Raw genomic sequence first — 69,043 nt, forward strand, 5'->3', positions numbered from 1 at the left:
TCTGCTGGAACACCCTGACCCACATGTGCCTTAGGCCCTTCAGTGTGCTCGAGCAGTACCCATTGCTATCACTAATTATACAACATCCTAACCTCATGCTTAATCAGTGGCTCACTCCACTGAATTTTAAGCTCTGTGAGGACAATGACCTTGTTCATTATTTTATACCAAGAATTAGCAGGGTACCTACTACATAGTGGGCTCTAAATTTTTTTTTAATTGAAGGATAAATGAGCATTGATTTTGACAGGGCATAGGAAACAAAAATGAGAAAGAAATCAAACCTTCTTCTAATACATTAAATCTAACTAGTGCCACTGGCAGCACTACGGGAGCATTTTGGAGAACTGTTTTGGAATTGCTCAGTTTAGATTGGGACCTAATGAATATGGTGATACAATGCCTTCCTTCCAAGAAGAAATGCCCCGTGTGCAGCTGAAACGATGGAATAGCAGCTCATTTGGGAGGTTGGAGATTCAGAGTTGCTAACTTCTGGAGAATTGACCACTTTTGTAAAAGAGAATTTTCCACATGTGCCTTAGGCCCTTCAGTGTGTTCGAGCAGTACCCATTGCTATCACTAATTATACAACATCCTAACCTCATGCTTAATCAGTGGCTCACTCCACTGAATTCTAAGCTCTGTGAGGACAATGACCTGGTTCATTATTTTATACCAAGAATTCGCAGGGTACCTACTACATAGTGAGCTCTAAATATTTTTAATTGAAGGATAAACGAGCATTGATTTTGACAGGGCATAGGAAACAAAAGTGAGAAAGACATCAAACCTTCTAATACATTTAACCTAACTCGTGCCATTGGCAGCACTAAGGAAGTGTTTTGGAGAACTGTTTTGGAATTGCTCAGTTTAGATTGGGACCTAATGAATATGGTGATACAATGCCTTCCTTCCAAGAAGAAATGCCCCGTGTGCAGCTGAAACGATGGAATAGCAGCTCATTTGGAAGGTTGGAGTCTCAGAGTTGCTAATTTCTGGAGAATTGACCACTTTTGTAAAAGAGAATTTTGCTTTCCTCCTTTTTTCTTAGTATTGCTTACCTAGACTGGTGGTGGCTTTGTAACAGTAAAACATAAATCAAAATTATTACCAAGTAATTAATTTAATTACCATTAACTTTATTACCAAAATAATCAGTAGTTATCATCAAAATTATCATTATACGTAGAAAGGAGAATTAATTTTCTCTATGGTTCAGAAAGTTTTCTCGTATTTTTTGCTGTTGCTTGCTTAGGTCGTGAATGAAAGGATGGATTTCAGAGAGAGAAGCCTAAGCTGAAATGGTCTTGATTCAATTACGCAGCAAATAGAAATGCTATTTCTGATCTTGCAAAGAATAATTTTGGCTTTCCCACATATCATTATTTGATAAGGACTTAGTGAAAGGTGGATTTTCTGGATGAAGACTTGTGAATGCAATTACAGCCCCATAGCCAGAAGCAGTGCTTCTGCTTCAATCCACAGAGACTACCAATTGATAAGTGCTTTTAGGGTGAGATGTGAGTCTGTCATGCTAAAAGCAGCCTCGGAGCTAGAGAGAAGGTGTGTCAGTAGTCTGGCTGTCACATAGCTCCTGCCAAAGGACATGTGGGCATCTGTACTAAGGCCTGAAGAATGACCCACCCATTTCCTTCTGGCTAGCTTTATGGGGAACTTATCAAAGTAGATAACTTATGAATATATCAAATCATATATTCTACACCTTAAATATATACAATTTTATTTATTTTTGTTATTAGGTAAGTTTCAGGTTTACAACATTATAATTCGATGTCTGTATATACTGCAAAGTGATTACCCCCAAAATTCTAGTTACTGTATCCATCACCATACAATTGACTCTCCTGCCCGCTTTTGCCCACTCCCAATCCTTTCCCCCTTTAGTAACCACCTATATGTTCTCTGTATCTATGATCTGTTTGGTTATTTTTTTTGTTTTAGATCACACATATATGTAAAATCATATGGTATTTTTCTTTCTCTTTCTGATTTATTTCATTTAACATTATCCCCTCAAGGTCCACCCATGTTGTTGCAAATGGCAAGGTTTGATTTTTTTATAACTGAGTAGTGTTCCATTGTATATAGCATATACTACATCTTCTTTAATCATCCATCCATTGATGGACATTAAGTTATTTCCATATATTGGGTGTTGTAAATAATGCTGCAATGAACATAAAAATGCATAAATCATTTCAAATTAGTGTTTTTGTATTCTTCAGATACATACACAGATATGGAATAGCTGGGTCATAAGGTAGTTCTATTTTTTATTTGTTCAATAATCTCTATACTGTCTCCCACAGTGATTGCATCAATTACAGTCCCACCAACAGAGTATGAGGGTTTCCTCTTTTCCACATCTTCTCTAACACTTATTATTTGTTGTCTTTTTGATCATAGCCATTGAACAGGTGTGAGGTGATATCTCATTGTGGTTTTGATTTTCATTTCCCTTATAATAAGTGATGGTGAGCATATTTTCATGTATCTGTTGGCTATCTGTATGTCTTCTTTGGAAAAATATATATTTAGATCCTCTGCCCATTTTTTATTGTGTTTTGTTGTTGAACTGTATGAATTCTTTATATTTTTATATTAACCCCTATTGGATGTATGATTTGCAAATATCTTCTCTCATTCTGTGAGTTGCCTTTTTATTTTAATGATGGTTTCCCTTGCATTTGGAGTCAGATCCACAGACACATTGCTAAGACCAATGTCAAGGAGCTTAGTGCCTATGCTTTTTCTAGAAATTCTGTGGTTTCAGGTCTTATATCCAAATCTTTATTCCATTTTGAGTTGAATTTTGTGCATGATGTAAGATTGTGGTTTAGTTTCATTTTTTTGAATCCATTTTTATTTTTTAAAAATAAAATAAAAAACTTGGATAAGGAGGAGAGTGATGATGGAAGTAGGGGAAGCTCAAGGAGCTAGCTTGATGGAGAAAGATAAACCAGTTGCTAGACCTAATGACCTTTTGAGTGCAAAGCCCAAAAGGCATTGGGAGAAAGAAGACTGGGACACCGGAGATGACACAAGGCTGGATATAGAAACCTTGGAACCACATTTAAAATAAAGCCACGAGGTAGAGCTGCCTTTGCCTCAAATTAAGCATGTGTGCATTTAGGGTGTCACTGTATAATCCCAACATTGCCAGAGAGAACATGGAACATTTTTAAGAAGTGGTCCATGAGGTATAGAATGGGCACAGTTACTTTTTGAATAATTTCTTTCTAAGTAGCAACACTCCTAAAGCTATTCTAAATTATTCTTTAAGTTGAGCTGCCAGCAGAGCCAATTTTTATACAGCCTCCATAATTCACCCAAGTTAGCTAGCATCGCCAGGTTCTGTCCTTTCAGATTGATGTGTTTAATAGCATCTGCCAGCAGTGGCTGTGGAGCAGCATTTTAATGGATCCCAAAGATTTTTATCAGATTTTACTGTTCTCCAGTAATAGCGCCAGTGGTCCCTCCCCAGTTGGTGTTGCTGACACTTCCCTTAGCCGAGGTGGCCGTGCTGCAGGCATTAAGAGATACTGAGAGTAACAGCAGTTGGAGGTTGGTTAACAAATGAAACCCTGAAGGCCAAGTAGTGATTTGTGTTATTTTAAGCCGAGATGCAAACTCCTTGAGTAAGAAGAGCAAGCAGCTTCTTTCTGGAGTAGTGAATGTGTTAGGAAAGAAGAGCATGAAAGAGTCCTGACTTGTAAGCAAATTAAAAATCAGAAAGCTTCTTATACAAGTGACAAATTAGGAGGTAATTAATCACATTAAATAAGGATTCGCTATGGAATTTCTTCAAACAGCTAGTTCCCCTCATCATGTAAAGTATTTGATTGAAATTCATTACCCACAACATCTTTTACAAAAAGCATGGTTCCTCATATTGATTTCACTCATTATGGGGAACATTTCTGCAGAGGGGATTCACTCCCATGAAATTAAAATTTAGTCTAATAACATGTAAATTGGAAATAAGATTTGTCCCCACTTAGCTTATGTTCTTCAAACCCTTGTGTGAGCTCCAAGCTTGCACACGAAAGTGGAGCCTCCTAATGACTGAGCTCCCATGCATTCTCCAGTCTCCTTCTCCTTATTCAGGGAGAGAATGGGCGCGTGGTTCCCTTTTTCCATGGGATGGTCTGCCTATCTTTGACAACATATCAGGACTTGAACCACATTCCATGAGAAAACAGAACACAAAGTCCTCTCCTGGGGTCCCTGCTCTGCATATGGCTCCATCCACAGCCTCCAGCCTCCACCCAGTCCTAGTTCTGAAAATAACCCTCCTCAGCAGAGAGGCCAAGCACAGCATTGAGGGTCTCTTGTGGGGAAAAAAGGGTTAATAATCAGGGAAGCTGGGTCTCAAAGAGGAGATCCTCCACCCAGTCCTAGTTCTGAAAATAACCCCCCTCAGCAGAGAGGCCAAGCACAGCATTGAGGGTCCCTTGTGGGGAAAAGGGGTTAATAATCAGGGAAGCTGGGTCTCAAAGAGGAGAAGCAGCCTGTTGAAGAAATTGTGGCCTTGACATCCACAAAACCAGATAGAGACATCGGGGTTCCGCATTCTGCCTCTGCACTTCCAGCCTGAAACACTCAAATAAAGAATAAAACTCACTTAGATGTCTATAGAGGACAAAAAGGGCTAAAGAGCAGGAATTATAATCAATCAACACCTTACTTTAGTGTGTTAGTTAATAGCCTACCAATCCCCTTCACCTACTCGTTTATCCCCTTCTGTCTTAGTTTGGGCTGCTGTAACAAAATTCCACAGACTGAGTGGTTTATAAACAACGGAAATTTATTTCTCACAGTTCTGGAGGCTGGGAAGTCCAAGATCAAGGCCTCAGCATGGTCTCATTCTGCTGAAGGCCAGTGCCTCTCTCTGTGCCCTCACCAGGAGGAAGTTTGCTAGGGAGTTGGGTGGAGTCTCTAATCCCATTCACAAAGGCTCTACTTTCATGCCCTAGTCATCTCCAAAGGCCCTTCTTCAAATACCATCACACTGGGGATTAGGTTTCAACATATGAATTGAGTGGGGAGAGGGCACACAAGCATTCAGACCATACTAAACACAACAGACAATCTGTGTAAAGAAAAGGTGGTAGAGGAGGAACTATGACTGTGCCAATATCAGAGGTCATTATTCCGAAAGGTCAAGTACAGAGACATTAAACATCACCATAAAGGAGGGGGAAAATAAAGCCAAATTGCAGCCATCAATGAAAAGGCTACATGAAATATAAAACGAATTTCTTTTTCTTCCAGTATGCCTTCTTGCCCATCACTTAGATACCTGGGTGCCTTGGTCATAGCCGGCACTCAATATGTATTGGTTGAATTGGACCGAAACAAACAAAAGTCTAATCAAATTCTTTAAATGTAAACTACTAAGTGATGCTTAAAATTAAAAAATAATAGTAGGATGCCATTCTAGTGAGTGTGTTCTTGTTTGTACCTCATAGCACTGATAAAGCAGGCCAGCTTGTCTAATAATGACAAGGTAGCCCTACCAGTTTGGCTTAGTGGATAGAGTGTCAGCCTGCAGACTGAAGGGTCCCAGGTTCGATTCCGGCCAAGGGCACATGCCTGGGTTGCGGGTTTGATCCCCAGTAGCGGGTGTGCCTCTGATCAATGATTCTCTCTCATCATTGATGTTTCTATCTCTCTCTTCCTTTCCCTTCCTCTCTGAAATCAATAAAAATATATTTAAAAAATAAAATAAAAAATAATGACAAGGTACAGGTCCCTGGTTGTTGCTGGGTGCTATTTCCTCTGCTTCCTCAGCCTCCTGAAGCCATTCAGTCTCATGCATGTCATACAAAGACTCATGGTGAAAATTGTCCCAGAAGTTTCTGAACCATCCTATATAATAAAAGGCTAATATGCAAATCGACTGAACGGCGGAACAACCGGTCTCTATGACATGCACTGACCACTAGGGGGCAGACACTCAACACAGGAGCTGCCCCCTGGTGGTCAGTGCGCTCCCACAGGGGGAGCGCCGCTCAGCCAGAAGTCCTGACCCAGGCTCATGGCTGGTGAGCACAGTGGCAGTGGCGGGAGCCTCTCCCACCTCTGCGGAAGCGCTAAGGATGTCCCACTGATGGCTTAGGCCCCCTCCCCCCGGGGAGGGGGCCTAAGCCATCAGTCAGACATCCCCTGAGGGCTCCCAGACTGCGAGAGGGCGTAGGCCTGGTTGAGGAACCCCCCAAGTGCACGAATGTCATGCACTGGGCCTCTAGTGTTTAAATAAAGTGGAAAAATAAAAATCTTATTTAGCTTGCTTTTTTTTTCTTCTCCTTTCTGATGCAATCTGTGGGTTTGTGAGGCAGCTCAGCTTTCATAAGCATCAACCTAGAGAATAACTCCAGATACACTTATAGGCCCAGCTGCCTATTGCTTTGTTGAATGAAGGATGTCAGGAGCACTCTATCCCTGTGGCTCATGGGTGGTGCCATAGTCTCCCCCTTATGGTGCCTAAAAAGTGCCTTTTGAAAATCATTAGCAGATTAAAGGCACTTAGAGGTTAAAATAGTATCCTAATATTTACTGAACACTTGCTTTGTGCCACATACTAAACTTTTACATGGTCTATCATCTATACTGTAAAAAAAAACTGACCAACATGCCTTAATCCCCAAAGGCATTTATTGTTTACTTAGCAGCAAGTCTGAGACAGGCATCTAAGGCGTAGGTTGGCAAAATCAACAATATCATCAAGGTGAAAGCTCTTTCTTTTTTTTACTTTCATGATCTTTAGTGGGTTGACTTTCATCCTTGGCTTCACAATATGACTGCCACTGTGCCAGACATCACATCTACATTAAAGACAGGGAGGAGGGTGCAAGAGTAGGCACCAAGAGAATTTCACTTTCTTCTATATTCCTCAAATAGAGAAGCAAAATCTTTTCAGAAGTCCCTTAGCTTGTATCCCATCAATCTCAGCTCTATAGAAATATATATAGCAAGATGATTAAGAAGGCAAGTCATTAAAATAGACTGCCTTTCATGAGTTTGAATCTAGGCTATACTACTTTCTAACTATATGTCTTGATAAATTATTGAACCTCTTTCTGCTTCAGTTTGCTTACATTTAAAATGAGGACTAGATATAGTAATATTATCCTAGGTTGATTGTGGAGGTTGACTTAATACTTATAGAGTACCCAGAATTTGGCATTAGAAATGTGTTAACTAAAACGCTGTGAAGCAGACAGCTTCATTTATCTGATTGCATTTCATGGGCATTATCCTGTGATTAGTCAAACTGCCTATGAATTCTTCAATAAGAATGCCAGGATGGATCATCCTGGGGGTGCCCCAAAGAACGTCCTTCCAGAGGCAGATTGCCATGGAGCTGAGCACATAAACATCCACAGCTTTTTGTAGAACAAGGAGTCATGGACAGGGCACTTAGCTGAGCTGGAGACACAGTAGGGCAAGAAGTGGGCAGGTGCATTTGGGCTGAGAAGGCAGTGGTACAATTATACCAGGTCTTCCTCTGCCATTTCAGCAACTCTAAGTCTAGAAAAAGGTCCTCTGAAGTAAGAGGTTCAGAATCAAAGCAGGCCAATATTATGGGCTTTCTTAAGTTCTCATAGTCCCCAGGGATTGCAGCATCTAAGAAATGACCTGATTGTGTGATTGGGGCTATAGGAGGTGGAGTGGAAGGAAGGCTATGCCTCCTCCCCTCAACCAGGCAAGAGACTGTTGCATTTTACAAACACCCATGCGCAGAGTGTGTGTGTTTTCTTTTCAACCCCCCAAGAAATTTTTTGAAATTTCAGTAACTCAGTGAACAAAAAGGAGAGTCCACTGGAGCTGAATTGGGCTCCCAGGCCAGAGGGTGTGGCCAATGAGCACATGAGTATAGGGAGGAGAGAGTCACAGCCTCAGTTGGTCACTAGAAGTCACCCAAGGTGCTACCTGCACTCCCTCCCTGCTTAGGAATGCCTGAAAACCCTGCCAGAAAAGTGAGCCCTAGGGAAGGGGAGTCTGCCCACCAAAGCTGCCAGGGAAACGTGTCCAGGTCAGTCTCCATCCTGGGTTCAGGCGGACTCAGGCCCAGCTTTGGCATGTACTGCCCCGGGAGTCCCCTGATTCTGTCCATCTTTAGGGGTCCCTGGGAGTGGGCTGCAGGCCCTGGATGGAGCACAGGCTGGGTCACAGACACATCTTGACTCATAACAGTTTCATAGTTAGACATTCTCTTGCACTGGGCCCCACCATGTTGGAACTGGGCCCATGGAAGGGAACCTGAGATCCTGACTTTGTTATTCAGAAGTGTCCTGCTACCTGAAGGAGGTGTGCGGTCTTCTCATCCCATTCCACTACCCATTGCACTCACCCATACCACCTTCATCCACAATGCAGTTGAAGAAAAGGTACTAGACCTCTCTACGTGGTCTCTCTTTCTCTCCACTGCCCACCCTGAGAACCCCTAATGTGGTACCTTCAGAATTTCAGGCATCTGTTGGCATCCTTGCTCAGCACAGCCTCCTTCTGAGGACGGGTAATACAGTCCTCCCAGGCTAATGATAATGAGTTAGGGTGGGCCAGGGGTGTGTGGATTTGACTGACAAAGACAGATGTTGCTTCCAGAGAAAAGAAAGAAAATGGTATATTTTTTCCCAGGAAGTGCACCATTCTTCACAAATGTTTTTCTCTCAGCATTTGCCGCACCCACAGGAGCCTGATGATACCACTAGTGCTTGTTTTACGGATGGAGAAACTGAGTCATACACCAGGTCTGCAGGTTCTGACTTGGCAGCTGGATCACAGAGCACTTTTTTCTCTTTTTGGACTAGAATTGTATCTCATTTCCATCAGGAGAATATGGCTTTTCTGCTTCAAACAAGTATCTTCTTAAGCACAGTTTGATGGCTTTGGGGCATACACATCTGTCTAGACATATGATAGCTTTCAAACACCATATGGTTGGACCAGATTGATTGGTAATGGTTTTGCAGATGTTAGATGAACCTTCTGGAGTGTTGGGGCCCTCAGCAGCCCTAACCCAACCTAAAGCAACATGAGTTTTTATAAGTGTGGAGGTCCAAACAGCGTCTTCACTCAACCTAAAGAATACTAAGACCTAGCTTGCATATATAACATTTTAAGATTATTTTTTACTCTATTTCTCTTTCTCGTAAATGCTTGCTGAAGTTAGTTCATTCAGTACAGGGATAGTAAGTCCAGCCTCTGTGTGAGCCAACTGATTGATAGTCAGCATTTCAAGAGCTGGTGACTCTGGTCTATGTCATGCACACAGAGAAGAAATCCCTGAGGTTTCCAAAGTAGAACTGAGCAAGCAAACATAGCAAAAGACTGTTTAGAGATCCATCCAAAATCTCATTAGCTGGTGGTTTTGATGGAACTTACCAACAAAGAAAGGAAGGATGCTCTTCTGCTATCCTGGCCCAGCATAAAAGCCAGAGAACATTCCTGTTTTCCAAAGGGCAGAAAATCCATGTTTTTACTCAATGAATATTTATTGGGTACCTTCTCTGTTCCAGGCATAAAGACACAAAACACAACACACAGTCCCTATTATTAGGGCTCCCAGCCAGATGGGAGACAAGCATGGAGGGAAAGTATGGCTCAGTATAATGTGTGCTACAGTTAAAGTTTGTATGAAATGCCATGGCCACACAAAGGAGAAGGTCTCTGTGTGGCCACAGAGGAGTTAAGGCTCTACAGTTCTCATAATTGAGGTGGCGAGAGAGGAGTTAGGGTGGCAAGAACAGCAGATGCCAAGACAGGGTGGCAGACAGTGGGTATATTAGTATATAGACAGACAGGAACACACTGTGACTCCAATCCCTACGATTACAGGGCTCATGAGGGGGTGGGGTCAGGGGATCATTAATGGTGCTATGTGCTATGCCACAGAGCTCAGGATTTATCCATAGGACAATGGGGAGCCTGTTATAGGATTAAAGGGAGTTTGAAGGATTTAATATGGTCAGATAAGTTTTTTAAAAATCACTCTAGTGGCCTATACTAAAGAATTTATTAGTGGAAATGGAGAAAAAATTGGGGCCCAGACTTCAAAAACACCCTTGCATTTCCCAGTACAATATAGTAGAGTGGTTAAAAGTTTAGCCTGGAGCCAGACAGTTTCAGGTTCAAGGTTCAGCTATGCCATATAGTAGCTGTGTGACCTTGGGGAAGTTACTTAACTTTTCTGAGCCTATTTCATCATCTGTGAAATCAAGATAATAATGGTTATTATGATCAAATAAGATGATGCACTGGTTCTGCTCAGTAGTTAGAGTGTCAGCCTTCGGACAGAAGGGTTGAGGTTTTGATTCCCAGTCAAGAGCATGTACCTCGGTTGCAGGTTCGCCAGTCGAGGCGCATGCAAGAGGCAACCAATTAATGTGTCTCTCACATCAATGATTTTCTATCTATCTATCTATCTATCTATCTATCTATCTATCTATCTATCCATCTATCATTTATCCATCTAGCTAGCTAGCTAGCTATCTGTCTTCTCCTCCTCCCTACCTTCTTCTCTCTCTAAAAATCAAGGGGAAAAATCCTCGGGTGAAGATAATAAAAAATAATAATAATAAAAATTAAAATAAGATGATGCATGTAAGGTGCTCAGCACAGTGCCCTGTATAGAGCACATAGCTCATTCCCTCTCTCTCTTTCTGTCTCTCTCTCTCTCTCTCTCTCTCTCTCTCTCTCTCACACACACACACACACACACACACACACACAGTCTATAGGGGGAATTACACAGTTACATGCCAATTTCAGCGCTGTGGAGTTACAGAACGTGCTTTGAGCACATGAGGAGTTGAAGGCAGGAGGGGCGGATTTAGCAAGAGAATCAGCAAAGGCCCTTAAGCTAACACTAGAAGGATAAATAGGAATAACTCGGGCAGAGAGAAGAGGGAGAGTTGTTTAGGCAGAAGGAATAAAGTGAAGAGCCTGGTATGTTTGAGGATCTGGTGGGGAGCAAGGCTGGAGAGGCAGACTCGGGTGGGATCACAGCGAGCCTTCTTGGCCTCAGTGAGGATTTGAAGTTTTATCCTCAATGCAGGGAGAAGCCCATGCAGCCTCCTTTTCTCCCCTCAGCCCTCACCAGAGGGTGATACGGTCCAGTTGGCCCTTCAAGAAGCTCACGGGGTGGGGGCGGGGGGAGGCAGCTGTGTGGAGTAACCATTAGTAATTACTTAGCGTGTGGACCTTCCGCAGCCCTGGGGCCTCTGCCAGGCTGGCCTGGCATGATCCACTGAGACCACAGGCAACACTCGGCTGACTTGGCAGCAACAGGAGAGGCCTTGACTGCGATTTGATCGAGTTTCACTGAATTTGCCAAAGCTTTGTCACATGTTTTCTCAGGTACTTGACAAGCCAAGGACAGGAAAGGACATGTTGGGGGTGGCGGGTGGGGAGAGAGAGAACAGATGAGAGCAAAACAGGTAATCAGGGTGCCTGGGACTCTGGCGCTGACCCAGGTTGTTGCTCATGAAACCCCCAGGAAAGGGTGACAGTTCAGGGCACTCACTGTCCACCAGCATCTGTATCACAGACTCATATTCCTGACAACCGGTCGAGCCAAGAACACATGTGCAAAACACAGACTCACTACCCTAGAATGTCCTGTAACTCCTCTCAGCACTGGGAGAACTCACCTACCTGTCTCACCCCTCAGCCCCCAAATCCCTCCTCCTAGCAAGGCAAGAAACCAGGGATCAAGCCAGGCACAGTTCTTTCATATATCAAAGAGACGTAAACTGTGATATTGGTCTCCCCCATAAAGGGCAATATACATGGAAATGAATCATTTTCTATACAACTACCAATCTGCTTTTCTTCTGAACAACAAATAATCTGTCAGCTATTCTTACAACATGAAAGCTGACCAAACTTCAGGAAAAACTGTCACTTGTAAGCTTTCAGGGAGGAATTTCAGATTTTGTTGGCCATCATTCCCCTTGACCCCACATTTGGGCCAAGTCTAAGAGATGTCCTTCCTCGCATCAGTCTGTCTCGGGCATGCAGGTCTGTCACTGCCCAGGCAGCATACACCATATCTGGCAAGGTCTCTCCGTTTTGGAACAATGCTCATTCACTTCTAATTTAGAGATGAATGGGTTCAATTTCTTCATTTTATTTCTTCTGCCATTTTCTCAAGGAAATATTAGAACTAATTCTTTTTTTCAAAGGAAAGTGACTCTACCTTGGGTTGGGAGATGTAGGGGGTACTACATTATTTTAACTTCTTCAGTGGCCCAGTCTCATGTGGGCTCCTCCTTGCTCACTCTGTAATGATCGCTGCTACAGTATGTTCTACCTGCCTTTGTGAGGCCAGGGCACAGTGTGGTGGTGGAGGTCAGAAGGTGGGAGTTCTAGTTCTGACTTTGTCCCTACACAATTTTTTCCAGATAACACTGCCCAATTCTTCCTCTCAGATGCATAAGTTCAATCACATCACCTCCCTTTCTGTGTCTGCTCCCTCATTTATCCAATGAGGGGCTGTCCTTGCTCATCACTTAGGCCCTCTTTAGCTCTAAATATTTCTTGAAATCCTGAAGAAATATATACATCCTTGGCTGTTTGACTTATTCAGTTTGGTATTCCTGTAAAAACACAAGTCCTACATATAAGAAGGCAGAAATTATATTTCCTCAGTGATTCTGAATGTTCAAGCCCTTATCCCCAGTGTGATGGCATTTGGAGATGGAGTTTTGGGGAATTAGGATTAGATGAGGTCATGAGGGTGGGTCCCTCATGATGAGATTAGTGTCCTTGTAAGAAGAGACACCAGAGAGCTTGCACACTCTCTCTCTTTAGGGCCCTCCTTCCTTTCCTGCCTCCCTTCCTTCCTGCTCAAGAACACACAACGAGAGGCAACTCTGGAACACAGCTAGAAGGCAACCACCTACAAGGCAGGAAGAGTGCTCTCACCAGGAACTGAGCTGGCCCATGCCTTGCTTGGACTTCCACCCTCTAAACTGTGAGAAGTACATTTCTGTTGTTAAAGCCACTCCGTCGATGGTATTTTGTTCTGGCAGCCTGAGCCAACAGCAAGCATCTCTAGGAAAGTCATAGTGCCTGAGCCTTCGATATTTTCATGCTGAAAGAAGACCACCCTCAAGCAGTCAGAGCAATATGGAATGTACCATCAAATAAGGCAGATACTCTTATGTTTTTAATGTTTAACTAAAAATTAAGGTTGTTCAAGTGAAGATAACCAGTATTGTTAAACATGATCTCACACATGGTTGTTTTGTTAGGAGTAGGAATTGCCTGAACTAGACTATAAAGTATTTTAATTAAGTACTCAGTAGGTAACATGGAAAATGAATGTACACCTCTTTGGAGGGTAGGAGTTATAAAAGTATATTAGTCAGGCCATGGCTGGGTAGATCAGTTGGTTGGGGCATTGTCCTGATACCCCAAGATTTTGGGTTCAATCCCTAGTTGGGGCACATACAAGAATCAACAATGAATGTACAAATAAATGGAACAAAAAATTGATGTCTCTCTTTCTCTCCCTTCCTCTCTCTCTAAAATCAATCAATAAAAAATTTTAAAGTATATTAGTCAGAATTAAATAAGAAAATGAGTGTCTTGTGCAATAAAACCAATTCCTGAAGAATGTCATTATTAGCACTGTAATAATTTCCATGGTATAGCTCTTAGCTCCATTGGAAATGACAATGCAAGTGTCACTCTGAACATCATATATCTTAAGTAGCATATTGTGTGTTCTCATCCTTTCAGAACCAACTGAAATATCTTCTCTTCTGTGACTTTTCTAAATGTCATTTGAAAATGGCATTTGTATTTTTTACATTCCATGATCCCTATACAAAATTTATTTATCTTTCCTTAAGGCTTCCATTGCAACTTGCTTTGATTTCATAAGACATTTTTCATATCATATTATAGGAAGATGGTGTCCTTTCTGTCCTGCTAGATAGTGAACTCTCTAAGGGCAAGGCCATGGACATGGAATCTACTCAATAAAAGCTTGAATGAATGAATGAATGAATGCTCCTTTGTATATGACTCATTTCTCATTTACCCCAGACTTCCAAAGACTCTGATTCAGTTACCAGACTGAGGCTCTCTCTGCCTCCATCTGCCCATCTATTCTATGATACTATGAACAATAGTAAACATTGTCATTTTTGTTTTTCTGATCCCAGAATCTTTAATAAGCCACGAGAGCTACTGAGATGCAGAGCCAGTAAGATATATTATTTAATACTATTTGTCCCAACTGTTGTTTTGTCCACATTTCAAAGATCTCTTGATCTGTATTCATCCTGAGATTGTTGACACTTCATAGTTGCCAAAAGTCCTTCAGCACAAAATGGACTATTATGTAGCTTAATCTGAGAGATCCATCCTCATGTTTACTAGAGAATGACTCTTGTGGTTTATGGTCTTAACCAACCTTTTTTAAATAACATAAAATCAATTATTTTATAAAAATCCAAATGTTAAATTCAGTTAAATAATGAACAAACTATATTTTCAGGATAGATTCTATAGCAGAACTTTCCATCAGCTACTGAATCTATTGTGTGCAAGAATGAAGAAGGAAGCAGTTTTATCCCAAGTACCCAAATGCCCCTGATGCATCTTTTCTCCCTTCTTCTGTGCTAGAATCCAGCCTATGTTTTATTCCTTATGAATCTTGATCATGGTTGGCTATGTCCTATATGCTATCCCCAAGGAATCTCCTCAGAGATTAAATAATCAAAGACCTACCAAGACAACAGGCATAGGGATACATCACGGTAGAATGACGTAGAATGAAGTTGACTTTTAAACAAGATTTCTGACCTCATATAACACTAGGTAGGCAACCATCCCTGAGGCAGCTATGATAGATGTGGCCATACTAAGTGGTATGTAGTTCTTAAGTTAATTTATTTTTTCTACCTCTCTCCTTCCTTCCTCCCTTCCTCCCATCCTTCCTACTTTCTTTCCTGCTACTTTCCTATCTACCTTCCTTTCTTCCTTTCTTCTTTTGTTCCTTCTACAAGTACTTAATATGACCTAGGCACTGTCCTAGGTTTGGGGGAAATAGCAGTGAATTAAGACCAGGTCCCTGCACCCTATGGAGCTTACATTCTGATAGAAGAGATAATAAATAAGTAAATAAATAATTTGCAATTCAAGGGATAAACTATTTTATGAAAAACAAAAATGAACAAAGAGTATGGCAGTTTCTAAAAATATTAACCATAGAATTACCATATGATCCACCACTTCCACTTCTGGGTGTATACCGAAGAGAATAAAGTAGGGTCTCAAACAGATATTTGTACACTCAGATTCATAACAGCATTATTCATAATATCCCAAAGGTGAAAGCAACCCATAAAAGTGAATGAACAGATAAACAAAAAGTGGTCTATAAAACAATAGATTATTCAACTTTATAAAGGAAGGGAATTCTGACATGCTATAACATGGATGAACCTTGAAGACATTAGGCTAAGTGAAATAAGCCAGTCACTAAAGGACAAGTACTGTATGATTCTATTTACATGGGGTTCTTAGAGCTGTCAAAGTCATAGAGACAGAAAGTGGAATAGTGGTTTCCAGGAGCTGTGGAGAAGGAAAGGATGGAAAGTTTTGTTTAATGGGTACAGAGCATGTTAAGGAAGATGAAGAGGTTCTAGGAATGGAGGGTGGGGATGGTTGAACAGTAATGTGAATATACTTATGCCACTGAACTGTACACTTGAAAATGGTTAAAATGGTCAATGTTATGGTATGTATATTTTAACATGGGATGTCATAGGGATTTTATAACTTTGGGACTTTGTTCTAACTGCAACAGAATGCCTTTGAAGGATATTGATCAGTTAAAGAACATGTTCTTATTTACCAGTTTGAAAGATCATACTGGCTGCTGTGTGAAAAGTAGACTGAAAGGAGAACCTGGAACCTTAGACAATTAAGAGACTATGTCAGTTGTCTAAGTGAGTAACTGGTGGCTCAGGTGGTGAGATAATGGGACAGGTTTGAAAGGTGGTTGGATTAGGATATATTTTCAAGGTAGAATCATCATGACTTGCCGGTGGATTTGATGTGGGGTATGAGGGGTGATGTCTCAGTTTCTAATTGAGCAACAGAGTGAAAGAGGGTGCCATCCACTGAGATAGAAATGACTGGGGAAAGCTTTTCAGTGAATGGTAAGGGGCATGGGGAGGCGATTAAAAGATGGTTTACATAAAAATGAAATCATAAGCCCAGATTCTAGCAGGGTGCTAGCACATACAAGCCATTTATTAAATACTTGAATCAAAGAATTAATTAATTAATTAGTTAATTTGCATGAATAAATGGAGGGAAGGAGGAAAAAAGAAAACTAATTCTAAACTTTACAAAATATGAAGAACATTTTGTAAAATGATATGATCCTAAAGACCCCAGGCTAAAATTCAGAAGTCCTGAGTTCCAGTTTCAGAAAATGTATCTAAACCTCAGATCCTCCTCTCAGCTTTTATTCTTGGACCTCCTCTTTCCTCCTCTGCAGGGAATGTGCTCAGACTTTTATTCATCTCAGCCAACAAGCTCATAGCCCTTGCATCCTGGGCATAAACACAGAGCTCACAACCCTGGGGCAGGGAAAAGCCAATCAATAAGCTTTCCACTCACCAACCATGCCTTCCCCACCCCACACAAACCATAGGCATCCCCACAGGCATGTGGAGCAGGGCCCTCAGCAGTCCAGACCAATTCCCATAGAGCCAGTCCCCCAGAGAGTCTCACTTTTTAAGGGCTAGATTTGAAGCAAGCAGGAGACAAGATTAGATTGTTCCATGAATTGGCTGGACTTGCTTTGACTGACCCACTAAATGCTCTTACTGAGCCTCCAGGCCGGTTTCTATTGATAGCAACATAGAAGAGGAGAGCAATTAGTGGGAAGATAATATTTTTAATAGATTTTTATTGATTTCAGAGAAGAAGGGAGAGATAGAAACATCAATGATGAGAGAGGATTACTGATCGGTTGTCTCCTGCACGCCCCCTACTGGGGATCGAGCCCACAACCCAGGCATGTGCCTTTGACCGGAATTGAACAAGGGACCTTTCAGTCTGCAATCCAAAGCTCTATCCACTGAGCAAAACCAGCTAGGGCAGTGGGAAGAAAATATTTAAAAGTCACTTTCACAGTTGGGGATGCACAATGCAAAATGAGAACTGCAAAACAACCTTGCCTCTCAGGTTTTCACACGTTAACCACTTTTGTACTGGCTCTTCCACAGGACTGAGAGTGCAGAGCATGCCTACATCAACCCCCCTGCCTGTTTCTTTTCCGGAAAAGATTATCTCACCAACGCCAACGACCTTCTGGACAAGCTCTCCACAGAGCCCTCCTGCCTCCCCCACCAGCGGCACACCCAGCAGCTCAGTGCTCCCCGTTACAGTGTCATCAGTGCAGACATCTCTAACTCCCAAGAATGTTGTCATGGAGCCCACAGGACAGGAGACCACCTTGACTTGGGAAGACCCAAACACAGACACCTTATCAACAAGCAGTGTGGTCCCCTTAACACCCATGCCCACGGAGCACAGCTCAGGCACTCCAGAGGCAAATGTGTCAGCCACAGGGTCAAGGTCCCTGGCTGAGTCTCCTTCACCCACCTCCGCTCAGACGCCAGCCTCATCACCCCCAGCCCTATCCACCTCACCACCGCCAATTCTATCAACCTCACCCCCAGAGGTTTCTTCTTCTGTCTCTGACAACACCAACCACAGCTCCACTGAGACCAGCACCAAGACCACAGGAGCCCCAACCACACGAGAGTCCCCAGCACAGGAGCACAGCTCTGGCCACACCCCCACTTCACATGCCACGTCGGAGCTGGTACCCACGGAGAAAACGCCCCAAACAACTGTGCCAGCCAAAGTGACCTGTATTCTGGTAGATATTGAGACCACCACCGCCTCCCCCAGGGTGATCATGCAGGAAGTGGAACATGCACTAAGTTCAGGTGAGTCTCATTTGAGAACCCTACTACCATTCTTGACCACATGAAGATGTTAAGAAAGCAATTCAGTTAACCAAACACAACTTGTCAACTTTGAATTTTGGAGTGTAACACATGAACTGAAGTATAATTCCCAAGAATTTCCACATGATATCTCATTGTGGCCAATTGCCAACTTTATGATTTGTCTTTACATTTGTCACAGAGAATGTAAATGAATGAAAATATGTAAGTAAAGGGATTAATAGCATGGCATTTGGTCAAGCTTCCCAGATTTCAATTCTGGCTCTTGACCTTAGGCAAGTTAATTCATCACTTTGTGGCCTTCTTCATCCTCATCTGTAAAATGGGAATAAAAGAGGTTCTATGGCATATGGTTCTTGTGGAGATTAAATGAGATGATATATAAAGTGCTTAGAACAGTTACTGACAAGGATTAAGAATGCAGGAGATATCAGTTGTTATTATAATTTTGCTCTGTACTAACAAAGTGTTTATGAAAACCAGTCTAAAAAAGTAAGGTAGATGTGTAGAGAATTTTTTTATTCTTTGTAGTCATTGATATATTTTATGAGAAACACAGTAAATTTTACAGGATGTCACATTTGTTTTTTTCCCCAGCAACCCTGTGAAGTTAGTATTATTTTATCTTGATTTTGCAATCTTGGAAATTATAATGGAGAGAGATTTAGGGTCTTTTCTGAGATCACAAGCATCTGGCATTGGCATGGAAACTATAAACTTTAGGGAACTGAGCAGGAAAATAATTTAGTGGGAACATTTGGAATCTTGATTAAGAAACAGTGAAGTGAGAATAGTCAGGTGAAGGGGGAACACAGGGCTGCAGTTCTTTCTCTGGGTAGTCCTGTTTAGGGGTGGACTGAGAGGGGAATATTCCAGACAGACCACCTGAGATAAAAAGGAATGGCTGTGAGGAGAAATTAACATTTTTGGAAAAAAGATAAGCAATCACTATGAATAGAAACTCTATTAGACAGTGAAGGTGGGGAGAGATACAGCTAAGATGAACAAGATTCGATTCCTCATGGAAGAGCTCATAGTTTATTAGGGAATAAAGCCCCAAAGAATTACAAATGCTTATTTCAAAATCCCAGTAGATCAGTGAAAGTCCCAAGAAGAAAGGGAGGTTCAATTAAACCAGCATAAAGGAATTCATTACAAAGGTTTGGCTAGCATACAGGGGAACCACAGGGGACCATAATGTCAGAGTTGCTATGAGTCAGGCCTAGGAGGAAAGACACGTAACCAGAACCCAGAGGAGAAAGTCTTGTAGAATAGACCACCTTGAGAGCAGCAGTGACTCTTGGTTGAGAGACACAACTAGCCCAAGGTTAACCTCCTGAGAGTGAAGGGAATCAGTACTCTGCCCTCACTCTCCCCCTTCCCTCTGATATGCGGAAGCCAGGGACAAGGAAACCCATTGATGTGGTCCATACAGGTCAGCCTCCTGGAGGCCTGGGCAGAGAGCAAAGTGGAGGAGTGTGGGAGTGGATTTGGAGAGGCAAAAGGAAGAAATCTAGCACATCAGATTCAAACGTAGATTCCTCTGTGCAGCTCCCATCCCCATTTGCACCCCTGTTTATACCTCCAGCCAGCGCTTATCACACTGCATTCAGATGTGCGCTTCTGTCTCTGTCTCTGCCCCACTTCCCACCCCACACCTTGCCTGATACTTTCCATGTTGCCAACATGCAGGTAACGTCTCTAGCAGAGTCTAGGAACCTGGAGCAGAGTGGGTGTTGACCTGACTCAGTGTCGAAAGGACTGTCTCTAACCAAGGTGCCATCAAAGGGCAGCTTGCAGGCAGTGGCCCCATCTCTTCTCTCTGTCCTAGTTCAGGCCCTCATCGCCACCTGTGCACTGCTTCTTCAGTTTTCTCACTGATCTCCCTTTTGCTGCTCTCTACCCACTCTAGAGTACTCCAAACATGGTGGATCCACACATTCTGAGCTGGGCATGTAAGAATCTCCATAATCTGATAGTCTTACTACTTTCCACAAGTGCCCTAGGTTCATGGGCTAGAGCAAAGGTCAGCAAACTGCGGCTCGCGAGCCACATGTGGCGTGGCTCTTCCACAAAATACCAACTTCTGCGCATGGGCCACGAAGTTTCAATCGCACTGTACGTGTGCGCCCGCATCTGGTATTTTGTGGAAGAGCCACACTCAAAGGGCAAAAGAGCCGCATGTGGCTCGCGAGCCGCAGTTTGCCGACCACTGGGCTAGAGTATCTAAAACAGTCCTGTTCCAATATTCTGGCTCATGTGTTAGACCATGTATCTTAATTTCCTCAACTCTAAGCCAGCAAGGTCAAGAGACACAAAATTAGTGTCAGAGCTGGTCACGACCCTATAAAGTTCTAGGGAATATTGCAGCCAGTAGGAACTCCCGAGTAAATGAAGGAAGAAAGGATTGAATGACTGGACAAAAAATAAATGTGGCAGGTTAGAGGGAGATCACTGAGCAAGGACCAGACTCCATTTCACAGCCCAAAGAGGATTTATCCCCTACTAAAGAAGGAACTATGTAGTGTGCCTTTCCTAGGACCGTGTGCTTGATGCAAAGAAGCACAAGGAGTATAAGACCTGTGCTTTGGATTTCATAGTTTAAGAAGAGAGAAGGAGCCAAGTCACTCTTAATATGAATGAGAATGAACAAGGTGGATGGAGGAACCCTTGAGCAGATGTGATACAATCTGTTCATTTCAAAGGTGAAGAAATTATGTCCCAGAACTTTGGAGTGCCTCACACAAGGTTACACCACTTAGTGGCAGAGCTGGGCTCGGAGCCCAGATCCTTAAAACCACAATCAAGTCTTCTTTCAGCACCCATCACTGTTGCACTGCTCCTCTCTCATCCCCACACGTCAAGCAGCACCCTGAGACTGTGCTCACGGGTTACTATTTAGGGATGTTTTTGTTTAGAGAATTTTGTGCTGCCTTAATAGTGTATATAATATAGTAATAATATCACACTGTTATTTAGCATCTTGTCTTACTCTGTGTAGGTTCACATAGCATATTTCTATTAATCGAAGAATTCAACCATTCATAGTCACCAATAAGTAATTCTAAACCAAGGTCAATGCTGTTGGAGTTCAATTTCACTAGAGGAATTAAGGAAGATCCCATGATGGTGCCAAGTTGTAGGAGATGAAGAAAATTTAGGCCTGAGGAGGCAATTGGGGCACTTGTGTGCAAAAGTGGTAGTTAATGCTGCACTCACCTGACTTCAGAATGCACTCAGAAGTTGTAAGCATCAAAATTGCTCTTGTCAAGGTATCCAGTGCCCTCCACTTTGCCAAGTCTGACGTTAATCCTTAGGCCTGGCTTGACCTGACTTATCAGCAGCATTTGACACAGGTGGTCACTGCCCTCATCTTTATAACACTGTCCACTTGGCCTTCAGGACACTCTCCCTATTGGTTCTTCACCTACCTGGCTGGCTGCTCCTTCTTAGTCTCTGTTGCCTTACTTCACCCCTCATCTTCCTACACTGGAGCACCCCAGGGCCAGTACTGCCCTCCTCTCTCCCTGACCTCTCTGCACTCACACTCTCTCCTCTTCACACTCACTCCTGAGATGACCTCATCCTGTCTCATGACTTAAAATGCCATCCATGTGCTGATAACCCTGACATGTAAAATCCTATGCCTGTTTTGCTTCATTGAACTAAAGACATGTAAATCCAGCTGTCAGCTAACTCACACCCCCCACATGGATGGCTCATAGGCCTCGCACACTTAATATGTATAAGATGAATTACTGATTTCCTCAACCCTCGGTCTGCTCCTCCCTCAGCCTTTCCCTCTCTTCTTTCAGTTCTTGAGGCCAAAAACGTCGGACTAATTCTAGACTCCTTTCTTTCTCACATATTCCAGTCCATCAGAACCTAGTCTCCTCTCACCCCCCTGTCGTCTCTCACACATGTGACTTTAATATTCCTGCAACTGCTCTCACTACTCATCACCCTTGCCAGAGAGATCCTTTTGAAACCGAGGACAGATCTGTCACTGCTCAGCTCTAACATTCCCATGGCTTCCCCTGAGTCTGAGCAAAGCCCATGTCTGTGTCATGCCTACAGTGCTCAGCATATCTGAACCCACACAGCCTCCCTGCTCTCACTGCCTTTCTCCTTTACCAGCAGACACACTGGCAGTCTTACTATTCTCAAACAGACCAAGGACACTCTTACCTCAGGGGCTGTGTACTTACTACTTCCTGTGCCTAATACAGTCTCCTGCCAGGTCTTTCAGGGCTCACTCCTTGTCAGAGATGACAGCTAACCAAAGTCTTGACTCATGAAAAGGAAGCCTTTACTCACTCTCCTGTCTGAAATAATAAACTCATCACCATTGAACCCTTCATGCTGCTCTATTTTCCATTTGATCACTTATCACTTTCTGACTTTATCTCACTTATTTGGTGAGTAGGTGTCTGTTTTCTGCCACTAGACTGTCAGCTCCATGAAAGCAAGGAACCTTGTTCACAAACGGGAAGATGTACGTTACACCCAACCCCTAGAACTGAGCCTTAATAACCAACCAGTTCCAGGGAAGCTATTCCATCTCTCTGAGCCTCGGCCTTCTCATCAGTAAGATGGGAAAAGGATATTCACGTGATGGGGTTATTGTTAGGTTTAGTTGAGATAATAAATTTGCATCATACTAGCTACTGAGTAATGGCTCTGTCGATGACTATGATTATTTTCCTATGACTTAATATTTTATGATTTATCATTATTGCTACCATTTTGCTATTGTCCTTCTCATTGTTGTTGTTATAGTTATCATAAAGAATGCCCACCATCTTCAACAAACGTTTATTGAGCTTTTACAATGTGTTAGGCATCTGGCTAGGTACTGGGGATTCAGCAATGAATAAAACAGTCACTCCCTCATGCAGTTTACAATTTATCATGTACACAACATGACAAATAACCTAGCTTGGTGGATCCCAGACTGTATGGAGGGGAACACTGCAGGAAAGCAGGAAGGAAGGTTTCAGGACAAGTGTTAGAGGACTCTAAATAGCAGGATGAGATGACTTACTTTACTTACCAGGCCATTGATAGTAACCAAAGGCTTTTCATCAGGGGAAGGAAATGGTAAGAATTACCTTTTAAGAGGTTTCAACTGGGAGAAATATGTGTGGTAAGTTTCATGGCATTGAGGCCTGGAAACAGGTAGACCAGTTTATACTTGGTCTGTGGCTTGCCATTGTCACTGATAGACCACGTCCCTTAACTACTCTGACTTTAAGAGCTCTTAGCTATAAACCAGGTACAAGAGAGATCATCTTTCAGGGTCCTTTTGGCTTATTATACTATTCAAATTTTTTATTTAAATTATCCTGTGCCAAAGGAATGAGGTTCATATTCACATGAAGTTTGCTGAGTATATGCACGTTCCAAGGATGGAGCTAGTGACTGAGGTGTGCAGGCTATCCATTCTACAGGTGAGGAAACTGGCCCAGAGAGATTAAGTGACTTACTCCAATTCTCACCTGAGTGACCCAACCAAAACTCAAATTCAGTTCTCCTGACGGACCTTGAGTCAAGTGTTCCTTTCACTACACCCATCCTACCTGAATTCACAGAAAAGAAAAGCTGGGGAAGGACCAATGGCCTCCAGAACTTCTGTGGAAATGAATGACATGGAATATTGCCACACGCTGAGTGCCGGCCGCTGGGTCTCAGGGAGGGGCTGTCCTATGGGAGGAGCAGCAGGTGCTAGGAGCAGGCATTCCAAGGTGGCTGTCCAGAAAAATGAGTTTTAACTTTTGTTTTTCAGTTTTTGTCTTGCTTTTAAAGGAAGAGAGACAACTGTGATGCATTAGGTTTAGGTCGCCTTATGTTATTAAATCAGAGCTCTTCACAGGTGGAAACTATGACTACGGAGTATTTCTGACTCCCTGAGCTAAACTGAATGGTGCTGTGCACAATTAGTTGCTCAGCATATGCTTCCGGGATTAACTGATGTTGCACACCAAGCTAGATTCAAGACATCATCAATTCTTGCATAGGCAAACTTTAGAATTAGACTCACTCCACTTGTTGCAAAGTGAATATTCTCTTTCTTCTGTAAAATCCAAGTGCCCACTGGTCTTGGGCACTCTCTTATACTTTCCATTACAAAAAGAAGGACACATAATTATGAAAATTGGTAAAAGCCTTTGAACTTTAAATTGCTAGTCTGAACCCCCCAGTATTTGTTCAGCATGAACTATTCTAATAAAACCATTAAATAAAGGGCTCTAAGCAGGCACAGACATCTAGACACCCATGTGTCCATATCTGCAAGGGACTTTCAGCTCCACATAACATCTGCTTATTCCAGATTAACTCTTAAAATGAACATAAATTTGAAAAAAGGAATTAACTCCAAAAAAATTGAAAATAACTTTTAAAGTAGTCATAAAAAATCTAGGAGTAAAAAAAAGTGTGTGTTATAGTAAGTTAATGACCATCATATTTAGATAATGTATTAAATATATGTTAAAGGTGAAAATGATGACTTAATAAAAAAATCATAAGGGAGAAGACCATGTAAAAGAATATTCATAAACATTTATTGATCAGATTCTTTTGGAATGCCCAGGATATATCAGGAAGCAATAGTCAGTCCTAAAAAGTATTATACCTATGTTAGGCTCAGCTTTACAAATATTATAGTGAAAATAACTTTTAAAGTAGTCATAAAAAATTTAGGAGTAAAAAAAGTGTATGTTATAGTAAGTTGATGACCATCATATTTAGAATGATGTATTAAATATATGTTAAAGGTGAAAATGATGATTTAATAAAAAAATCATAAGTGAGAAGACCATATAAAAGAATATTCGTAAACATTTATTGATCAGATTCTTTTGGAATGCCCAAGATATATCAGGAAGCAATAGTCCTAAAAAGCATTATACCTATGTTAGGCTCAGCTTTACAAATATTATATCATTGTACATGCCCAGGCCCTGCGTCCTATAGTAAATGGTGCTACTATCTTTTCAGTTCACTGTCCTTCACTGCCTGGGTCCTCTCCACCACTGAATACTATTGATTTTGAACTCTTAGTAGCTCTCAATTCATCTATTTTCAGTTTTACCCTCATGTCAAAACTCCCATAACCCCATAATTCCACCATGATCGCTTCCTAACTGGCCTTTCATTTCCTCTCCTATACCCATCTCACATCTTGCCCATTCTCCACATAACAGCCAGAATGACAATTAAACACAGATCTGATTGGGTCACACACAACCTCACTACCACCAGCCCTTCTGGGCATCCCCTGCTCTTAAGCCCACAGGGTGGAGCCTCTGCCTGCCTTTCCGCCTCATCTCACCCCCTGTACCCCCATGTTGGCTATCTCTCAGTTCCATGAATCTGCTGAGCTCCCTCTTAAGACAGAGCCTTTCCTTATTCAGATCCTTCTACATAGAACCCACAACACATTACTTAGCTGGTTAATTCCAACTCATTCCTTAGGCTTCAGCTCAAACATTGTCTATTCAGGAAGGCTCTGTTGGGGCCCCAGTCCAGCTGTGGTTTCCCAGTTACAACCTGTCACAATTCAGTTGTCTCTCTTCTCCACAGTGTATGATTATTCATGTGCTTGTGTGGCAGCATTGCTCATTGCTTACCCTGCCTTTCCAGGTACCTGAACTGGGGCCTTGTCTATTTGGGCTTACAAATAGATCCCTAGTAACTAACAGTGTCTAACTCAGTGTAAGTGCTCAATAAATGTTTGATGAATTCATAAATGAATGACTTCTAATGACTAAATATCAAGCTTTAGACCATAGATTCACATATTTTCTGAACTTCATAAATCCTGACCTTAATCTGTTCAGGCTTTTATAATAAAAACTAGAGGCTCGGTGCATGAAAATTTGTGCACTCTCTGTTCAGGCTTTTATAATAAAAACTAGAGGCTTGGTGCATGAAAATTCATGCACTAAAGGGGGGGGTCCCTAAAGGGAGGTCCCTCAGCCTGGCCTGCCTCTCTCACAGTCCAGGAGCCCTCAGGGGATGTTCACAGTCTGGCCTCCCTCTGTGAGAGGCTACCGGACTGATCAGAGGAAGGCATCACCCCACTGCTGCTGCCACTGCTGGCCATCACTGCTGCCTGCCCGCCACAGCTGCCTGCCCTCCTCAGCCCTCACAGCCGCTGTGGCCTTCTCTGGAAGGATGTCCGGAAGACATCTGGTCTATCTGGTCTAATTAGCATATTACCCTTTTATTAGTATAGATACCATAGATGGAGTGACTTAAACAACAGAAAATTATTTCTCAGGGTTCTGAGGGCTGGAGAGTCTAGATTCAGTGTTTGGTGAGGGCTGAGATCCTGGTTTATACAAGGCCATATTTTCTGTGTTCTCACTCAGTGAAAGGGGTAAGGGAGTTCACTGGGATTTCCTCTATAAGGACACTAATCCCATTCACAAGGGCTCCACCCTCATGACATCACCTCCCAAAGGCCCCACCTCCTCATACTATCACATTTGTGGTTATAATTTAAACCTATGAGTTTGGGAGGACACGGGCATTTAGTCCATAATAATACCTGTGCATGCAAAGACACTCCTCTAATACCCCACCCTCTCACAGTTGGGACTCTTTAGGGCAGCGGTTCTCAACCTGTGGGTCGCAACCCCTTTGGCGGTCAAACGACCCTTTCACAGGGGTCGCCTAAGACCATATCAGATAACATTACGATTCATAACAGTAGCAAAATTACAGTTATGAAGTAGCAACGAAAATAATTTTATGATTGGGGGTCACCACAACAACAGGAACTGTATTAAAGGAAGGTTGAGAACCACTGGAAAGAGCTTGCTGCTCCACTCAGGGTTCTGCCCACTCCTATTCCCGCCACCGCTCCTCTCTTTTTCCACCATGATGACTCTTATCTTTGGTCTCCAAGGACTTAAGGGCTGACAAGTTATAAATTGTTATAAACTCTCACTCACATTTTTCCTTTTTTTTTCTTTTGTGCTCAATTGTGCTCAATTCTTCTTTAAACTTTAAACCTTAAAGCTTGCTAATGCCAAGTAAACTCCCATAAGGAGCTCCAACAGTCAGATTTTCTTTTAGGTAATATTATTATTCATTCTTTTCTCCATTGCTTTTATTTCTCCTTTGATTTGCTTTTACTACTTAAATCTTAATCTGATTTTGAAAAAGTTAAAAACTATTCTTTGAAAAATATATGTCAAGGTAATAAAATCAGCTAGTTACCATTTAAATTATCTACCAGAACACAACTCCCTACAACACATTTACAACATAAATGTGACGAAGTTTAATCGTTTCAGTGTCACCTTTCATTACATTTGGAGAGGTTTTGCCTCCATGGGACAATTTCTTCTTTCTGCTTCAAATGCTCTCACCAGATATATATGACTAAAATGATTTTGGAAGTGCTTCACTGAGAAAGCAGGTTAGCTTAAAGCACATCTGATAGCATTAATGAATCTATGGCTTGCTGGCTCACTGAGAAAACTGATTGGAAAATGCCTGATTCCATATCCAAAATGAATTCTCACTGTAATCTTCTGACTCAAGAGCATGTATTTTCAGTTACAAAATAATATCAGGAAAGTGAGAATGGATCAGCACAGGCCCACTGTCTTTATCAGAAAAGGATCTAAAAATCCCACCCCAGTCAGGAGCACTGTATTCAGAGAACATATAATGGATACTACATTGATATTTTCCTCAGCATGACTTGTTTCTCAGTTCTCAGAAAAGAAAAATATTGGCCAATAAGAGACAAAATTTTATTTAACAGTATCTTGCTTTTATCATTGGGCTCATGGCCTTCAGGGGTGGATGACAGGCTCAAAAATGAAGGTAAATTTAGGTTAAAATTATATAATTTCAATAAATCCATGGAAGTGGACCATCAAAAACCATTTGCCATATTTCTGCTTGGAGAAATTAGGGGGTCATTTCAAAGCCAGACTCCAGGAAGGCAAGAATATTGCTAATGGTACAAACTCAGGCATCAGACTGCCTGGCTCAGATCCCACTGATGCCATTTGCTAGATGGGAGACTTGGGCCATTGTATTCATCACTGGGTGTCACATTTTCCTCATCTGTACGATGAGGGTAATAATAGTACGGGCTTGCCCTCTAGGATTCCTATGAGGATTAAATGAGACAAGTTTATAAAGTGTCTCACACAGCACTAAATAAATGTTAGCTGTTATTATTACTACATTTGGGTCCCTAATTCTCAGTGTGAATACCAACAACAGTTGACTCTTCTAGACTTTGATTTTCTTAAAATTGAAAAGAAATAGAATGTTTGTAAACACTTTAAGACTCCCAAAAGGATTATTACTATAAGTATTCTATAATAAAGATACATTTAAGCACCTTGGAGCTCCAGTGGCGCAATTGGTTAGCGCGCGGTACTTATAAGCACCTGCCTAGGACACAATACAAAAAAAGATAACCCAAAAAGTGTGGAAGAGAAAAATAACTATGTTGCCTAGGACACAATACAAAAAAAGTATAACCCAAAAAGTGTGGAAGAGAAAAATAACTATGTTCACAATTGTAGTATTAATGCTTTCATGAAACTTGTGAAATCCAAAGCAAAGGGTTAAAGAGTGCAAACAACTAGAGATTTCCAGCTGGGAGAAAGTCTTAGGGGAGGGAGGAGACAAAGGTTCAGCCATAGAACTTTGCCGAGGCCCCACTGGCCCCTAAGAGGTTGCCCTCTCCCCTTATCTGGCATCAAAGTTTGGAAATTATTTTCTTTTCAGAGTTTTTAACTTAGTCTGGAAGAAATTAAAACTGGGTAAAATACAGTATCCAAAAGCATGTTCCTGCCTGGCCTTGGTGATTAATGGAGCAAAGCTAAATGAACTAATGGTTCCCGGAGACCCCTGAGTCAGTCCTTGGGTTGCAGTTATTATACTGATGTGACTGCTCTTGGCCAAGGTGTTGGGACAGGTGATCTGAAACTGTGACTCTCTGCTCCACACACAGATTCCATAATTAAAATGACAGATTTCACACTGCTTAGCAAACAGCATTAGGACTCTGTCTTGGGCTCTGAGAAGTACCCCCTTCCTTCTCGCTTATGTTCTCTGAACCAAGAAAATGCCAGTGTGGAACATCTTACTTGCTAAGACTGGTGAACCCTGAAGAAATCTGAGCCTTCACCTGCAGACTGGATGAGTCTCAAAAAGGTCACATGCCAGCTTTCCCCCTCAGTATTGTTTGATCCGTGGTCATGCCTCATTTTCATCTTTGAAATACGAAAGGGATAGAGAAGGAAGTAACAACAAAAACCAAAACCTCTTTCTGTGCTCATGCAGATGAATGGCAGCTCTTAAGCAGGACAGCGGCATGCTTCTTGTGGTACATTATTGACCCCTCAATGTGTCCGTCACAAAGCGTTGACTTCAGAGTTGAGATCCCCAATCTGGCCCTTAAGGCTGACTTCTCTACCTACACACACCCCTCCTGCCCACTGCCATGCAGCTAGTTGCTCCAAACTGAAAATATCCAAGGGAATTTTTTTTAATCATTTCAATACTAATGGCATCTAGGATACTCAGATAGCAGAGAGATGTAGGGATCTTTCCCCTCTTTCTGACTTGACTTCTGAATAGAAATATCTATGTCCTCCAGTCAAGGAGTGTAGGTGACCTAACTTGACACAGCCGACCCACTCGCGCTATAGGTAAGAATTTTCAGAAGAGCAGCAGAGTTCTCCTCATCCAGGACAAACAATAGAGGGGATCCTCTGTCCTTCTTTTTTTTTTCTTCAATTATTCTCCAGAAATCTCTCCAACCCCACCCTCCTCTCCACCCCAGGAGATCGGGAATGGGGCTGATCCAGAGTTCAGATTCCCACCCATGTCACTTAGCCCAGTAGAAATGATAATTCAGCACAGGCTGAATTATATTCATTATATAAAGTAATTGTGAAATAGTTATGAATCTGTCCTGCAGGAGATATGAGAAGGGCAGAAACTGACATGGAGCATGTGAAGGAACAGACTTTACATCATGGACTTAGAAGTGAAGTCTTTGTTCATGTCTGCACTGCTACTCCTGTGAGTGGCCGAGTCAGGACAGTTGTCCCTCCTGTGCCACATTTCCTCCACTTTGGGCCTCCACCGAGGAGCAGTCTTCATGAAGCTGCCACGTTCCCTGGAGCAGTCCCACTGCTGGTCCCAGCTCCTGCCCTCTGTTCTTCCTGGCCTCTCCCGCGGGCTCTGGGGGCAGCTGATTTACCCCCAGCCCAGTTTCTCTCTCTCTCACACACACACCCTCCACCCCGCCCAGCCTCTTTGTGAGTCTGGTTTTCCTGGGAGCAGTATTCTCAGAAGTATGGCTTCAGTCCCGACATGAGTAGTATGCAAGATGATGAACCTTGTTTATTCTAATAAAAACTGCTTTGTTTTCATGTGAATTTGAGAAAAGAATAAAACAACACATTGAATCATGATTGCACAGCTTTATTGCTTAGGGTGTGGCTATATGTAGCAAGTATCTAAGGAAAAATTATGACTTGATTTAAAGACATGCATTTAGAAAATAATAGTATAGGTATGTGGACATGGCAAAAACATGAGAGTGATATGGAGGTGTTGGAATTTTGGAAACACAGCACTGAAGTTGAGGCTGGCGTCTTGTCCTTGTTTATTGTCTCAGCTAACAGTGCTTTAAGGTTTTACTTGGGATGAGACCAAGGAATAGAGAATTTAAAAGGACACAAACCAGATATCAAAATGTGAGTTCTCGTCCCAGCTCTGTCACTAACGGACTCTAATCACAATCTAATCACAATCAAATCTCTTAATTTCCATAGGCTTCCATTTTGCCATCTGTAAAATGAAGGTGTTAGATTCAATGAAACTTCTTGGAATTTTTTTCAACAATAAAATTACATTATTCCATTGGTCATGATCTTGCTGAAAGCAAAACTTGAACTTGAGATTCTCACTCATTTCTAATACCCAAGGTAGCTCACATCTCCTCTGGATCAAGGTTTTTTTCTGGCTCAGAGTTTTTATGGATAAGAGGTGCCCTGAGGTTAAATGGGACCTTTGTATTGCATTCATGATGCACAAAGCATTTTAAATATGCTAACTTGTGAAAGCATTCTATGAGGAAGCAAGCATTTCATCAAGTCCACAGTAAACATCAGCTGCATGAATGATTGAATGAATCCAGGTGGAGATAGGGACCAAAGGAGGCTTGGAGGCTGGGAGGAATAAAGTGACTTGCCCAAGACTCTTCAGCTGCTGTGTTTATGAAGCCCGTCTCCATGCCAGGTCTTCTCATCACAGAGAGTGGGAAAGCATAGGTTTGGGGAATCTAGCCCCCATGGTTGAATCCCATTTATGCCTGCTATGCAGGTGAGCAGAACTTTTTTAACTGTATTATTTCCGAAACTCCAAACTGCAGATTCCTAACCAGCTCTGCCTAGCTTAATGCCTGGCATAGGGTAGCCGCAGTAATGGTGGTTTCTATGACTTTTATGACCAGGATTGTTTCTCTTGATGCTTCCATTAGTGTTCTTGGCACAGTACTACAGATGTCCCTTGGGAACTGTTGTTAGGCCAAGGCTGAATTTGGAACAGTCTTCGAGGAGAGTCTGTTAACAGCATTCAGATAGAAGGGTCACCCATACTTCAGGAGGAATTCTCATTCCCTGCAGGCTCCGTTTGGTCTGGGCAGCACCTTTAGGCCAACTGAATGAGGGGAATGCTCCCTGACATTGACCTGAGACTGCTGTGCGGCCATGGACGTGTCCTCGTGCTATGGGAAAAGGGATGAGGTGGGCGTCCCCTTTGCTATTCTTAGAAATCCAGTCTAGTTCACACATTACAGGAGTCAAAGGAGAGCTGGGACTGGGTGACCTAAACAGGTAGTGATAATAAATTCCAGTGGGAAAGAAGCCTCATTTGTGTTGGGAAAGATTGTAATTGTAAGTGAAGTGAAGAAACTTTTAAATGTTGATAACTAGGGACTGTGCTGGCTTGTGTGCCCCGGGTTGCATTAATTGCAAACCTGAGCTCCCTGTGTCCTTCTAGTACAGCCGATGTGAACGCATGAGAGAAACGCAGGGAGTGGGAACAGCCACTTGCCTGGCCAAGTACAAATCTTTTGTTTTCTCCACAGAGATTTATATTTCTGTATACATTTTTAATTATATGCTACCTATGTAGGTCAAATGTTCTTAGAGAAAAAAGTAAAACCAGGTCTCCTGATGACAGGAAGTAGAAAGTATAGATATTGGAGATTCTGCCCCAAAGTTTGAATCCAGCCCCAAGGCAGGCCTGATTCCTGGATGCCAATAGAAAGCAGACAGAGGACGCACTGGAGGGGCAGGTTTTACCACAAGCAGATGCAGAGCTATCGCTAGAGCCCAGGATGACAGGAGAGCCTCCTGGGTACCAGCATGGAGCCTGCTCTGGGTCCCAGTTCTTCTCCTTACCATGTGGTTCTGAGCCCTTAGTGTCTCTGTGCCTTGGTTTCCTCATTTGTGAAATGGATATAATAAGCATAGCTACCTTATGGAGAATTACATTAATTGAAATAACTGAAGCATAGAATAATCCCTGACACAGGATAAATAACAAGAAAGTGTGCATGGCTATCACTTTTTTCTGTTGTTGACTGTTACTTCTATTATCATTGCTGTTCGAAGGAAGGAGTTGCAATGAGAGACTATTGCTATAAAGAGGGAGGAGCCTTTTCCTAGGGTAATAAAGAGAAGTCCACACTCACACAGACCTCAAACCTTCAAGCCCTTTCTTCATCAGGCCCACTTCCTTCCTCCAGCACAGACATGTGCTTTCACAGAGAAAGAATCCCTTTGAGATGAGATGTTCCTTTCCTCTGGGTGACCTTGACTGGAGGAGCCACCACACACTCTAAAACGGCCATCTACTTCTATTCTCCATTTCTTACCTACTCCCTGGACCAGGAAGAGGAAAGAAAAGTGCAAAAATATTGAAAAACAGTCAAAAAGGTTGTCAAAGATGCTTCTCAAAATAGATCAGATGCTCACAGACCCAGGAACTTGGTCAAAGTATGGACAGGGGCGTTCTAAGTAAGCTGGCTGTTGAATTTCCAAGGACCATGTGGTTCAGGAGTCATCCACAGAGAGGAGAAAGACCACTCACCTTTTTGTCACCCCTGGAAACATCCCACCATCAACCCTCTGCCTCCCGCTCTCTCAGAGCAATAACAACCTTTAAAAGAGCTGTGACTGGGCAGTACATCAGGCTGCACTAGGGTGGGGTTTGCACTCTCCAGAGCTGGACTTTATTTTCCCCAGCAATCCCCAGTTCTATTGTTTTTGTTTGTTGTGTTATTAGGTTATTGTTGTTGTTGTTGTTGTGTGTGTGTATGTGTGTGTGTGTTTTTTCATAATATGGCAAAGGTTCAGGTAAACAGTGTAGTGGTTTTGGATAACCCTTCTCCTTTCTACAAATCATTCCAGTGCAAGATCACCTTCCAGTCTGAAGACTTGGAGTGGAAAATTATCTATGTGGGCTCTGCAGAAAGTGAAGAATACGATCAAGGTTTAGACTCTGTTAGTGGGCCCTGTGCCTGCAGGAAGGCATATGTTGGTATTTCAGGCTGATGCACCTCATCCAGGGCTCGTTCCAGGTGCAGATGCAGTAGGTGTAACAGTTGTGCTAATCACATGCACCTTTTGAGGTCAAGAATTTTTTAGCGTTGCTATTGTGTAAATAATGAATACACTGAGACAGAATTAAGGGGAAATCTACCAGTAAAACCACTTTTTTAAGCTTCAAAGGAACATTTTGGCATCTAATCCCAGAGTCACAAGATTCTACATTATTTGAGAAGATAACACAGAAAAGCTAGAAGATGCAGCGAGCAGTAATCCAAATCTACAGTAACATCTTTTGACAGATGCACTACCTGCAGCATCAAAGGGATGATCCACGTCAGAAAATGCACTCAATGTCACGTTCGAATCCCACATGGACTGCACGTGACCACCTGCCACCCTTCAGCACAAAGCTGTAAAAACTCACAGAACTAGTTCCCTGAAATTCCATGATCAGTCAGTCACTGAGACACAATGGGAAGAATTTATTTTAGAAAATCCTGTCGAGCCTTAGTCAAAGTTGTTCAATGGTTAGAGTGTTTGCCCACACACTGAAGAGTTGAGGGTTCAGGTCCTGGTCAAGGGGACATACCTGGGTTGCAGATTTGATCCCAGCCCTGGTCAGGATACTCTCATGTGGGAGGCAACTGATCAATGTATCTCTTTCACATTGATGTGTGTCTCTCACCTCTCTCTCTCTCTCTCTCTCTCTCTCTCTCTCTCTCTCTCTCTCTTCCTCTCCCTCTCTCTCTCTCTCCCTCTTTTTTCCCCTCTCCCTCCCTCCCTTTCACTCTCTTTAAAAATCAATGGAAAAAATATCCTCAGGTTAGGATTAACAACAGCAACAACAAAAAATCATATAGAAAGAAAGGAAACCAGTATTTGAGCAAATTGTGGAATATAAGTACAATTATTTTTAAGTAATTTTTCTCTAAGGTGTTATTTTATTTGTTCTGAAACTTCTCTGATAATATATATAATGTTTTTTCTCCTCTATATGCAATTAAAGCACTTGTAAAAACGTATGACTCATAAAGCCAGGTTATAAGGATATTTTAGCCTCCTGGACAATAATCTTTGGACCTTCAAAAGAACAAAGTTCACTTCAACTAAAATGCTTCTTCCTGTAATAACAAATAGTTTGGTTTAATTTAATGAGTGAATTTCCATTATTTTTTGGAATGCCCTCAAAAAAGGAATTTGAAGTCAACTATATGCTACCAAGAACTATAGGATCACCCAGCTGGTGTGGCTCCGTGGTTGAGCATTGACCTATGAACCAGGAAATCACAGTTTGATTCCAGTCATGGCAAAATGCCTAGGTTGTGGGTTCCATCCCTAATGTGGGCATGCAGGAGGCAGCCAATCAATGATTCTCTCTCATCATTGATGTTTCTATCTCTCTTTCCTTCTCTCTTCCTCTCTGAAATCAATAAAAAATATATTTTAAAAAAATAACTGTAGGATCTGAATTCCCAGGCCATCTTGAAGCCTCCTATGGCTACTATTACAGTTCACATAATGTTAGATAGCATTCAATTTGGTTCCTAAAATAATAACAAATGTGGTTAATTGTCCTCTGGCTATGGTTTTTGTTTTTATAACGATTTAGGACATCAGAACACTCCCTGAATCATATAAATCATTATTACCCAGTGCAATCAACATGTCAAGAGCAGATAAAAATTCCCTGAGTTTAAAAATAGGAAAGTATAATGACTTCGATCTGTTCATTAGATTTATAAAAATACTATAAACTTAACTCTTTAAAATTGTTTTCATAGATCATACGTTGGCAGCATTTACATAAAAACAGTGGATTTGGAAAGGTATATTTAGCTTTATTATAACAGATAAATTACTATTTTGGAAATATATATATTTCCACACATGTAGTACTCTTCTCACATCCCCTGACACTCATGCAGAATAAGATGAGGCATATTTGTAGTAGAAATTTCTAGATAGTTTTTCCAGATAAGCCTTTTAAAAGCAATCTTGGAAAGGAATTCATTAACTAAATGAGCCAAAAAGTTCTTTTTTTCTTTGAGGAGAGCTAGGTCCTTCCTCAAAAAGTTTCCTGTGCTCCATTAAATGAAGTGTAGAATATTCTCATTACTCTTGCGGCTAAAGCAAGACACCAGCCACGTGATACAGAGTTATGCAGTGCCTGGCTATCTAAAACTTTTATACTGTGCTTCTTAAAGCTTTTATTTTGAGGAAGGGAAAAAGGCATTTGTCTGAATATGGAGTCTAAGTTGTACATAGTCCCTATCATTCTAAAAGTGAATTTGGGAAGCAAAATTTTGCTGAATGTTAAAACTTTGAAATTTAATGTACCAGATTATTAAAATACTGTCCATTGATTAGTTCACAGATTTTAAAAAATAAAATACATCCTACTGTTAACAATAAATAAATAAATAACCTCCGAGAGCCTAGGAAAGCTCTTTCTTTAGAGGCGGTTCAGGGTCACCCCATCACAGCCTAATATTGTCATGTTGGATGTAATTGGCAAGTATCCTGTCAAAGAGGTCAGATACAACATTTCTTTCATGTTTAAAGGGAGGAAAAGAGAAAATGCCTCTATGAGAAGAGTCCCCAGAGGAACAGTTGAAGAACTTGGAATATTGCTAAGCCCAGGAAAACAGGAGGGCACCTTCAAGTGGGGGGAGGGGGGTGCAGTTTGGACAGAAAAGTCCCTTCTGAGTGTGGAAGACTTCCTATATCCATAAAGGTCCAATGGGAGTGTGAAAAAGAGACAGGGGTGTCTGTGGTGGGAGAGGCATATATGGGGAGAAAGACCCCTTAAAACGACGTCTCCGTTTATTCCAGGATTGCACAGGGCCTAGAGCAGAGTCAAAGCAGATCAAGTGATGACCTCCAGGGCAGCCTCCTTCCTCGAGGAGTCGGGGTGCAGTTTGGACAGGAAAAGTCCCTTCTGAGTGTGGAAGACTTCCTGTATCCATAAAGGTCCAATGGGAGTGTGACAAAGAGACAGGGGTGTCTGTGGTGGGAGAGGCAGATATGGGGAGAAAGACCCCTTAAAACGACGCCTCAGTTTATTCCAGGACTGCACAGGGCCTAGAGCAGAGTCAAAGCAGATCCAGTGATGACCTCCAGGGCAGCCTCCTTCCTCGAGGAGTCTGACCAGGTCAGACTAGAAGCATGGTCTCCTGAGAGTTGGCTCTGGCTCCTTCAAGGAAATGATCTGACCCTATTCAGACAGTTATTCCTAAAATAACCCTCCTCCAGCTCCATCGTCCCCTGGACCATAGCTATAGAATCATAGGAATAGATACTCAGGTAAGAGCTGGAGCAGGGGACTCCATATTGGACAGGTGGGGAGCCTGCTGCTTTGGGAACTTTTTTGGCACAGTGACTGAGCTCAAAAACTGCCAGTTAATTTTTTTGCCAGTATGACATTTATTCATTCGACATTGAATGCATGAGTTAAGTACCCACTGTGGCCTACAGACTGTGGCTGGGGCTAAGGGTGTGGTAGGAAGGTGGTAAGAAGGGGAAAGAGATGCAAGATGAATAGGATTAGAACCTGCCTGGGGAAGCTCACCACGGAGTGCTTGAAAGAAGCAGGTATGAGAAGCTAACACAAAACAACAACACTGTAATTCGCTTGGGGTGTCGGGAAATCTCAGAGGGGTTTATATTAATTGTCATGAAGAAGGAGTAGGAGTTGGCCACACTGAGAAAAGGGCCAGGGACGCAACCAGTATACCAATGATTACAAATGCCAACCCTAGAATAAAATAGTCCTGGGTTCAAATGTTAGCTTAATCATTTAGCAGATCATAAAACCTGAATCAAGCCCTTAAGCTTTCTGAGCTTTAACTTTCTCATCCATAAAATGGGAATAATTGTACTCTGCTCACAGAGAGAATGAAATGAGATGATAGCTGTAAAGTTCTCGGCCCAATGCCAGCCCAGAGTAACCACCTGCAAATGTAGAGTAGGTCGTTCTTCAGCCTGTTCTGTTTTTTTGGTTCTGGGTTCTTATGAAAGTGGTAAAATGGCACCCTGAGAAACCCGAGCTTTCAGAGAGGCCCAAAAGTCAAGAAGCCTTTGGCTCCCGGATCTCCAATAGCCCTCTGGTCAGGCAGAACACATTGGCATGGTGGAATGTGCTAGCACAGTGGAATATTCTTGTATCTTGGCTTATGAAATATACAGATAAATTTATTCCAATTCTCTCTGAATTCGTCTGGCTCCCAGGCTTTACAGTGTGAGTCACACCTAATCCGTAACTTCAGATCCCCGTGAGGAAGGACTGTAACGCCATCCCACCCCGGTCCCAGTGCGCTGCCCACCAACTGTCCACACCTTCCTTCACAGGGCAAAGCCGCCCCTGCCCCACTGCACCTTCCTCGTATTCTCTTTCCCTGCCCCACCTTGAAAAAAGAAACAAGAGGAGGAGAAGGGGAATTCCAGTTCAGTTTAAACAGAACTCAGTAGGAAATGACATTTGTTTTCACAAGGAGGCAATTAAGCCTTTTCTGTTACCATTTAAAGCTGTGCTAATGTTGGCTCAGCCACCCCCTCATATGTTCAAACTATAATGCCCTGAGGTGTGGAACTTCCCAGGGTGTGGTTCCCCACTGCTTCTGAAAGTGGCAGGTGCTGTGGAGGTGACAGGGCGCTCAGGACACAAGACATCCTAAGTGAGGGGCCTGATAAAGGTCTTCCGGTTCCAGAGGACCTTTGCTACCAAGGCTGGCAGCCTCTGAGGAAAGCTGGTGGGTGGCAGAATAGTTAACAGGATGGTCCAAAGTATAATCCATTTTACCTGACATGTTTGGGTCTCATGTTGGCCAGCACCAACCCTCAGAAGTGCCCCTTTGCTCGGCTTCCCTCCAGGACCCGTCAGGTAGAAAATCACCTGCTAATTACAGCTCTGGTCACACGGGCTATCCCTGAACAAGAAAAGGTGGCCTTAAAGAACCCCATTTGAAGACCATGGTTACACTAGACAGCTACCAGTCACATCGAGGAGAAGCAGGTCACTCTATCACTTGCTGTTTTTTAAAAGAAAGAACTGCACTTGAGTTGGGAAACTGCCTGGTTTATCTTTAGAAACAGGTGGTATATAAATAAATTCAGTAAATCACAGCGTTGGAGGAAATCCAACTGCTCAGAGTTAGGGAAGAGAGTTTGAGAAAGGTCAAACCTACAAGTTCCTATATTAAACTATCCCTGGGGCAAGAAAGAAGAGTTATGGGGAAATCAACCATATCCCACTTTTTTAAAGGGGGTAAATTAAATTAAAAGGTCTATTTTTAAAATTTCTCTTAATTGCAATCACTGTATCTTTTTGAAACTTGAAATACTCCCAACACCTTACCTTGTAGTAATACTTCCTCTCAGAAGCTCTTAAAAATGCTGTCAATAGGCTTCCATGACCATGGAATTGTTCTCATTTCAGTACAGTTTAGAGGCCCAGAAGCTAAGTATAGCCTTTCAAAGTAGGAGTGGAGGCTTTTCATAAGGAGATCTGACCTTGAACTTTATTTGATCTGGTCCGCACATTTGGGCATTTAGTGCCATAATTCTATCTTTACAATTGTTTAAAAAAAAAAAAAGGGAAGAGAAATGTATTGATGGTTATGCTAATCATGCTCTAAAGATTCTGGGAGCAAGGAAATGGGCATGTAAGTGAGTGTCCAGAGTGCGGAAGTTCTGAAATGGTGCAATACAGTCTATCTGTGTGGACACACCCAGCTCTGGTCTTAGTCTCTGTGTTAGCAATGAGCAACCTTGGCTCTCAGAGTCCTATTCATTTTCTGAAGTAGTGAATAATTTCCCAGTGGCCTGAAAGAGTAAGTGGGGTCCCTAATACCAGCATTCATGCCAGAAAGTCAATATAACTATAGGGGACAAGAGCTCAATTGATTCTTGGCACTTCTAAGGTGAAGTATATACATTATTAGTCCAAAGCTCACACAAAAAGAGTGTTGTGCTTCAAAGTAGTAATCTTTGGAAGCGGTATGGTTATTCTTCCAAGGCTACATGCTCAAAGGGGTGGGTGGTGTGGTGGTGTTTTTTTTTAACTGCTCATTAATGGTTGCCTTTGGAACCAGATTTCAAACTGCACAATAAAACATTCATGTTACATTGTAATTGCACCAGATTAGTTCTACAAACAAAAAATACTGTTACCTACCAGACTTGACCTTGTTTTTATACCAAGCTTGACTTTTTTTCTCTACAAAATCAAATTTACCTTCCAGGATGAAAACGGGACATACTTCCCAAAGTGGAATTTTTTGAAAGCCTTTGCTTAGATGGCATCATTAAGATCTGTGCCTCTCCTACCAAGACGACCTTTTTGAAGCGGACACTACTAATACAACTGTGTGATTCTGGTTTATTTAAAAACCAACCCCATTACCTTGTAGTAACCCTTCAACAAGACATCCCAAGCCTCCCAATATTTTGCCAATGATAGAAAGAGGAACCAGAGCTTATCAAAGAACAAAGTAAGATTTCAGGGTATTTTAAATCCCCTACCTCTGTAAGCAGCAGCTGCAGCAACAACAGATTAGTGCCCTTCTTAAAAAGATAATCACGTATTACTGTGGGCTGTTCTCTGATCTCCAGGCCTGCGAAAAGGTCTTACTAAATACTGACCATTTCCCAAAATCTCACATAGCATGAAAAGCATTCTGGAAATAGAATTAAGACCCTGGAATTTGCTCCAGCTCTGACTTCTCTGCGAAAGGATCTGGAGTGAACCCCCTTCCTCATCATCTCTCTGTGCCTTTCCTCCTTCACAGGCAGCATCGCCGCCATTACAGTGACTGTCATTGCCGTGGTGGTGCTGGTGTTTGGAGTTGCAGCTTATCTGAAGATCAGGTGAGAGGCACCTTACTGTCCTTCTTTTTTAAAATTTATTTTTATTGTTGAAAGTTTTACAGATGTCCCCCTCCTCCCCCATTAACTCCTTCCTCCCCACTTCTGCCCCCTTCCCCAGGCCTTTACTGCACTAATGTCTGTGTCCATGGATTATGTATATATGTATATAAATTCTTTGGTTAATCCTGCCCCCCGCCCCCCACCACCACCACCCACACCCTCTTCCCTCTGAGAATCATCAGTCTGTTGCGTGCTTCCATGTCTCTGGCTCTATTTTGTTTGTCAGTTTATTTCGTTCATTAGATTCCACATGAGTGAGATCATGTGCTACTTGTCTTTCTCTGACTGGCTTAGTTCACTTTGCATAATACCCGCCAGGTCACTCCATGTTGTCACGTACCTTACTCTTCTTTATGAAGAAAGGGATCCCATGTTGTTTGGCTCCAGGCAGAGGGTTGTTTTGCTAAATGCTTGTTTCTTAATAAGTGTCTTAGCTCTCAGATATATTGGCTGGTAAGTGAAAATGGCCAGTATACTCCACAGCGGACAGGAATAGATGGTACAGTATCTGAATCTTGGCAAAGCAGAAGAAATCAGCTGAAATACACAGCACGATGATGTAATGGAACAAGAATGAGCCTGGAATCAGGAGATGGAGGCCTCGCCTCTCTGCCCTTAACTCACCTCCTGACCCTGAGGGAAGAGCCACATGACCCCTGACCCTCAAGTTGTCTCACCTAGAAATGGGGCACAGCAGTGGGCTCAATGGTTCCCAACTACTGAAGTTCTGAACGCTGGAGGCATGCCCAGTCTGTAAGGAAGTTTTCACTGGTCCTAAAGCAAAGTGCTGAAAATACAAGGAAAATGGGGCATTTTCTATAAAAATTGTTTTTCTCCCCCTGAGATTATGTCCTTATGTTCTTGGTTTCAAAATGTCTTTTGTTATGAAAAGAAGGTGATCACAGATGGTAGCTGAGTTTTTACTCTTTTTAGCTAAATAGAAAGTTACAAAACTGTGAGCCCCCACTTTTGTTGTCTATTGCTCTGTGAAATCCCAAAATCTCAAAACCACATTGCTCTCACAGAATGTCCTTGCTGCTGCCCAATGCCCAATGGCAAGTGCCAGTCTTATTTGCCAGTCTGTGCAGTGCCCATCAAAAGGCACAGAAGGACACGTGCCGCCATGTGAACACAGCCACTCCTCGACAACAGCCAGAGCCATCTTTCCCGGAGCCCCTCTGGTCCCATCCCTCCCCTAAAAGCCCCCAGGGGCTTCCCGGGCACTTGGAATTCAATCCGAGCCCCTCAGGTTGGCCCTCGAGCTCATTCATAGACCATTCCTGCCTCCCTCTTCTCTCTCAGCACATCTGTCTCTCCTTTTTGATCTCTGAGCTGCAGTCACACTGGCTTTCTGTCCACTGCTTACAGCATGCCAGGTTCTTTTTCTCTCCGGGCCCTTGACACTCCCTGGTCTCTCTCCCTGAAATCTTTGTCTCCCAGCTCTTCCTCATGTGCAGCTTTCATGTCACCTCCCTCAGGAGACTCCCCTTCCAGTTTGGTTCCTGCTATTCCTTCTCTTCTTTTCATCTGGCTGTTATCACTGCCTGTAATTTCATTTGCTTTTTATATATTTCTTTGTTTATTGTCTCCTTTTCCTGGCAAAAATGAAAGCTCCACAAGGACCCAGATTTTATCTGGGAGCTAGCGCTGGGCACAAAGAAGATGCCCAATAAACTGAAAAAGTGAACAAATGAGAATACACAGTCAGTCGGGCACTGTCGTGTGCACACGCCCGACTGACTTCTCTTCCCCACAGCCATGCTTCCTCCTTAGAGGCCTGTGCACACCCCGTCCTTCCCTCCTGTCCTGGTTCCCCAGGTGGAGCTCACATATTTAATTTTGCATCCCTCTGCACACATCACCTTTGCTGCCTTCTCTCCTGGCCCTCTCTCATCACCTCTAGTCACCCTGCCCTAACCAAAGACCACTAGTAGGGAACTCTCCCCTCCTCCTTCCCTTTTATCTCCCTCCACTTCTTGTTTTAAATGTGCACCAAATCAGTGTAATGATGGAATCAAGTATAAGAATGCCCTGTAATACCACCTGTATCTAAGGTACAAAGAACAGGAAAGCCAGGTTTGGAAGCGAAATTTGAATCAAAGGCCAGCATTACCTGTGTTTAAAAGCCTTTATAAAAGCATCCTTAAGTCTCCTTCATATTAAAAAAAGAAAAATTTTCTCTTCATTAAATCTGTATTTCCTTGAGCAGCAAACTTAATTTTATGAATTATATCTTACTGAATGGCACTCTTTTTCACTGGTTTAATTACTAGTTTATTACTGCAGATACACTATATTTTAATTATAAGTTAAATTGGCTTTATGAACTAGTCTAGGCACCTCATTCCCACTTTATGGCAAAGTTTCTCTTTGTGTTGGGGGTGCTCATAAAAAGGGACCCGCGGATTGATTTAGAGTTGTTCTGGAATCACCATTGGTGAGTGTCTGAAGGGCTATGTCACCTGGAATAGGACCTCCACTGGAGTGTGGCTTGAAATAGAAATTCTGCCCTCTTGCCACACACTTGCCAAAAAAACGATGTTGAAATAACCCAAGGAAGGACTCTTCTTCTTGAATTCAGGCAAGAATTCAAATTGACCATCTCAAACCTCCCACCGACTACAGACAGGTAGCCTAGAACAGTGATGAAGAATTCAGACTCCACAGCAGGGAGAGCTCGCTTTGAATCCCAGCTCTACCATTTTGGAGCAGGTTCTAGGACAGTGATGGCGAACCTATGACACGCGTGTCAGAGGTGACACACGAACTCATTTTTTTGGTTGATTTTTCTTTGTTAAATGGCATTTAAATATATAAAATAAATATCAAAAATATAAGTCTTTGTTTTACTATGGTTGCAAATATCAAAAAATTTCTATATGTGACACGGCACCAGAGTTAAGTTAGGGTTTTTCAAAATGCTGACACGCCGAGCTCAAAAGGTTCGCCATCACTGTTCTAGTGTGACCTGAGCGTGTTATGGAGCTTCACTCACCCTCACTTCCCTCCCATGTAAAACAAGGGCCTTAATTTTAACTCCTTGCTAGCATTGCTGGGAGGATTATTGGATAATGCTTCCCAAGGACATAGCCCTGCCACCACCACCACCATCATCATCATCATCACCAAGTGATTAACTGGAAGGGACCCCAACACTAGGACAGTTGCTCGATGATAGTTCTGAGTATTAGCCATGTGCCAGGCACCCTTCTGAGCCTGGGAGCGGGGGATCAGATCCGTGATGAAACACAGTCCTGCCACCACAGAAATTACTGTGTTTGGAACAGTTTTGTTAGCAGGCCATTTAAATGGGTTCTAATGAGCACTGGTTAAAATTGTATAACATTTTATTTTAAAGATTTAAATATTTTCTCAAGGCATTCTCAGCACTAGACAAATGTGGTGAGTGGTTACATTGAATCAGTCATGGTTGCTCTCCCCAAGATAGATCCTCCCAAATGTAGAAAGGCCCCCAGTGGCAGAAGGTTGCTGTTTATCTTTGGCACTGCAAACTTCAGGATGAATAAAGTGATCCGATCTCTGCTTAGAAACGCCCTAAGGAAAACCCCATTCTGCTGCTCTGTTAATTATTTGGGCAAAATAACATAAGGAGGTTAATAACTGTCATGAATCTTAAGGCTGTGCTAAAACCCCTTCAAGTGTTGTTTTGCCAGATTCTTGGAAAGACCTTCTAATCATTCATCAAAAATACATTTGGCTCAATTGACAAACGTGTGTGCGCGTGCGTGCGTACATGTGTCTACCTAAGGCTGGTTTTTCCTTTGGCTGGAAATTTATTTTATTTTTATCATCCCAGGTATCTGAGAACAATAACATGGCAAGAAGTCTGCTGTCTGTGGTTGTTTAGCTCACTTGGCTGGAGTAGCAAGTGACTGAAATATCAACCCATGAGGGAACCATTAGCTTCTGGCCTGAAATGCAGGCTATGTCCCTGCAAATGCAAAAGAAGAGTCTACTTGAGAGAGCAGCAGCCTCACAACCAAAAAAAGGGCGCCCCCTGCAAGCTCTGGTACCAGGATCTTAGTAGTTTCACCTTTCTCCCAAGTTCTACTTGCCTCTGAAGGCATCAGTAAACTCATTAGCCATCTGTTTTCTCACTCCAATTCTTTGGGGACCGTAATCCCTAGTTTTGTCACAGTGTCCCCTGCTGGAGAGCCACATATCTGTGAGACCTAAGTCACTTTTGGATGTGGCTCCTAGAAATGAACTGCCCTGTACCTTCCAGGGCTCTTCTCCATTATCTCCGCCACCCCGCCGCCCCCCTCCCCACCCTTGTAGCCAGCAGCAGTGTGGTATGTATGAAAGGAGAAATGTGGGCTTGGTGGTCAGGTTCTATTACCATTTAAGCAAATTATAATCTCCCTGATCTTTAATATTTTCATCTGTAAAAACAGAGGTAATATCTATCTTTCAAGCTTGTTTTGAAGATGAAGTAATAAATGGAGAGTACTGGGAGAGACCAGATAGCATGGTGGTTAAGGACATGCACCCCGGGGCAAGTCTATGCATCCTCCTGTGCGCAGTTTCTTCCTTTGTAAAATGGAACTATACTAATACCTAACTCAGGCCTGTTTAAGATTAAATTGGGATACAGATAAACATACAGTGCCGGGTATGAGATGAGAGCGATGGGAGGACTAACCACTGTCATTGCCATTGTTGTTAAAGCAATGCTTACTCGGGAGCTTAGAAAAATGGTAACTTCCAGCAGTCCCATTTGGTAGGCATCAGGGAACCAAAGGAGAAGGGGGTGCGAGGAGGAGGAGGAGATGGCCCAGGAGCTCTGTTTTCTAATATTCCATTTTGGCAGTTTCAATTGTGCTCCTTCTAAATGCCCGTGAAGTTGCATCCGTGTCATATGTTCACAAATAGAAACTACCTCCGAGCACTCTTTATTCCAGGGCTTGTTTGCAACTTTAAAAGAAAGCAGAGGCCTTGCCTGCCTCTTGCAGAAGGGTGTCTTTAATTAGTGATGATTGAAGAATGAAGTAAGTCGGTTTTGTTTAGTTTAAATTGGCTCAAAACCGGTCGGCCACGAGATAATCCCCTGCGCAAGAGACCGTATCTGCTATCGCCAGCAACGTGGATGCTGCTATAATTAGGTGTGCTGGCAGCCCGGACAGACAAGACGGCTGTTCCCTTCACAAAAATAAATGTGGTATTGATTTATAGACACAACAGGGCCTCGCTCTGAAGGCATCTTGTTAGAAGTCACCTGTTTTGCTTTAAGTCTCCTGGTGATTATATTTTATAGAACTGGATTCTTTCTGGTTGTTGTTAGGTTTAAAGAGGTAGGCCCAGCCAGTCACAAAGGCTAGGATCTTCTAGAATGTGTGATCCACAGGTTGCCTTTTCCAGTTCAGCTTTGGCATTCTGAACGTCTAGGTGACTTGATTCTCTACCTCAGCCTTTAATGTGCATAGGAATCAATGGGAAAGTTTATTAAAAACACAGTTGCCAGGCTCTCAGCCCCACAGGGTCTACTTCAGTAGGTTGGGGTGGGGCCTGTGCACCAGCCTTTCTCACCAGCTCACAGGCGATGCTAAATGCTGCTGGTCTGGTGACTGCATTTTAACTAAGCCTGCTTTACCTTCATCTCCCAGCACTCCAAACACACACTTTGCTCTAGAGCAGCGGTTCTCAACCTGTGGGTTGCGACCCCTTTGGGGGTTGAACGACCCTTTCACAGGGGTTGCCTAAGACTATCAGAAAACACATATATAATTACATATTGTTTTTGTGATTAATCACTATGCTTTAATTATGTTCAATTTGTAACAATGAAATTGGGGGTCACCACAACATGAGGAACTGTATTAAAGGGTAGCGGCATTAGGAAGGTTGAGAACCACTGCTCTAGAGTTTCCCAAATGAATTGCCCTGCTGTTTCATGCCCCTGCTATTAGAACATGCTGAGCCCTCTGTCGGAGGTATTTGGTCCACCTTTTTCTTATCTGGCTGATTCCAAGTTGTCTAGCTCTAAAGGGACCCCCTCCAGGAACCTCATCCCCACCTCTCCACCGGAAGTTCCTTGCTGCATGCACCTCCTTCGTACCACGCAGGAATCTGTCTCCACCAGTCTCCTCCAGCAGAAGGATATAAAGGCCCCAGCAGTACCTGGCATATAATAGTTGCTTTATAAACATTGTTGCCTGAGTGAATGACTCTGGGCAGGAAAGTTTAGGGGAAGCAGGATTTGTTTCCTTCAAGTCCAGAGAAACGAGATTTAGAGGAGGGGAAGCCGTGGGAACCTGTTAAACCTCACACTTGCACTAGTTACCCCGTGACTCTGAACTTGTTTACAGATGGACAGGTATTCTAATGTGCAGGCCTTTTTTTAATGAGTGTCTGCCAGCATGATATCTGGCAGATAATTTTAAAAAGTAAAATAGACAAATTTTATCTGTCCCTTCAAAGTAAATGTGGCTATTTAAAGATTAGTTTGAAAGTAACTGCTTTTTAAGAGAAATCCAGACTATGTAGAGAGCACTTTGAAAATATTTAGAAATGTTTCTATTATTGGGATTTTGGTAATAAGAAGATGAAACTGATAGAATTCCTGAATTATGATACTCATTCTGCCATCAACTTGCTTTGGTAACTGTGGGCTAATAAAATCACCTCTAATGGTTACAGTTTTCTTGGCTTCAAAATCGTAGCTCACAATTCTTAGTTTTGACAAATGTGCCATGGTTATGTAAGATGTTACCATCAAGGGAAGCTGGGTGAAAGGCATATGGGACTTTATCTTTGTAATTTTTCTATAAATCTAACATCATTCCAATATAACAAGTTTATTTCTTTAATTATAGTCCAGTAGCTACCTCACAGATGTGTTGTCTGCTCCTGCCCCAGAGCCTTTGCACTTGCTGTTCTCTCTGCCTGTAGGGTATATCTCAGGCATCTGTGTGGCTCATCCACTTCTCCTTTATATGTCTGCTCAAATGTCATCTTAGTGAGACTTTCTCTGATCGCCATATTCAAAATTATAATCCCCTCCTCTCATTTGGAATTCCTCACTTCCCCTTCCCTGATTTTCCTCCATTGCATTTATTACCATCCACCTTCTTATTTTTCATGTCTTACTTTATTGTGTCTGCCCCACTAGAATGTAAGCTCCCTTGGGACAGGGAGTTTGGTCTTTTAATTCACTGAAGGATCCCCCAGACCTCATAATAGAGGCTGATAGATGGTAGGTTTTCATTGAATAGTTAACTGAAAGGAGCCAGGCAGAAAAATGACAGAAAATGAAAGCCACCAATGGAAACAAAAAGGGGAGACAGTGACAGCTGCACCAATCTAGCTTTGCTAATGAATGATAAGAATCTACGGCTTAATTACTAATGACTAATGAGATGCACGTTCAGCTATGTTTTCACAGCATTGAGCCATGTCTTCTTCATCTATATATCTCCCTTCTCAGCACATAATAAGCACTAATTATTGAATGGCAAGACTCGCTTGACTAAAGAGGAGAGGAAAGGTAATAAAGTTGGAGCCTTGATGAGGAACTGGGGTTGACTTTTATAAAAGAGAAGGTGTTTTCTAAAATATGTTTGTTTCAGCACAAAGAAAGTAAAACCTCATTCATCTTCTAAGACAAATGAGCTCCATTAAGTATTGAGGCTACAGCTATCTTACAATAGGTTCCACTTGTATGTGTGGAGAAGGCCTCAAACCACAGTGTCACTATCACATGTACCAGCTGTCACCAACAGTGACTCACTGATTGGGAGGGGGGCGTTTGGGGAGGACTGCTTTCTCTTGGAGCAAAGTCACTTGAGAAGGAAGCAACGAGGCCAGGACTTAGCACAAATCATGCCCTGTTTTGTCCCCTCGGGTTCTGCTCTGAGCTAACAAAACCATAATACGGTAGAATAACACTGCCAGTAAGCGCAGCACCATGGATTAGCCGGACTATGAGCACCGTGCGGAGTGCTTTAAAGCCATGTCATCGCGTGGGAGAAATTTAGCTGTGATTCTCTTTCCTCTTCCTATCTTTAAGGTCAAAATGGTGGCTTTCACCCTTTATTAAATTCTTTAATCAGATGTTTTTACTTTGCCACAGTTATATTGCACAATGAATTGCCACAGGCCATACAACTCCCTGCTGGCATGGACCAGGCGACCTCCATATATACTATTTATGTGCCACTGCATGTATGCAGTTCTCATCAAATATTTATAAAAGAACCACTGCATCAAGAGCAACATATTGGATGTTCAGAAAATAAGAAGAAATACAAGACACAGTCTGCCCCCAAGAGGTTTATCATTTCAGGGGAGCCAAGGCACAGCTAATGGAAACAGCTCTGCTGGACTGGTGCCAGCCTTCACTGAGAGATTAAGTAAACAAAACCACTTGGACCTGGCGATGATGTCATTCGTTCAGGTTGCTATTCAGATTGAAATTAGATGAGGCAGTGTTGTGTTAACAGAACGAGGAGACCTAGGTTTTAGTACCAGCTCTGCCATTAAATCAAGTGGACAAAGTTGTCTAGATTCCCTGAGCACCGCGTTCCTAAATTTGGGAATTGGGAGTATTTTCACCTCTAGGCTCCGTAAATGAAAACCTCCTCCATCACCATCTAAAACAGGCCATGATTTAAGAAGTTTTGACCTAGAGAGATCATTTAAAGTGATCATGAATTATTCTCCCCTTATCACACACACATACACATGTGTTTGTCTATCTCTATATATAGTAGGATTTCAACAAACCTGGCTTGAATCCCAGCACACCCAATTCTTCTTGCTTAGCTCATTAATATATTAAATAAGCCTTCTGAGTTCAGTACATTCCCAAATATGGTTTATCTAATCTCTTGCTTTGCCACCATCATTTATCAGTATTTTTCTCAATACACTATTCAATCCAATGAGAAGGCTAAGAAAAATGAAAGATCTATCTATTCCTTTATTTTGCTACTGTATTGTGTGTGCAGTAAATTCTCTTCTAACACAACAGATTCAGGTGCAGTTCTGATCAAATAGTCTTACCTAAAATAGCCATTATCAGTAAAACCTGATAACCAGAAGGTTTTTAATCCTCTAACCTCACTCCAGCATGATAATAATTTTTTAACATTCAAATAATAATACAAGAAGCTGGTTTTATAACTGTGCCTGGGGCGTAGTTTCAAGAGTTCCTGGTGGGAGGGAGGCTCCCTTTTCACTCAATGTCTTTTATTTATTTATTTTTTTTACTTTTTACAGATTTGCCATGGGCTTGTGTAACTTTCATTATAATAAAAATTAAAAAGCGATATTGGCCAACATTTATTATGTATTTACTATGTGCCAGGCCTTTTATATGCATTACCTCATTTAGTCCTCCCAACAACTCTAACACAAATTTTTTTAAGTTTTTCCATTTTATGGATGGAGAAACAGGGGGTTAAAAACACATTCAAGAACATACATCCATTGGCCCTACTGACATCTTCAGGGAATAAAATTATATGATAGAAATAAAAATGGTGTGAGAAGTTAATTTACCATACAAAGGTGAGACAGGAATGCCCTATCAATAAAGGAGCATGTTTAGTAGGTAGATGTTGGCCAGCCTTGCAACACCAAGTCATGCTGAAATTTAGGCTCGGCTCCAGTCTTATAATCCCCAGGTTTCCACTTGTCCATTCTACAGCTTCCATTTCTCAACCATCTTGTTAAAAAGTATTTGATTGGAATTGGAGGTTTCAAATGTGGGGGGAATGTGGGGGATGGATGCTCCTTCATTCAGTCAAATGAGAAGATCAGTGGTGTGTTATTTGTGATCTCTTTCTTTCTCACACCCACAGAAATGAATGTGGACCTTTAGAGAAACCAGCACATCAGGGTGTGGTTCTTTACAACAGATCAACTCTTTTCAAATACCTGGCAGATGGAAGTAGGCTGCAGAAAGTAACAACAATTATTTTAGCAACAAATAAAAGTATAGCACATTCTTTTTGTGCTTCTCAGACTGTATTTTCATTTTGTTTAACTTTTATATCTAGCTCAGACTGGGCATGTTTATCCGTACTATATATAGCATAGCTGATTTCCAATGGCAAGGTGTAATAATTCACACGCTAGCACAAACCTCAGAGGCACCACCTGCTCATTTTGTAATATTTTCCCAATCCTGTCATTAGTTTTAGTCTTAAAATTACCATAATTCTTTCCAGGAAGCTCCCAATTTGTGAGATTGGCCTTGCAGGATGTATTTTTTCCCAATCGCTATTTCTTCCACCAGCATTTATTAAGGACCTACTATGAGCTAGATATTCTTCTGGAAATAGAGCTAAGAACAAAGAAAATGGGCAAATAATCCATACTGATAGTCTAGTTAAGGGAGAGAGGCAACAACAAAATAGGTAAGTAAATTATATAGTATGTTAGATGGTGATGAGATCTATGAGAAAAATGAAGTAGGGAGTGGGGCGTGGGGGAGAGAGTTGCAGGTTTAAATGGAGTTCTTAAGGAAGGCCTCACTGAGAAGATGACTTTTGTACAAAGACTTGAAGAAGATGAGGGAATGTGCCTGTGGTGATCTGGAGGACAACTGTTCCAAGCTGAGGGAACAGTGAGTGCAAAGGCCCTGAGGCAAGAGTATGCCAGGCATGAAGAGGAAGAGCAAGGAGACCAGCATGTTGGAGGAGAGGAAGCAAGAAAAACTGGAATAGTAGCTGATGTGCTCAGAAAAGTAACAAGAGCCAGATCTTGTAGGGCTTTGCAAACCATCGTAGGTGTTTTGTTTTGTTTTTAATATATTTTTATTGATTTCATAGAGAGGAAGGGAGAGGGAGAGAGAGATAGAAACATCAATGATGAGAGAGAATCATTGATTGGCTGCCTCCTGTTAGTCAAATCCGCAACATGGGCATGTGCCCTGACCGGGAATCGAATTGTGACCTCTTGGTTCATAGGTTGATGGTCAACCACCAAGCCACACCAGCCAGACTGCAAACCTTTCCAATGACTTTAACTGACTTCAGTTTCTCATAGAAATAATATTAATTGTGGGACATGTTCCCAGAATGACCCACCAGAGCCTGTTAAACCCATACTGCCATTGAACTAAGGTGCTAATCAGATTCTGGGAAGCTGAGCTCAAAGCACTGCACTTAGATCCAGGAGGTAGGGGTTTGTCTCATAGTTCAGTTGGGTGACCTAACATGTCAGTTAACATCTCTGAGCCCCATTTTTCTCCTTGGAGAAATAAGGATAACCAATATCTACCCCATGGCTTTATTCTGGGGATGAAGTAGAAACCAAACATAGACGCACTTTGTAGACTGTAAAAACGCTATATAAATGTCAGGAGGGGTGGGAACATTCTTATTTCAGGGAAAATTAAGTCCAGGACCTAAGTCAAAATGCCAGGAATGCAACCTTCCCTTTTTCTCAGTACTTCTTTTTAAATAGCCGTGGGAATGGACCCCTCCTTCTCAGCACTGGGGGTCAAGGAGAGAGTCAGGACCCTGCTGATCTCAACAGAAGGCACCATCTGGGCTCCTAGTGGATCAGTCGTAACTCACAGGGTGTCTGTAGACTGGGACCTCCATGGTTGTTAGGTCTGTTGCCAAGGGGTCATCCTAGCGAAGAACCATGGCTTCCCTCCAGCGGCCCTGTGAGCTTCCCAGCTCAGGCTGCCAGGCATTAGGCTGTCCTCAGATGGGCAACTTCTCCCAATAACCACAACCTCTTCTCCTTCCCACCAGGCATTCCTCCTACGGAAGGCTTCTGGATGACCACGACTACGGGTCCTGGGGAAACTACAACAACCCTCTGTACGACGACTCCTAACAGAGGAACATGGCCTGGGAAGAGGGATAACTCTTTATTTATAAGTGCTTATCCAGTAGAATTGATAACAAGTACCTGACGCGCATTGAGCGACAATCTTAAGCCCTGTCTTATTGGTTTGGTTGTTTCATTTTCCTCCCTCTCCTTTGGCTGCTACAACTTCCCCTTTTTGGTACCAAAAGAACCATTATTTAATAGTGTGTGGAGGCTGATTTGCAGCTGAAATGGGCCAACCTTCAACGCCGGGCCAGACCACCACGATGGAAGCTTCTGCACCCGCCACCACAGGACCCACTGTGAGGACTGGGGACGAGGAATCCAAGCGTTTTGTTGGGAGTTACTTTTAGGGGAGCTTTTGTTTGTGGTATTTCTTAAACTTTTATTTAGAAAATGACATGAAATCTCAATCAGTGAAAAAGGAATGAGTAGTGGGAGGATCTGACCCTGCAGGTGAGAAAGCAGGGATTTCTCAGATTCCTTCTTAATCTCTGTTTATCTGGCTGTATCTGACAGGACCCCTGCTGGGCTCTACTGGCTGCATCCCAGCTTCTTACTAGTAGCTGCCTAAATAATGAAAGGAAACTAGAAAGTGCCCCCGAGGAGGCCAGCAGGCAGAGGGGCAGAGTGGCAGGTTGCTGTCAGATCTCAGCACACCTTCTACCTGTTCTCCCCTCCAGGCCACCATCATCTCTGCTAAGGATGCCTGTCCTAGTCATCAGCAGCCAGGGTCACAGCCCAGGAGCTTTTATGGAGCTGTTTTTCCCCAGGAGCTGAGCTTAGTTAGAGAAGAGAAAGGGAGAGGCGTGTGGAGGGAGTGTACAGTGGAGGCAGTGGCGGAGGGAGGGAGCCGACATGCACTGAGTACCTCATTAGGTAAAGTGGGAATCAGCTCTCAGTAACGGTCAGAGGCATCCACTGCTTGGAGGAGCCCAGAGATTCCTTGCTTTATGCCCATCAAGCAGCTGGTTCACTGCTAACTGTCTGTTGGATAATGACTGTAAACTGTTCAAGAAAAAGAATTTTAAGACACCATCTGCAATTGCTCCGTGAGGCATTTTCATAGGAAACAGATACGGTGATTAATCCATTTATTATTCCCATACACTTACCTTACTAATTCTGCCCTCTAATAAATCAAGACCCTGGGTAGATAGTCTTAAAATCCTGCATAATAAATTTTGAGAAAGAACGGATCATTTTTGCAGGTATCCATTTATTGCAGTGGTTCTCAACCAGCAAGACAGTTTTGCACCACCACGCCCCAGGAGGTTGGTGGGGGGAACATATGAAGATGTCTGGTGACAGTTTTGATTATCACAATTTAGGGGTGCTAATTAGTCAGTAGAGCCATGGGTGCGCTAAACATCCTAAGATGCACAGAAGAGCCTACCACGACAAAGAATTATTTGGCCCAAAGTGTCAATAGTGCTGAGTTCGAGAATCCCTAATTTATTGCAGTGCCCAGCATAACAGAACAGGGCACTCGCAGATTTTTAATTAAATAAAATGATTTGTTAAATTTTTATCTCAAAAGTGTTTAATTTGCTAGCTGATGGGTTGTTTTGAGCATGCCAGTTGCCTCTATTTGTTTGTGTGTTCTTGATAGCTTTATTTCATGGCTATAACTGCCCTCCTACAACACATATTAGCAACTGGCATTTGAGGTCCTGATTTCATGGAGGAGAAAATATACATTGGGTCCTATTTCAAAATGTGTTATATTGTCTAGCAATGTCATAAAGAGCTTGACACTGGTTGATTTTTATTTCTAAACTTGGACCTGCTGCCATGACTCTGTTAGTTTCCAGAAACTTGACCCTCAGCTCATCCTGTCACTTGTTGTGACCAGTAAAGTACTGGCCTATAAACCACCATTGCCAGTCGGTCCTAAAACCCTCTGGTGTCACAGACACCGGGAGCCGGGCCATGACCACAAACCTGCCATCCCACACTCTAAAAAGAATTTATTCCTAAACTCCTTAGGCACCAAAGGAGAATGAGCAACCTCCAGGGGAATTTTTAAAAAGGAGTGGGTAATGAGGAGTGGAATTCTGATATCTCAAATTATTTAAAGCAAAAAAATTGCTTAAAGTGGACATTCTCATAAAAATGGGCGGGAATGGCCAACCATGACCCCTCCAGCAACACTTGGCCTGAACAACTGTCCCTCTTCCCCACCCTCACTCCTTGCCTAGGCTTTCATTTTGGCAAAAGACGATTCAATGAAATCAGAACATTCCGTTTTTTTTTCTCCCTCAGTCGAAAGCATTCTGACAAAGTGTTCAGGAAACACCTTGTAGAGGTGCACTTCTGGACACTGCTTTCGTCATAGACACTGGATCAGAGGAGCCAGCCTCTTGCCAAGGAATTCTGACCAATATAAGCCATGGACTCAGCCAGCATCTTTCCTTACCGAGGCTGTGATTGTGCAAGAGCAGCTGATGTGTTTGTTGTTCTTATTAACTTCCAAACCCTTACAGAAAAGAGAGGGCCGTGGACTTAAAGCAGATCTCAACCAGCAGGCAGTTTCACACCTCCCCAAGGTGACAGCTTCCCATAAAAACTCACTCCTTGTGATGTTAGTTTAAAATACCAATGAGACAAACTTTATTTTGCCAAATGCATTTTTTTTCTATTTTTGAGTTGGCCAAAGGATTTTAGCAACTGAATTCAACAAACTTGCTACACACACACACACACACACACACACACACACACACACGAAATATATGGATAATTGATGACCTTTACCTCAGGGAGAGTCTGTCCAGCTCTACCCAAGGGAAATGGCTCCATCGGATCTAAACAACCACATACCATCCAGGGACAGGAATAGTCCAAGCATTAGAGGAATGTCAGAGCAGGAGGGAGGCAAGCAGCCTCTTCTAGACCGTAGATTGTAAATGATGGAATGATGAGAGCCAACGTTGTTTTCTTTACTCGTGGCCCCAGTGAAGTCTCCTGCTCTCTTTGGATGTCTGTGTCGTCATTTCTTAAATGGGGGTGATGCTTTCATGTTGACCTCACCCCCTGCTACCTCACAAATGTGTTGTGAGGACTAATGAAATCATGTCTACAGTGTTTTCAGTTTCTGCAGAGGAATATTTATAGACATTTTAAGTATTATATAGACATATAAGTGATCTCAGTTCCTTGTTTGTTGTTATACTGGTGTGTTGTTTTTACTTAAATCTTTTACTTGTAACATGACAGCTGTATTGTAGCCACATCAGACAGCTCTTACAGCTTCAGGCTACTGCCCAGTGCAGCGACTGACTAAGGGTTAACCACGCCTGGAACCACAAAGGTTAGTTTCCATCTGAAAGTGAAGAATGGTTGAGACATATTCTCACAGACTGTTGAGTTAGGATCCAGGAGGTTAGGGTAGCACAATATGGATACCTGAGCACTAACAGCAATAGACCTCTAGCCTTTGCCATGCTGGGGTCGTCTGGGTTCTTTGTGGAGTTGATTTTGGTTTGATATCATCTGTTTTCCCTTCATCTTTCTTGCAAGGGTGCATGGTTCAAACCCTTGCATCTGAGAAATGAATTTTTGCAACTGGGCTAGATGCTAATTTGCACGTTGATTCACCTTCTTTGCCTTTAACCTTTTTTTTGGCAAATGAATGTACCATTTCAACTTTGATTTTAAAGTGCTAGTTGATATTGGTAATAAGTGCTAACCAAGAGACCAATGCCAGATTGCTTTCTTACGGTGAGTTAGCCAACATCATTTAAAGATGGAAAGACCTGCAACTTCTTTGATATTGGATGTAATTGTATCTACATTTGTTGTAAGACTTATTGTATACCAATTATATAAATTAAAGGTGTTAAAAGCTTGTGTCTGACAATGGTGATTCACATTTTGATATGTTTTATTACTCAAGCAATTCAGTTGATATGCCCAATATTGCTTATATTAAGTAGCTCTTGCTTGCTCTTATAGAAAATTTATTCCACATCAATAAATACTATTTTCTACAGTGCAGAGAGGTAACTTTGATTTTGAAAAAGAATTGAAGAATGTCCATAATAAAGCAACTTTCCAAGCAGTAATTTTACTATTAACTATATACCAGGCCTTATACTAAAACAGATGTAAAAAAAAACAACAACTTTGATTCAATAAATAGATGGTGATGCATAATCAAGTCACATAAAAGCATATTGGCAGCAGTAGTACATTTGATAATACTTGGTTCATTCTCTTTCAAAAAATTACATTTAGCATACCCATCTTTATCGGAAAGTTAAATGCAAGTAATATCAATCATCCAAAACATAATTTCAACCCTAAGAAGCTAAGCAAAGATTATTCTGGTTCTAAAGAAAAGAGCAACACCAAACCTATAAGAGGTCTCATCTCTTCTCTTAAAGTACCTAACCTTTGGCAAATGCAGAATGGACTACATTTACTGCACTAAAGCAGCATTAATCAATTTGAGCAAACAAATAATTGCATTTCTATTTTAAGCAAGACACTGAGTATTTGCTATTTTAAAAAATGATTCTAATTAATATTCATTATGGACTTTAGGTGCCTGTGGGCATTGTCTAATGTAACCTTTGCATCAGCTATAGTGGCCATGGATTTTGCAAAATATGAGAAGAATGGAACCATCTACAAACTAGAGCTCATTGGTTTCACAATGCATGTAAACTTCACATCACATTTATAAGTTTAGATACCTGGATTCCAGGGCACAGCATGGGAAAAGCCAAGTCGGGAAGTGGGAAGAAAGCATGGAACAGGCCCTTTCCGACTGGTTATTTGGTATTTCTGGAGGACCTATTATGGGCATGAAAACAAGTAAAGACTCCATTATTCAAATGAACAGAATTGGTCAGAAAACACTTTAAATGCACATAGAAAGAAATGGCTTAATAATAACATGTAGTGTTTATATAGTATGAGCTTTTGGGTTCAAAGCCAGTATTTTCCCAAGTATTATAGCTTTTTCAAGTCAGATCATAATCTGTTTTGATTGTTTAGCAACCTATCTACAATCTTTTACTCTCCTGAAATTCAGTAGGACTGACCAAATGCTAGCCATATTTTGATTGTTGTCAGAAAGCATTGAATCATAAATGACACTTGAAAAGCACTGATCAAATTGGGAGAGAAAACCTGTAAGAGGTCTCATCTCTTCTCTTAAAGTACCTAGCCTTTGGCAAATGCAGAATGGACTACATTTACTGCACTAAAGCAGCATGAATCAATTTGAGCAAACAAATGATTGCATTTCTATTTTAAGCAAGACACTGAAAATCTACTATTTTAAAAATGATTCTAATTAATATTCATTATGAACTTTAGGTGCCTGTGAGCAATGTCTAATGTAACCTTTGCATCAGCTATAGTGGCCATTACACTCTCCCCATCTTACAGATGAGGAAACTGAGGTTCCAGTATATTAAATCATGCATGCCTGTACTGAATTCTATGTATTCCATAGTAAACCAGATGGCTCCTGCTCTCCACATATTTACAGTGTAGTAAGAGTCAGAGTTGGGATCCAAACCAGGTTCTTCAGCCACCAGAGTCCTTTGTCTTTTTCTACCTAAGGGATTGGTATCTGATGTAAATATGACCCAGTTCTTATACCTTTTGCTAAAGTGGGACCTTCTACCCTTTACAAAGTCCTCCTAAGCTATTTTGGGCAGTTTTAAAGGCATCTGGCATGCAGCCCATAGCAAGCCCAGTCAGCTACCAAGCACATGTCTGCTGACTCCTGCTGCCCTCCTGGGCTGTGTTCTCTGCCATGGGGGAGGCGGCCTCCCCCGACCCCATTCAGGTAGGGCACCAACACAGGGTGCCTCTGTCTCCCAGAGTTTTAGTGACTACCTCTCTCTTAGTTTCCACTTGAGTCCTCCCTGTTCTCCTCTCATAGTTACATGTGAGTCCACAGCAGCCTGGTCTAAGGATGCTGCCCTTGAAATCACTCATGCTCTTACTCAAAGTCTCCATCCTCGCCAACTTGTCTGTCCTTGGTGTCATAATAATAATCATAGCTTTCTCTCACATGGCACTTACTATGAGCCAGATCTTGTCCTAAGCACTTTATATGAATTATCCTCCCTATGAGGTAGATGTTATTAATATCCTCAGTATACAGATGAGAAAACTAAAGGCCAAAAAGGTATAGAATCTTGCCCAAGGTCACATAACTAGTAAGTGATAGGGCAGAATTCAAATGGCAACGGTTGGCCTCCAGGGTCCATGCTCTTGACCACTTCTACAAAGCCCTCACTCTATGCTGGAGGTTCCTGACACTCACGCTCACCAGTCATCAGACAGGCCATCTGTGTCTAAAGCCAGTGTGGGGCAACCTGAGGCCACCTGAAAGAAGGTTTCTAGAGTGACCAAAGTGGGTGGGGACAGGTACTCGTAGGGCACCCGGCCTGGCAGACTCTGAGCTGCCTCTATCTAGAGTCTGGCACTTCCATCCAAGGTCATCCACTCGACATCCACCAACTCAATAGTAGGGCCCTCCAGGATGACCCTCCCTTGTCATCAGATCCACACAGCAGCTGTGGTGAGACAGTCCAGACCGCTGTCGTGCTCTCCCACTAGCCATTTCTCCCTTGGCAGCTGGACAGAACTCACTGCCATAAACATGGCTGGGCAGTGCTGAAAAGTTCAGGTTGGTCAGAAGCCAGGTGTTATCGGGTGGTGTGAGAAACAAATGGCCACCCAGCTCCTGGGCCAGGACATTCAGCTCTGTAACAGCACTTCATCAGGGAAAAGAAACACACACACACACACACACACACACACACACACACACACACACACACACCATTCCTCCAGGGATTCCTGGGATAGGTATTAAGGGCTTCATACAAAGTTAAGGATTTTGTATAGAGATTAGAGTCTCACACAAACTTTGCAAGAGTATGAAGAGAAAGGGTGAGGGAGGCCACTAGCTGGTGACTGCTGAAAGGCCGCAGCAGTGAGGTGGGTGGTCTTTGAGAGTGCACTGGGAAGTCACAGCTGCCTTCACACCTGTTTCTGGAAAATGGTTTTGCCTTTTTCATATCTCATCTGAGAAGCTCTCGTGGGCAAGTTCTAGCCAGAATCATACAGGAAAAGGGATTGCAGGAAATGTGGTTCCTGGCTCCTCCTCTGCATTGCACGGGAGATGTTAGAAAAGGGTGGCAATGACGCTGAGCTGAAAATAAGCACCGAGCACACACCACATGTCTTACTGCAGATGAGAACTTCCCAAAATGAACAATAAGGACATCATGTTATCCCTAATGTGGTGCAATCATCTTTTACACAACCGAGGGTTCACTCCCCGGCCCCCTAAAAAGAAAGTGTCCCGTATGTTGCTTTAGCTCTGAAAATATTCACTCCTAGTTCAGATGCAATCTTCCATTGATAGTCTATGATTTAAATGCACATTATAAGGTTAATCACTTTATATTGGAATTGATGGGGAATGAGAAAGGAGAGAAAAAGAACTGAGAAATATATATATTAATATATATAACAAAGCAAAAATGAGAATAAGTAGTTACAAAAGACTTCCTTTCTACAACTAGTCATTGACCATATTGGTGTTTATAGCATTCTTCTTCCACTAGCCATTGCATGTTCCCTTTGTCCTTGGCCAACATCTCACCTGGCCATGGCTCTGTATGTGGCCCATGACTTAACCTTCTGTAGAAATGCAAAACTTAGGGACTAAAATAGAGAAAGGGAGCTACTGACCTGGATACTCACCCATTTCCAAATTTTAAAAGACGGAGAAAGGGAGGGTGAGAGGGAGGGAGGGAGGAGACTCACATTGTATATAATGTACTAAATACTCCCCCCTCCCTACTTTCATTGCTCTATCCTCTTTCCTCCCACATCCTTCCAGCCCACTTCATCCACCCCCAACAAATAGGAGAAAAAGGTGGGAGGGAGATACTAGAGAAGGAGTTCAAAATCTTTCTCAGCACTTAGCTTACTGCATGCAGAACCCTGGGTCATTCCACACTTCTATCTACCCATCAAGTCCTCCCAACTCTCCCATTTCTACTTGGGGTCTCCTCAGAAGAATGATACATTCTTCAGAAAGCCAGAATTTAATAAAAGATCTACTAGGACAAGTGGTGGAGAATAAGAGCAGGGTTTCTTTAGTTTATTCTCTTTCAACATAGCAGTTCCACAGACCATTCCTCCCTTCATATCCTCCAAAGCCCCCATCCCACCCCTTGTGAGGGAAGTCCAGTCTGCAGATGGTTTTCTGAGCCATGAAAGCAAGCTCTTGAGATCATAGGCAATGAAATGAAATACATTTAACTGTCACAGGATAAGTAACCCTCGATGGTAATTAATCTCAGGACCTGAGACCCAAGGGTTGTTGGAGGGGTTATGCCCAGTGCTCCTGAACAGCCATTTCTGGAAAGCAGCCAAACTCACTATGCAGCCCTGTTCAAGGGGGCATGACCTTGAGGCCTTTGCCTGTCCCCTTCCAAGAGTTCCCAGCATAACCTATAGAGTGGAGAGGCTGTATATGTCTGTCTCCCATGGGCCAGTTTTAATGCTCACACGAGTTCAGGCAAATCCCTGAGCTAGCTTCTTGGGGACTGATCTCATGAGTCAGCCAGGGGACTGACATGTGGGTCTTCAATAAGGAAAGCCACAATCATTCTTTCCTACCATCCCTGAGATCCTGGAAACCGAGGCAGCTGGTTCCCTGCAAATTAACAGGCTCTCAATCCAACCACAGTCAAGAGCATAAGCAAAGGAGAACTGGTAGGCCAGAGATTCTGCCAGCTTTCTATTATTCCCCATTGGCTCCTTCTCTATACTTAGGACACTAGCTATAAGAAGGAAGGGGGCAGTGGGAAACCCAGGCTGCTACCTGATAGAGGCTAGTGGGATTTGAGGCCAACACGGACTCATGTGCTCAGGAAGAGCCTTGATGTTTGCTGTACTAAAGGCCCCACAAATTCTCCTAAGAAATGGACTGTGATGGAATTGTAGCATTGAAAACAAAACTTACATTCACTCAGCATTCAAAAAACAGTATTCATTATGCATTCTATAGATGTATAAACAAGTGAAACAAAACACAATCCCCAAGATAATATTCATCCCCAAAATACTTTCAATCTTATACTAAAACAGTCAATCTGTGCTTCCATACACAGTGATGGGTACCAAGGTAGAGTAATGTGCAGGGGACACTGGGAGCACAGGAAAGGATGTTTTGAGAGGATCTGGAAGTGCTCTGACAAGTTTATTTTCATCTTCCTTATTCCAGAGGCTTCTCTGAATTTCATTCCTCCACTGTCTTGCTTATCAACTTCTTGGACGTGAACTAGCCCTCCCCACCCCCCACTCTTCCTTTGAAGTTTCATCCTTTGCCATTGGTCAGAGATTTTATCTTAAAATTTTAATTTGTTTCTCCTAACTGACCCTTTGGAACTAGGAGGACTGGCCTCTCCCAACCCTGGTCACATTCAGATCCTCCCTCTCTTCCCCAGCAATGTCCCAGCTAGAACTTGATAAATATTGTGTCTCCGATTTCAGTAAGAAAACAGGAGAGTCAGGAGAGAGGTGAGAGGAGAGAGGAGAGGAGAGGAGAGGAGAGGAGAGGAGAGGAGAGGAGTCATCTTTTCTTCATCTTGCTATGATTTCCTAATGGTCACCAAAGAGTCCATCTGGTTTTCCTGACTGTGTCCTTTAATGGAAGGGAGAAGAGAAATGACATTTATCGAATGCCTGTTATGTGTCTACACTGTAATGATGGTATTAAGATCTTTTAGAGATCAGGAAACTGAGGCTGGAAAGGATAAGTGACCTTCACATGGTCACATAGCTAGTAAGAGGCAGAGTTTCTATTTCAATTGTGGACCTTTTTACTCCAAAGCCCATATTCCAGTGATGGCGAACCTTTTGAGCTCGGCTTGTCAGCATTTTGAAAAACCCTAACTTAACTCTGGTGCCGTGTCACATATAGACATTTTTTGATATTTGCAACCATAGTAAAACAAAGACTTATATTTTTGACATTTATTTTATATATTTAAATGCCATTTAACAAAGAAAAATCAACCAAAAAAATGAGTTCGTGTGTCACCTCTGACATGCGTGTCATAGGTTCGCCATCACTGCCATATTCTACCTAATATGGCACTGCTTCTCAAACATTAATGTGCATGCAAACCACTGGAGATCTTATTAAAATGCAGATTCTGCCCTGGGCAGTGTGGCTCAGTTGGCTGGGCATCATCCCATGCACTGAAAGGTTGCCAGTACAATTCCTGGTCAGGGCACATGCCCGGGTTTCAGGACTCAATCTCCAGTGGGAGACGTGCAGGAGGCAGCTGATGGATGTTTCACTCTCACACCTATGTTTCTCTCTCTTTACCTCTCCTTTCCTAATTCTCTAAATATCCATAAAAAATATTTTTAAAAAAATGCAGACTCTGATTCATAGATCTGAAGTGGAGCCTGAGATTCGGCATTTGTAATCATTTCCCACATGGTGTGGATGCTAGAGGTTCCTGGCTGCCCCGATTTTGAGCAGTGAGATGATATAAGATGCAGCCTTCTTATAATCCCAGGTAAACCCAAGGGCCTCACAGGGAGCAGTTTTCCATAGGGGTGATAATACCATCTTTTACCCCAAGGCAGCATATTTTGAGTTTGTTTTTAGTTGTCACTGTGACTGGTAGAATTCTGGCATTTAGTATCTGGGGGTTAAGGATGCTACATACCTTCTATGTATGATAATACAGGTTGGTTTTCTCAGAATAGCCCTACACAGCACAGAATTGTCCAACCTAAAATTCTTTTAGCCTTCTCATGAAGGAAGCCTGAACAGCAGCACGGGGTGGTGCGAATTGCTATCAGTGATCCCTTCACTGGCTTATCTCCATTCCTTGTTCTCAGTCATTAGAAACATCAGCTAGCTCTGCCCTCCAGCTGTTCTGCTCCAAACTGTCATCACTAGCAGCTGCTCTCCAGAATATCACTGCTCATAGGAGTGCATTCTAAATGTCTTGCTTCCTGGAACTCCAATGTGTCAACAGACAAGATGCTCCAAGATGGGCCTAATCCGAGATCACATGTTTCTGGGTGCCGCCAAAATGCACAGAGATGCTGCTATTACACAAACTTGGACATTTAGGAAAACATGTAGACCAGCTGATAAGTTCACATGGTCTTGCATTCCACAAGAATTTCAAAATGTATTAAGAAGATGGCAGAGAAGCTGACATCTACTAAGCTACTGCTATGTGTCAGGAATGGACAGGTGCTTTGTAAATATCATTTCACCATATCTGTAGCATGGGATAGTCATTACAAATTCAGACTCTGGAGCTAGCAGGTCTGAATTCCACTTCAGGTAATTACTAGTAGTATTACCTTGAACGTAATATTTAACCTCTCAGTTCCTCAGTTTCTTCATCTGGAAAATGGGGATCAAAATGGTACCTGCCCCCTTAGGCTGCTATGAAAGTTAATACCTGTAGAATGCATAGAACAGTATCTAGCACAGGCCATGCTTGCTAAATAAAATAGCCATGCAAAAGAAATTATTTTTCCGTATTTTACAGATGAGCAAACTGAGGCTTACCCAAGTTCACACAGCTATAATGTGGTAAAATATGTCTGACTAACCATAATAAAAGCTAATATTCACTCAGAACTTGCTATATCTGAGACTTTATTCTAAGTTATTTCCTATCATCAGTTCAATTACTCCTCACAACCACCCTAAAAGATAGGTCTCATTATTCCAATTTTACCAAATGAGAAGAGTGAATTGCCTGAGAGTGTGTATTTGGTTAATAGTGACTCCAGGAGCTGAGACTGTGTGTGTGTTGGAGAGGGAGACCCTGTGAGTCTGGGTGATATAGTTCCCAATTTCATGCTTTCTCCATCTCCCACCTAACCCTGTGGGTCATCTCCTGTGTGTCCAGCACTGAGCTAGGCATATTTTGAAGTAAAAAGAAGTAAAGTCACAATGGTTACTACTTTAAAGTTAATAATTTAATGCCATATTTTTTTCTCTTCTTGTAGGATAGCTTATTGGCAAAGCAGCATATGAGAATAAACCTGCATTAAGTCTCAGTTCTGCTTATTACTAACTTTAATGACTCTGGGCACATTACTTAATCTCTCTACATCTCAGAAAATGTGGATGATAATACTCAGCAATGACAGTTATAAAAACTAAATAAGATCCTTTGTGCATGGTACTCAGTAACTGTTCATCCCATCTCTTCTTTGCCTTTCTCTGTGCCTCAGAAGAAATGACAAACTGGAATAAGAAATTCAGATATTGTTGACAGGTGGTTTACAGTAAAGTTTCTGGATGACAGCTAAAAGAGTCCCTGTTGACTCTTGAATTGGAATTTGTTCCTGAAAATCCACATCATATCATTAAAATGCCAAATAACCATGAAAAGAAAAAAAAACATGCTTTGGATACACATTGAAAAACATATATTTAATATGTAAAAACAAACACATAGTATAAATCTATATTTGAAAGTATGAGGGTGGGGGTGAGGTTGGGCTAATTGGTTCCTAAAAAAACGTGAGCCCAATGAAATGTGGCCTGAAAATGCCTTCTCTTCTTTATTGTCAGAATCAACAGTTTTCATTGGCCTGAGGCCCCTAGAAATGCTGGATATTTGGTTCACTGGGGGGAAAATTTTTCATTGATGAGGTAATGAGTGTGAATGGTCAATTCTATGGGAGGAATTTTGAAGGTGACATCTCTTACAGTGATCTCACTCACCCTTTTCAAAAATTTGAAACACCTATCTTGAACAGTAGCCTTCATCTTTGAAGATGTCAGCCAACTTGTCCAGAAGAGCTGTCCATGTCTTTATATCAGCCCTTTTACCTTCCCTGAAATCTGAGAATTTTCCAGCTAGTTCTCTTTCTGAATGATTAAACCATTCTTTAGTACACTTATCACCTGCTCTTGATTGTTTCCCAAGCTCTGTGCATACATGTGATAATCAATGTGCCTTTGCCAGAAAGAGGCATGCACCTCAGCCAATCCTGAATACACATCAAATTGTTTTCACCTCTCAAATCAGCACACAACATTGTCTGACCACTAATTATTTGCATTGACTTTATTCTAAGAGCACATGGACTTCAGCTCTTAGCTAATCATGAATACAAGTTTGTTCATTACGGTTAAAGTACTATTTATGATAGCACTTAAGACAACTTCTCAAGTTAAGCCATCCTAAATCAAGAGATGCCTATTTCCAAATATTCCATTAATCACATATGATGTCTTTGCTCAAAATGAGGATTCTGGTCCATTAACTAATCCTACTAACATCACTTCTCTCAGAGCTAGATAAAGATTCCAGGTCTCAGTTGAGTTATTTTTGGCAGTAGGTAATTCCATGTTCCAGAGACAAACATTTTTGCATGATCAAGTTTTAAAATGTCAGTAGCAGTTTGAAGGGCATGAAAGTATTTCTAACTTTTTAAAAAGCTTCCAAATATCCTTAAGTTTGTTTAACCTAATGAAATCAGATAAAAGCTGAAGTTTTTGTCAGTCTGAAGGGGATTCCAATACAGGGCCATGGATGCTGAGAGCTAAGTCTGCACATTTAGTCCTAAAATATGTAGCCCTTCATCCAGAAAAAATAGCTCAGCCTTGGAAAAATTGAAGTCACAAGCTTGAAAAGCTTAAACAAACAAAGAAAAGTCATGAAGTATGTTTATAGTGTCTTAATAAAAAACCTATTTATATTTAGCATACTTCCAACCCAATTCTCCACCCTATTTCATTAATTGACCCTTCTAGGAATATGGGAGACTGGAGGACAGAATAGTGTCCTATTTTTGGTTAGCAAGACTAGCAAACTTCAAAATCTTCTGCTGTGCACCATGGGAAACAAGTCGGAAAAGTTAAAAAGAAATGGCCATTGGTCTGGAGGACATATAAAAACCAGGTCCAACAATGTTCAAGCCCACAGACATTTTACAAATGTATATGTAAGAATATTTTCAACCTTGCTAGTGATTTTTAAAATTCTAAATAAAACAAATGCACTATTTTGTCTAACACATTTATACAACAGAAAATAAATCTCCAACTTTAAAAGCCAAGGGAGGGGTGTGTGTGTGGAGGTGGAAGAGGATACAGGGGAGATAAATGATGATGGGAAAAAATAAAATAAAGAGGAGAAAAAAAAGCCAAAATATCCAATGCCAGGAATTCTGTGATAAAACTATTATTTCATATATTCCTAATGAGATATAATTTGACACAACCCTTCTGTCAGAGGTCAGAAACCACACAAAGCTGTCAATCTTATGTGTCACTAAGTAAATGAATTAAGTCAATATTCCCAAATGTGCAGTAGGTAGACTGCCTCCAGAAACCAAAGATACCTATCAGCAACTGTGTTCCTTCCTGGTGATAGGAAAGATGCAAAAAATGCAAAAATCTGGCCCTAACTTCAACATGCTCCAGCGTGTCTCAGACCATTAGCCTAAAAATTGCATTAATGCTGTGGGCCCCCAAATCATCTTGGAATGCATTGTATTGATTTTCTGTTGTTGCAACAAAAAATTACCACAAGCAACAGCTTAAAACAACACCCAGAAGACAGGGCAGACTCAGCTGGATTCCCTGCTAGGGTTTCACAAGGCCATAGTCAAGGTGTTGCTGCATACCATCTCAGTTCACCACTTGAAATGCTTACCATTTGCATGACCACCACTTGCCACAGCTACCTGTGTTCTAACTACCATCAGCAGATGTTACTTGCTGCCCAATGTTTTGCATAATACAATCAATGTAATGCACTGAGTAGCCATTATTTGTATTTATAACTTTCACTATTCCCTCTAAAATTAAAGCCTGTGGCCTACTTCACCACCCAACCATTCCATGTGGATAAACAGTGAGTGATTTCACATTTCAACAAAATCTCCTCCTTCGAAACTAATTCTCAATGTTTGTTTTCCTAGCTACATCATGACTTTACAATGTTATTATTATTTTTAAAAAATATATTTCTTTATTGATTTCAGAGAGGAAGGAAGAGGGAGAGAGAGATAGAAACATCAATGATGAGAATCATTGATCGGCTGCCTCCTGCACGCCCCCTACTGAGGATCGAGCCCGCAACCCAGGCATGTGCCCTTGGTCAGAATCAAACCTGGGACCCTTCAGTCCACAGGCCGACACTCTATCCACTGAGCCAAACTGACTAGGGCTACAATGTTATTATTAACGAAATGAACAAAATCTCCTATATCATGGGTTTTCAGGAATAAGTAGAACAAAAAATTGTGAAGCAATTTCCTCTCAGATATAATGTAACAAATGTCAACAGCTATTTGAAACTCTGAAATTGTGGTTTGATAGAACTACAAAGCAAAGTACTTACTATTACCAGGTACTTGTAATAGTAATTGACCCTTCACATTTTATTTCATTGACATTGAGCAATACACAAGAGTCATTTCATAAAGGAATTTTACTAATAATCCTCAAACATTATATTTATCATCAATTCTTATTATTTGTGTGATAAGTACTCATTTTTGTCATGAGTTGTACAACTTTAAATAATTTGTCTTCCATTTTGGTCTCTTCTTTGCTTTTAGCAACAAAATATTTTAATATTGTACTAGAAAGCATTATTTTGTGCTCATTCTGGGAAAACTGATTAGTTTGATTTGGAGGTCATTTGTGAAAGAAACTGCTATACAATCAATGTCTAGTCTCCCCTTCCCTTAGTATCAGAACCTCAAATTTTAGATGGACATTGTTGCTCAGATAGAGGACTACCTACCCACCTCCCTTGCAGTTAGTATGATCATGTGGCTAGTTGATACATAAATAGATATGTCTGTGTAGGAATCTTGGGAAATCTCCCTGAGAGGGAATATGTGTGCCTATCTTTACTTCCAGATATCACAATCCCACTGCTGGTTACAGTTATCTTTGACCATGAAGTAACTGAAAGAGCAGAAGCCACACATTAATATGGTAGAATAAAGAGAAAAGAGTCTGTGGCTTGGATGACACTATGGGCCTACTATACCAACCCATACTGTCTGCCCCAAGACTTCTTTAAGAAAGAGGAATTAGCCCTGGCCGGTTTGGCTCAGTGGATAGAGCGTCAGCCTGCAGACTTGGGGGTCCCAGGTTCAATTCCGGTCAAGGGCATGTGCCTTGGTTGTGGGCATATCCCCAGTAGGGGGTGTGCAGGAGGCAGCTAATCGATGTTTCTGACTCTCTGTCCCTCTCCCTTCATCTCTGTAAAAAGAATCAATAAAATATATTTAGAAAAAAAAAGAAAGAGGAATTAATCTCTCCCTATTCAAGTCACCATTATTTTATTTTTAAATCATATATTATTTTTCAAATACACTTGACATATATAAGGGTCATATTTCAGGTGTATAACTCCATGATTAGACATTTATATATCCTACAAAGAGATCACCCTGATAAATTCAGCACCCATCAAACACCATACATAGTTATTACAACATTATTAATTATACTAGAGGCTCAGTGCACGGAATTCATATACGGGATGGGGGGGAAAGGGGTTTCCTCGGCCCAGCCTGCACCCTCTCCAATCTGGGACCCCTCGAGGGATGTCCGACACCTGTTTAGGCCCGATCCCGGGAGTCGGACATCCCTCTCACAATCCAGGA

General features: G+C 42.1%; 1 protein-coding gene and 1 pseudogene across 1 annotated transcript; both read left to right on the top strand.

Moving 5' to 3' along the window:
- The first annotated feature begins 17,273 nt into the window (after positions 1 to 17,273).
- On the top strand, positions 17,274 to 56,228 carry PARM1 (prostate androgen-regulated mucin-like protein 1). The gene is made up of 3 exons (XM_005856654.2): positions 17,274 to 18,011; positions 40,426 to 40,504; positions 52,291 to 56,228. The coding sequence occupies exons 1-3, from the start codon at positions 17,300 to 17,302 to the stop codon at positions 52,373 to 52,375; spliced, it is 876 nt and encodes a 291-aa protein (XP_005856716.2). The 5' UTR covers positions 17,274 to 17,299; the 3' UTR covers positions 52,376 to 56,228.
- Positions 33,431 to 34,025, top strand: LOC102242988 (annotated as a pseudogene).
- Positions 56,229 to 69,043: the final 12,815 nt, after the last annotated feature.

The sequence above is a fragment of the Myotis brandtii genome, unplaced genomic scaffold, assembly GCF_000412655.1.
Source record: "Myotis brandtii unplaced genomic scaffold, ASM41265v1 scaffold1038, whole genome shotgun sequence".
Classification (NCBI taxonomy): domain Eukaryota; kingdom Metazoa; phylum Chordata; class Mammalia; order Chiroptera; family Vespertilionidae; genus Myotis; species Myotis brandtii.

Excerpts from the sequence above, each read along its gene's own strand:
- PARM1 (XM_005856654.2), top strand. The coding sequence starts at position 17,300 with ATGCCTACATCAACCCCCCTGCCTGTTTCTTTTCCGGAAAAGATTATC. Across the intron at positions 18,012-40,425 it reads GGAACATGCACTAAGTTCAG|GCAGCATCGCCGCCATTACA; the intron begins GTGAGTCTCATT and ends CCTCCTTCACAG. Across the intron at positions 40,505-52,290 it reads GCAGCTTATCTGAAGATCAG|GCATTCCTCCTACGGAAGGC; the intron begins GTGAGAGGCACC and ends CCTTCCCACCAG.